The sequence below is a fragment of the Passer domesticus genome, chromosome 10, assembly GCF_036417665.1.
Source record: "Passer domesticus isolate bPasDom1 chromosome 10, bPasDom1.hap1, whole genome shotgun sequence".
Taxonomy (NCBI): Eukaryota; Metazoa; Chordata; class Aves; order Passeriformes; family Passeridae; genus Passer; species Passer domesticus.
This window is the reverse complement of record NC_087483.1, coordinates 29,242,975-29,305,566: the sequence shown is the minus strand read 5'-3', so window position 1 is coordinate 29,305,566 and position 62,592 is coordinate 29,242,975. Positions and strand designations below refer to the sequence as shown.

The following is a 62,592-nucleotide window of genomic DNA, read 5'->3' as shown; positions in this document are numbered from 1 at the left end:
GAAGAAAATCCTGTGCTGCGAGGATTAAATTAGATTATTAGCCAGTGCGTGTGCGTGTGTGCATGCAAACACGCACGATGCTGGTGAGGGCAGGATGAAACCAAAGGGGAGGATACTAAAGGCTTATCCTTGTGCATCTGCTAAGCAAATCCTTCACGCAGCGAGTTATCCCAGCTAGCTTGTCCTGAACAATGCGCTGCATGAAAGCGCTTTGCAGAGCCCCTGCAAACACAGCTGCATTGCTCATGGCTGCCAACAAAGGCACTGCACAGGCAGCGGTGTGGTACAGCCTGCCAAACAAAGAGCACGTGGAGAGCAAGATCGATGAGATCCTGCTTCTGCCACAACCCCATCTGAAACAGCAGCAACCACTTGGTGCTTACTACCTCTTAATAAAACACTGGCTTTAACTTTTTTCCAAACACTATTTGATACTCTTTTGCTGGGCTGTTGCGTTCCCCAAAGCAAATAACCTGACATGATCTTTCTGGTCTTCTCCAGGAACCCAGGTGCTGTGGAGCTCAGTTGAGCCCAACTATTTCTATTTGTTTTTAAGAAAACCAGACCCTACATAGGCAGATAGTCCTATAAAATGTAATAAACAAATAATTTGTTGTAACAGATTTAACAACTAATCCAGAAAAATCTGCCAGAGTTGTTTCCATTGCAGACACATGTCTGGGGCTTTTCAGTTACTTAGCAGAGGGAAATATTTCTCCTCTCGTGATAGCAGGATGAATGGCCCTTGCATCACTGCCCGCAGAAATCCTTTGGCTAATCCACGGATTTAGAACTCGTGAAGCAATCCTAAACAGAAACACAGATTTTAGATGCAGGAAGAAATTTTTAAATCTACCTCCCCAAAAGGTGAAATGTAAGAGCATATGGGTTTTTTGCTGCTGTTATTGCCTATTTTCTGCCAGACTCGTGCAGAAATTCCTCTGCAGTTCGGCAGTGCTTGCTGGGTGAAGCTCCCTACTCCTGCGGGCTGCAGAGCTGCCTCTGCCGGTGTCTGGGATCACGTTGCCCTCCAGTGGCTGAACTGAAAAATGGGGATAAAAGACCACTGCAGTACTTCTCTCTGCTTTAGAAATGCATCCAGAGAGGTTTACACGCCATGACATTGCAATGGAAACAATAAGAATTTATGTCATGCTAATTTTTAATATATGAATATAAAATTAAACCTTTCCTCCCTTCCTGTTCCTTGTAGGTATGCAATCTGGAACAATCTTCATCCTCTTCATGCTGCTCTTTCTCTGGTTTGCTAGGCTTATATAGTGAGCCATGGGAGAATGTTTAATGAGAAGCAAATACAGCATTTTAGTTTGTCCTTATATTTGAGAGTGTGATCAAACTCCATTTTCACAGATTGTGCAAAGGAATCTCTCAATAATACATGCCACTGTAACATACATGTTCTCCTCAAAAATACTTTTGAATTTTGTTCACAAATGCCTGTGAGTGTTCAACATTTATTCAGATCTGACATATCTCAAACTGAGCACTAAGAAAATGTGATTCACACAACCAGTGCTTACTGGTGAGAGACTTGGTTCAAGTGATACCTAAATCAAATTATAGGCAATCTGCTGAACAAAACCAGAGTTTAATTCTTGAAGTGCCATTTAGTTACCATAATCATACGAATTTCCTCTTTCTGTCTCCCAATTTTTGTAACAAATGAGGCAAGAGTCTCATGACTCCTTGAGTGCACAGCCCTAACTTTATCCCAATATGTATTGAAATAGACTATGACATTATCAGACAAAAAGTAGCTGGTCCTGTCATTGAATCTGTATCACAGTGTAGAGAAATACTTGGTTAAGGTTGGAAAAGAAACTTTAATGTCAGAAATTCCTGTTATTTTGGAGCTGGAGTTTTGCAACTTTAATGTTCTCTTTACTTACAGAGAAAGAAATAAATAGAGAAAATAAAATTACATTAAATAGTCTCCTCCTGACAGTTACATGAGATTCAGCTGGGATGAAACCTTTGGACCCACAGCATATGCTTCTGCCTTTTGAGCTAATTAAATAATTGACAGCTGTGGAAAACTGTCCATTTACAAAGGTCATCTGCAATCAGGCAGCAACACAATTAACATCTGCAGCAAAGAGTGATTAGAGATAAAACAGGAAATGTCAGAGCTGTGCAGTGGAGATCTTTTCAAATCAGCTGAGCCAGGTGAATCCCATCCAAGGCAAATATAAAACTGGCCAAAGCAAGCTTTAATGATTTCCCTTGAAAGTCATGTGTGAGATTACAAATATAGCATCTACTTTGAAAAGGGATGAGACAGGGCAAAGGTGTCAGGGAGTTATGGGGTCTCTGGGTTCTAGAGAGTGGAAAGTAGTGTAGCAAATAATTAAACCTTTAGTAGGTACTCGGAACATAATAAGTAAAAGGAAAACCAGGGGGATTTAAGGACAACTGTTGTTAAATTGTCCTCCCACCTTCCTTATTTTCTTTAGTGAGGCTTGGATGCTGTTTGAAATGAAATTCTCCTGAGCAGGCTGGGAAGCATTGTGCATTTTAGTGCATGACAAAATAGCTGCAAAAGCAGGTGGAGTGATGTATCTGAAGCTGTGCCTAGTGGTTATTCCCAGGACTGGCCACCTTGTGCTGTGCAGTGTCCTTTTGTGACCTGGCTGAAGACAAAATAGCTTGTATGACATCTGGAAATGTCACCAGAATAAGGGGAATGGTGAGCACCATGGCTGAGAAGATAAGAGCTAAAAAAAAATTATTGTTGCAATTTCATAAATGGATTGAAAGAGGAAAGAAACCAGGATTCAACTTGTTAGACATATGTGCAGTTTAGTTCATTGGGAATAAAAACCAGCAGGTGAAAGAACGAGTGGATGGGCAGCAATTCTGCAGGACAGAACATGCAGGCTACAGAAGAGTGTGATTCTCAAGTGTGACTCCATGACAGTGTGGAAAAGGTAAAAAACAACATGGGGGGAAAAATGGGCTGTAAATACTGTTGGCCTGTGATTTCATGCTTTCTCTCTCTGTGGCATCTCTTGATAAGGCCTCTGCTGGTGTACAACAGCCAGGGGAAGGGGTGTTTTTCTGCCTGAGAAATGTGTAATCACTGCATAATCTGGAGAAGGGAAAGAGGAAGCTGTAAATTCAGCATCTGGGGTGGGGGCAGTGACAAGAAAAAGCGACAGTGACATCCCTGTGGGAGACAAACTGCAAACATGGAGCCTGTGTCTCTCAGCTTCATGCTGAAGAATTTGAAGAGCTGTTTCTCCTCTGCAGTGCTATGGGATTAGATATTCTGGGTGTGCTGCTTTGAAGTAGTTTATCAGCTGTGATCCATCCATTTGTCACTATTCAGGAGCCCCTGAACTGGAATGTGCCTGGCAGGACACACCCCGAGTTGATATACCCTCCTTACTCATTACGTCTCTTTCCTATGTTTTTCTTTGGTGTTTTCAGGCAAGGTTGGATGGTGTGGTACCATCTTTGCTATTTTGCTAATTTTCCTACTGCAGTAATAATGTCTTTGTTTCCTAGGAGGCTCATTTCTTTGCATTGCATGAACTAAACTGAAAATGGACAAAGTAGGTAGACCAACAGATGAAAACTGTCAAACCCCCCAAAGGATTTCCAGAAGTTATTTTCCTTTATTAAACGCACAGTTTTTAATGTGCCAAATGTTGTTGAGTCATGGACAGAGAACAAGCCCTGTGGACTTAGAGCTGAACCTCAAAGTCAAAGACCAGATTTGCTTTAGAGAGTGGATCTTTTGAAAACTTTTCCCTGCAGGTGTAGTCCACAGAAGCAACTAAGCAAACACTGTGAGTTAGGCTTGCATCCCATGGGAAAGGCCATAAGAAATCACTAATCACATAATAAATACTTGTATTAGTCTGCACCACAGTTTTGGCATGTGCTTTCAAGCAGGTGTTTGGAAAGACCTCTTGGGAGAAGACAACTACACACCTCACAAAGCCCAGCACGGGAGGATGCTAACACATGTGCTTCCAAGCTCTGCTTTGTTTTGGGTGCCAATTTCCCATCTACTTTGTCTTCCAGTCTGCTGCCAAGCTTGCACTCATGGAAATACAAAGCTGATTGGTGACACAGTGTGTTTGCCCTGCTTTGTTTATTTGTAGAAAATTCAGTTCATAATTCCTCAGTTTGCAGTCAGCACCCACTTTTATGTATCATCCCAGGCAAAGAATAGGTAATGATTGCAAAGTTAATTCTATTTTTCTGTAGAAAATTCTGCTTCATGTATCCATTTCAATGAAGCTATTGGGCTAGATCCCAGATGGTTGTGGTATTCATCTTTCCACCAGGCATTTATCCAAAGTTTTACCCTCTGAGTAAAGAGGGAGAAAGGCCAAGTCATCTTGCTACTTTTACATTTAAGTCATTTACATTTGCTCAGAGATGCCATAAGCACCTGGGTCTCAGCTATAACTCTCTGGGTAATACATTCCTTCTTGTAAAAAAACTGGGAAGCCATTTTCCTTGCTGCCTTGTAAATGCACTGAGTGAAGTTAAGCACAAAGCAGACCATTCATTGCTGCTTCCCAAGAGTGTGTTTACTTAATCCAGGCTTGGTCTGGGGAGGGGGGACAGGAATTAACCAAAGAAGGAATGAGCAGAGCAATGAGTGAGACCCTCACAGACACTGAGGTGGGACACACTTTGGTGTGAGTGAGATTACAGCTGATCACCCTGGATCCCGAGTCCTCTGAGATGTCACATATTTATTTATACCCAGAGACTGGCATTCTATATAATAGAAACAGACCATTAATCACAGGCCTTTTCTTTCCATGCTTTTACAAGCAAAGATCCTCAAATCTTCATCCAGGCTAACAAAGCCCCAGTGTCCCAGATGGAGCTGATTAGTCAGATTTGATGATTACCAATAAGGGAGCCCTGTTCAGACTTGCAAAGGAAAAGGGAAATGTGGATTCAGGTTTGTTTCAGGAATGATTAGTCAGTTTTCTTTTGAACGGTGGAAACAGCTCTGAAGAAATCTGGCAGCATGGAGGCGTGGCATGGAAATGTTTGGGTTTGTTGTTTGTGTATTTTGCCAGAGAGCTAAAAGCCCCCATTTATGTCAGACTGAGAGCTAAAGGACAGAAATATCACAGATGGAGTTTCATTATTAAAGGTGTCTTTAGTTTTACTCAGACTTTGTAAGGAAATAGGATGCTGGTACCTGGGCTGGGCACACAAACCTCCTGCAATCAGAGGTTCCCAGTTCTGGATCAAATTGGGTTTCCCTAAGTAATGTTTGCAATTACAGCTCTAGCTGCAAGAACTTGGACCAAAGCCTGGGATTCAGCTTTCATGTCAAATCTAGGATTCAGAGAGAAGGGCTTTATGTCAATATTCTGTTCCGGCAGTCAGGGCTGAGTTTTTACTTTCCAACCCCAGCATAAAAGTAAAATGTTCATTGATCATGATACCTTGCAAAATGCTTTTCTGCTGGCGTGTGAAAAGCTATTGCTGATGAAATTGATGAGTTCTTGTTTCTCTATTCTTTCCTCGTGTGTGTGCACATCTCCTGTCTTGTGCCTAGAATTCACGCTATGTTGGAAATCAGCTGGAGTGGGGTTTGCCTGGTTGTGAGCCCAAGGGAGGGCTTTTGGACTAAGATAACATCAGGAATAATGATAATGATAGCAAGCAGCCGGATTTCCTTGGCTGATTAATCTGAAATCTCCTTAGAGACATTCAGGAAGACAATGTAAGATTTTCTCTGGCAGTAGCTGACTGGGGGTTTTTTGTCTACCGGTTTCCCCTAAAATGTTTGTCACATTGCCAAGCAGCTCTGTTCCTTTGATATGCAAAGTGCTTTGAAGAGAGAATCCCTCAATTACCTCTATTCCCAAAGCATGACAATGTAGTAAGGAGGGAAAGGGGATTTTTGTCTTCAGACATCAGTCAGTATAAAAAAGAAACACTTGTGTTTGTAGGGTCGTCTTCAAGTACAAGATTTTTGAAGTCTTCGTGTAAGATTTACTCTTTTGTAGCTATACTAGTATCCCCACATCGAGCTCTGTTTTGAGAATAGTTATAGATAGTATGTGGGTTTTGAGATATGCCTAGAAGTGAAAGACACTGGTAAATGATATCCTCAAAGGATACAGGGAAGGTATTGCAGAACAAGAAGTATTAAATACATGTGATGCAATACTTGCCTTCTCGTACATCTCTAATGATTTAATAACCAGTGGCACCAAGATATACCTGATATAGCATCTGTTTTACTAGGGCTTCTTAAAATCATTGGGTTCCAGTTTGAAAAAACAGCCTGGATGTAGTGTGGTTCAGAAATTCTCTCTGTTGTTAATGGTGGGAGAAAGCTAGTGTTGTGCCAGTGTTTAATGGAACAGTCCTGACAGAATGCAACTTTTGGGATGCTTCAGACAGCTGCAATCCCTGTCCCAGTGGTGAAGGGGAATGGCTGCTCCCCAGCCGGCTGTGTCCTGTGGGACTCTGGGGTGCCATGAAGAGGAGGCTGGGGAGCCCTGGAGCCACCCCCTCTGGGGTGATGTGCTGGCTTTGGCTGGGATAGAGCTCATTTTCTCCACACCAGTTGGTATGGGGATGTGTTTTGGGTTTGTGCTGAATGGGGTTGGTAATACAGAGGTGTTTTTGTTATTGCTGAGCAGAGCTTACAGAGCCAAGGCCTTGTCTGCTTTTTGTATGGCCACGTTGGCAAGAGAGTTGGGGTGACACAGCTGGGACAGGTGACCGCAGCTGACCAAAGGGGTACTCCAGACATAACATGATAGTATATAAAGGGGAGAGGAGGAAGAGGAGCTATTGGGAGGGATGGAGTGTGGATATTTGGAGCCTTCCCAAGCCACCGTTAGATGTGCTGGGGTGCTGCTCTCCTGGAGGTGGCTGAGCACCTGCCTGCCCTGGGGAAGCAGTGAATTCATGCCTTGGTTTGCTTTGCTGGTGTGCATGGCTCTTGCTTTTCGTACTATACTGTCGTTACCTCAGCTTTAACCCTTGTGACTGTCTCTCCAGTGCTGCTGTGGGGGACAAGTGGGTGCCTGTGGGGCTGGGCTGACAGCCGGGGTTACATCGGGATGGGGGAACCGGGAGGTGCTCCAGGGCAGGGCAGAAGAGCCCCTGGCACCTGCCTCTCCTCAGGGACCCCATCCAGCTACCTCGGGCTCGTCCTGGGCTGCGCTCCGCTCCAGCCGCGGCCAAAATGACAGCCACGCCTGCGAGATGCGGCACTTGGAGGGAGGGCTGCGGCGAGCCCTGAGGAGGAAGATGCGGGGGGCACCCGACATCTCCCTTCCCTCTCCATAGCCCGGCCGTGCCCACCTCAGCTTCCCCTCAGCCCGTCCCGAGGCGGCACCGGGAGCGGCCCCGCCCGAGCCCCCCGTCCGCCGCTAGGCGGCGCTGCCCCCGCCGCGGAACGCGAGGCGCCGCCGCCGTGTTCCCGGCGGGACGCGGGGCGGGCGGCGCGCGGCGGGCGGAGCGCTGAGCGCGATGGCGGCGGGCGGCAAGGTGAGGGCGGGGGCCGGGGCTCCCCGGGCGGCGTGTCCCGGGTCTACCCTCACGTGCAAAGCCGAATAGCTGAGAGGGAATCGGTGTTCCTGCTCTAGAGCACTGTGCATCTCCCGCAGCAGCAGCTACTGGCATTGCTGTTGCTAGAGTAATGGTAGAACTGGTTTTGCTCTGTTCAAAGTGCAGTCTGTGTGTGGTGCGTTTAAGGGAACTTACTGGTGAAAGCTGTGTTCAGGTCTCCTGTGATACAGGGGGGTTGAGTAAAGCCATTAAGCGCAGCTTTATCTGCTGCTGTAGCCCTCTCTGCCTTTGCTTTGTTGTAGCTGCTTCAGCGCCCAGGGGCCGGAGATGAAGGCAGGCGCGTTCCGTATCGCCCTTACCAGCCCTTGAGCAGCAGGCTGGGGTGGCTCAGGTGTGACGGTGCTGTCCTGCGGTCACAGGCCACAGCTTCGGGCCAGTGTCGCCCACGACCCTGCACCCGCTTCTCTGCCGTCTGTGAAGAGAATTTTACCCTTCTGGACACAGGATGGATTTGGCTGCCAGCCGCTGTGTGTTTTCAGGGAGCACAGCACCAAGCCGAGGGTCTGCAGCTGCTGCTGTGGTAGATACAGCAATTCCTCAGGCTGGAGTGGGCACTGACTGGGCTCTTGTGAGAGCGCAGTGCAGCCTCTGGAAGTGCCTCTGCTCCTCTCTGAGCTTCTGCAGACCTGGCTGACTCAGGCACTTATTCCCAGCTCCCAGGCAAGCCTGGTGCAGGCAGGGTGAGGAGTAGAGTGCTGAGACTGAGTGTAACCTGCTTGTGGAGCGCTGCTGCTCCGCAGGTACTTGGAGATGCTTGCAAGGCCATATTCAGGGCTTAGACCAGCACCCTTTCTCGCTGTTCATCCATTTTGCTCTGTAGACTCTACATCTTCTGTCACTTAGGATCATTGCCCACATCCTTTTGTCAGCTTAATTTCTTCTGGAATTGGATATATTTCGTATTTTAAAACAAGTCAGCTGGCTCCAGCCTAGATAAAACCTGACTTTCCTGTGTTCTGGCAAACAGGTTTTTTTCAGTCAGTGTAATTTAGTCTAATGGCAGCCCATCAAGCAAGGTTTTGATGTATATTTAGGGAACTTTGGTTTAATCCATGAGAATGAATTTGAGCTGGCCTTGGACATGCAGGGCCTCATTTTGCTGAATGCCTCTTGCAACTACCTTCATCTGGATGATTAATCAAGATAAGGGAAGTTTGTGAAACAACTTTAGAGGAACTTAGAGTCCAATGAGAAATTACAAAAAACAATTTTATGTAATTCTAGTGTATAAATCAATTCATGGGCAGACTTGGGCAGTGTTTTGTATAATCAGCTAAAGAGGTGATAAGAAATGCAAATGCATAGATTTAATATGAGGGATTTAAGCCCCTAAATTGAAATTGGAATTCATCCTTCCAATTGTCAGCTAAAATATCTGTTTAATTTTCTGGTGCAGAAGAGCCCTTAGATCCCTAATACCTTCATGGGATTGTATAGAAATTACATGCTCTTTACAGGTTATTGTGTAAAAGGATTTTTTGTATATTTCACTGAAATGTCTGGAACATGGTACAGGATGAAATTGTTTTGTTTTCAGGACAGTTATACCAGTTCTGTCTTCCACCATTGTCTCTTATTAACAGTTAGTGTAAAACAAAACACTTGTAATGGAGTTTGATTTTTAGGTTCTGTATGTACCCTTTTAAGTAATTGTGCTTGTATTTTATTTTTTATTCTCATTCATTCTTTCCAGGTGGCAACAGTGCTGTGCCTGGATGTAGGCCTTACAATGAGCAGCTCTTCCCCTGGTGAAGAGTCTTCACTTGAGCAAGCCAAGAAGATTATGACAAAGTTTGTGCAGCGACAGGTGTGTGTGACTTCATAAGTGTTAAAAACATCTGTGAAACATTTTCCTCATTTTCTGATAATTGAAATAAATGAGGAATGAGTGAGAATTAGTCTCTGTTTATGCAGGAGTGCCCGGGCTCTCTGTTTCAGCTGTATTTTTTGTGCATGAGATGTGTCAGTTGGGTTGGTCACCCTTTTTCTTCAGGGCAGTAGAAACTTTAGGGAAAAGAATTGCTTTTCTCTTTCTCTAAAATATTTCAACACTTACTAATTGCCACACAGAAGACTCATTTTGAGGACTGAATCAACCAACTTGACTTGTTTTATCCCAGATAGCCTCTTGTAAATTTGTTAGTTTAATCATGTCTAACTTTGTGATCTCACTGTAATTTTACATTTTGAGAGGATAGCACCGAATAAGTAAAAATCAGTAAATCCATTGTAATTGATGCTTCAGAATTAGTTCAGCTTGCTCTAATCTGCCTAACATAGTTGTGTATGAATCTACCTGTGTTTTTATACCTGTTTTGTGTTCTCTGTATCTGCAGGTTTTTGCTGAGAGTAAAGATGAAGTCGCTGTAGTTCTGTTTGGCACTAATGGCACGAGAAATGGCCTTGCCAGTGAGGATCAATACCAAAACATTACTGTGCATAGATCACTAATGCTGCCAGATTTTGATCTGCTGGAAGACATTCAAAGTGTGATTAAAGCAGGCTCTAAACAAGCAGACTGTATCCTTTTACTGAAGAGCACTTCTTGAGCTGATTCAGCTACGTAGGAGACAGGAAGTCAGTGTTGCAAATTTGGGCTCAGCTTCCCAAGTTTTAACTACTATCCGAGTTGAGCTAATTTGTGGTTGTGAGTTTGTCCAAAAGCAGGCTTAGCTGCTTTTTGACGTTCTTTTAGGCTAACAGATGTAGCCTTGGCCTTAAAAAGAATCATTGCTGTTATGAAGTGTTCTGTTAATTAGAGAGAACAAAGATAGTAATATAATTTTAGGCTTCAAATAAGGCATGTATTTTTAAAATAGCATTACAGAACTTGGTTTATGCTTTTTAATAAAAATGTTGTTTATGAAGTAAGTCAGCAGAAGTTCCAGAAACCAGGCTGTCGTGGTTTCAGCCCAGCTGGCAACTCAGCCTCACACAGCTACTTGCTCATTCCCCCACCAGTTGGATGGGGAGAGAACTGGAAGGGTAAAAGGGAGAAAACTTGTGGGTTGAGATAAAGACAAGTTAATAGGCAAGTTACAAGCTGTGCACACAAGCAGGGCAAAACAAAGAATTATTCACTGCTTCCCCAGGGCAGGAAGGTGTTCAGTCATCTCCAGGAGAGCAGGGCTCCATCAGACTGAACAGTTACCTGGGAAGACCAACACAGGAACTCTGAATATCCCCACTTGCTGCTTCTTCCTGCCAGTTTTATGTGTTGAGTGTGATGCCAGGCTGTGGGATATCCCATTGGTCAGTCGGGACCAGCTGTCCCTGCTGTGTCTCCTCCCAGCCTCCTCACTGACAGGGTGGTCCAAGAACCAGAAAAGGCCTTGGCTCTTGCAAGCACTGCTCACCAACAACTGCAACATCCCTATATTATCATCACTGTTTCCAGCACAATTTCAAGACACAGCCCCATGTGAGCTCCTGTGAAGAAAACTGTCTCTACTCCAGAGAAAGCAGAATAGAAGTTTATCAGATTGATTTATTTATAAAGTATTTCTAACATTGCCAAATATTATTCCCTGGTCTGAATGCCATTCATATTTGAATGTGTTCTGCTCTTAGTTACATGTAAGGTGAAGAGTTTTAAAGGGTGATCTACATAGTGTTCCTTCATGTGTTTCATTTACATTCAGTTCAGTTTCCTGTGTTGTCTCTGGCCATAAAACGATTCCTGTGAGCTGTGTCCAGACAGTCAGAGATGTTTCAGATGGAAACTCAGCTGGCTCACACATTCCCAATGGACATTGTGATGAGGAAGAAATGAAAAGCTTGTCAGATGCACGTGGTTCAAAGAAAAACTTGCATGAAAAAATTATATGTATTGAATTTTTGTTGGTGGATTCAGATGAATATTCTAAAAGTTTGATTGCCTCTTCATGGACTTCAGCCTCTCATTGACAATTGAGAGGCTGGGATGTGAAGCAGTCTTTTTAGTGTTCCATTGGGTAAGTGGGGCAGGGACAAGATCACAATACACACAAGTTGTATAGGAACCTCTTGCACATCAGTTATTTGAAAAGTCTTTATCTCAAAAGAGTATTTCTTAACTAAAATGCATGTTTGTCAGTCTTTGAGAGGGAGTGAAAATGTAAAATTGTTTTATATGAGAAACACTATTCATATTCTGAGATTTTTCTTAATTTTGCCTAGTTTTGGATGCTATTATTGTGTGTATGGACTTGCTTCAGAAGCAAACAATGTGAGTATGTAACCTGAGGGCTTATACAAACGTCTGACTTTGCACTGATGTTTTCTTCTGTCTTATATTTACTGTATGTATAAACATAGGAAGTGCTTTCTGAAAAAAACCCAAGCAAACATTAAAGATAAACAGGACACTACAGAAGTTAGTCTCCAAAGAATCCTGATGAGACATTTGACTTGCCCAGACAACTGGAGAGCTTTCTGAGGCAACTGGCATCTCTGTAGCGAAGCCATGAGAGTGTTAGTGCCATTATAGAAGGCAAAAAGGCTTCCCATGCTGTCACATGCTTTGTGTTCTGCTTTCAAAAACTGTTAATCTGGATGCTAAAATGCTTAGGAAAGGGCTACTGAATTTAAACATGATGGCACATTTTAGAAAGAAAAAAGAAAACAGAACTAGAAAGGTGAATTTGTTAAGCCTAGAAATTTAAAGGCTGTCGGAAATGAAGTAGCTGTTTGTAAATCTGCAGGCTGTGGGAAATAAAGGTGCAATAGGAATAAACACTCTTTAAGCTGAGAAAAAATGTTGACATCGGTGTTACAAAGTTATCAGTGAATGTAGTTAGGCTGGCAAGGTGTTTCTAACACTCAACTAGTGGTGCAGGAAAAGGAAGGTAATTGCATTTCCTTTCAAACCAGAGTTTGATCATGTTTCTAAAAAGGTTATATGATCTAACTGTGAGTGCAGAAGACTGGACTTGGTGATGCAATTTATATTTTTATGAATAAAGTCTAATCAATGTGGAAAGCTGTATCCCTTTATTGGTTAAAACTGTGTTGTGAATGAAAATTACTGTATTTATGGCATGATAGTCCTGAATAGTTGTGGAACACTGGATTTTGTTGTAGCCTGTATACACCAACCCCTTTGATATGGAGTTTTCCTTCCTTTGAGAAAATACTAGAGGGTAAAATCTCAAGAAAATCCCTCTTATGTTTGATTATCCAGATCAAAACTGTGCCAGTTCAACTGAATTTTATTCTGTCATTGGCTAGTCTTCCTGATCTGTATTGTTACTACTTCTTAGTATATTAAGTAGTCTTGAAAGTCCATCTTCTCCAATGAATCTACTGAATTAGATTACTAAAATGGAACCCCCACCAGCAACAGTAATTTAAAATGCATTTTCACAAGTACAGACTTACAGTTGCAAAGGAAATAACCAGTGTAATCCATAAACAGCCTAACATATTTTATTAGCATTTTATCCACATTGATGAAAATTGGCAGACTTCCATTCATTTAGGTGTAGTTAGTGATTTATACACTCACAGGGCTAGAATCCTCAATTTTAGGGTAGGAGGGAGAAAGGGGAATCATAAAGATAAACACTTAGGATGAATAGTATAACCTATGATATAACAACTTCTACCAAATAGGTTTATTTGCTTTATTTCATTTTACAAGTATATTTCTTTGGTAAATGTAATTACAAATATATTACTTTTATTATTATTTTGTAAGGAAATAATTTAAAAATAGCCTTATAGTATTTTTAATATGTATACATGTTTTTCTCTATTTTAAGAGGAAAGAAATGTGAGAAGAGACACATTGAACTGTTTACAGACCTTAATAGTCCTGTCAGTGAGGATCAGCTGGGAATTATCATTGCTAACTTGAAGAAGACAGGAACTTCGCTTCAGTTTTTGTAAGTATGAAAATGGCTGTTTTGTACTGTGCCATCTTTTAAAGGAAAATTATTCTTTCTTAATAATTATCTTGAAATAGCTGGTGATCTGCTGGAGTATGGTCTCTTCAGAGGTGTACGAAGTAATATGATTATTGTAAGTATTTCTGTCAGTTATATGTACTTTGAGTTCCACTGATGAGCCAAGTTCCCTTAGTTAAATAATGTGCAAATAAATTAAGATGATGGCTTCTTCTCCACTTGAGCTTATAGCTTAGAGCCAAAGTGTAAAATGGGAGACAAAAGAAAAATATAAGCAGAGAATTAGGAAGCAATAAGCTAAAAATAGCCTCAGAAACAGTGGTTTTGTCAGCCTAGATCCTTTTAGGTAAGGACATTACTGGGAAGAAATAATGAGGTAGTGTTGTAGATATTAATAGCTTGATTCTGGTCTCAGTAGAGGAGAAGGTTTAAAGAGGACGGTTGTATTCACAATGATGGGCTTGGAAGAGTGAAGCAATGTCTTCAGTGTTCAAACAGGAATCCCTTGATTGTCGTGCTGTAGATATAAGCACTAATCTAATGGAAGCTGTTGGCCTTCTAGAGGAGTTTATTTAAAAGCCATTTATTTAAAAATGTTGTGGCCGCTTATAATACTTTCACAGGAGAAAGTTAAAGCTCTGGTTTTACTTCTGACCATGTGCTTTTACCTAGATGCAGCATTCTGTAATGTAACAATGTTGTGAACTTAATAATGAATTCATTTAAGCCATTAGCCAACCCATCTGGGAGATAAAAGAGGGGTTAGGAAGGAAAATGTCACTGAAAATCATGGTCTGATCCTTCACAAAACATCTTTGCTTTTGCTTAGGGGAGGCTGGATGCAGAACTATCGGGTTCTGTCTACACAGGAAAAACAGTTACCCTTCCAGTGTGACATGCCCCTCCTGGCTTATTTGAGCTGTTGCTGGCACTGGAGGCAGTAGAGGTGCATCACCATGAATCTGAGTACCTCTGCCAGTCAGAGTACATCTTTTGGAGCCCTGCTATTCAGCTGCTGCTCCCTTGTCTGTGAAGCAGAAAAGAAATGTTGCTGTTTCAGCATTGGCTTCAGGTTTGCATCCTGTCTCCCAGCCACAGGAGCAAAAGATTATTTGATTTTTACTTGCACAAATGTAAAACACTTGTTTAAAAAAATTTCTTGCTAAACCTTTTGTTATAACTTATGCTTCTATCTCTTATGCCCTGATCATAGACTAGGTTGTAACTTGCAGCGGAGAGTTGGTTTTCCTCCCTGTTTCCAGGTGCCAAGCACATGCTGAGCACTGTGTAGTGCTGGGTATTACGTACGTACTTCTCATCACAGTAGTCTCTGGGTATTGTATAGTGAATGTAGCCTAACTTTACCTATCAGAGGTTTGAAGCTTTTTGGTGTTGCCATATCAGCTTAAAAATACAATTTCTATATTTTGTCAGTGGAATCTGCTTCCTAAAAAGGTATCAAACACTTTGTTGAAGCTTGATCTTTAATTTTACTGTATGTGACACTGTTGTGCATAATGTAAACTCTGCTTATTGTCTGTTGCTTCATGGATAAGTTTAGTGAGGACTAATGAGGTGGAAGTATGGTAGAGACGTGTAGGCTGCTTTTTAGGAAACATAATACAACGCTAAAATTATTTCACTTTGTAGACATGTGGTAAAAGGTATCATGTGGTTCATTCAGAACTGGATCAGATGAAAAATCTGCAGGTGTTTTCTGAGGCACCGAGGTGAGGATCTTACACACCTTTCTCTACTGTGTTATACTTAGTTAACACTCTCTTGTATTTTGAAGAGCAGCAAAATCATTTTATCTATAACCCCTGGCTAGATTTTAAAATCTGAATCATGAAGTGCAGAAAAAATGTGTCATCTTCAGTCAGACATTCACCCAGCATTGTAAGCTATTAGAATCTCAAAGAATAACATTTGTTCCAGAAATACTTAATAGCTCCATGCAGAGAATGTCCTGCTTGCTGGCATTTGGAGCTGATACAGAGTCACAGGCCTGGAACAGCCTTTAACAAGTCATCTGGAGCAATCCTCTGCTTCAGACTGGGTCAGGTGATGTCTGTCATTGCTGAGCAGTGTTTGTCTAACCTTCTGATAAAGATTTGCAGTGATGGAGACTCTTCTCTCTCCTCAGGCAGTTGGTTTTTGAGATTATAGTTTGAAATGCCTTTATCAGGTTTTTGACTATCTGACCTGACAATCATGATGTGATTGGAGTGCAGGTAGAATACAAAGAACTGATTGTTTCCTACTTGTCTGCAACAGCTTTTTATGTTTAAGGCTGCCTTGCCCTCTAATTCCCTTCTCTACGAGCTTTATTTTGTTCAATCTTTTAATGGATCTTGCTTTTTAATCAGCATTGACTTTACTGTCTAATCTATTCCTGTATGTGGATGTCTTTATTGATGCACAATACCCAGAACTGGTGCATTGCTCTGGTCAAGATGTTACCAGGGCCAAGTAGACTTGAAATACTGCTTAATTTGTTTTGCAAGTCCTTTGGCTCTTTATACATCTGTCTGCAGCTAGATAGAAATCGTTGATCCTGAGAACATTTTTGTTTTGTTTTGCTTGGTTCTTTTAATAAGGAAGAAAGTCAAACTAACTGCTTCGTCTTTTGTTCTTAGTCTGCCATTCCCAGTGAGTGTTGATGATGGAAGTGGAGATACAAGTGCCAGTGTACATGCTCATATGCACAGAAACTCTTCTCCAATAAAGGGTTTAACTGAACAACAAAAGCAAGGTGTTGACGTGGTGAGGAAGCTCATGTATACTTTGGATGAAGAAGGAGGGCTGGAAGAAATTTATACTTTCAGGTAAATTTGGCTAGTCCTGGTTATTGTACTATAGATGCACTCACTGATTTCTTCTGCAAAAGATGAAGTTAAGTAATCAGGAATCAGAAGTCAGTGAATTTTATGACTTACTGTACCCTCAATCCCCTTCATACAGCTTCTTCATTGGCTTTAGAATAAGTAAAAGAGTGTAGAGATTTGAGGGGAAAGTTAATTATCTGTATTTAAATAAAAAAACCAGTTTTCTTCCATCTTTAGGGTTGGAGGATTTTGGAGGGAACATTTCTGTAAATGTAATTTCAAAAACGTTTTACAAAGAGATGTAATTTGTGACATAGTTCAGCTTGAATATCTGCATTTAATGGTAGTCTTTGTTCCTTGGTTGCAGACTACTTTTAGCTCACTAGTTTGATAAACTCCCACGAATTCTTTGAGTAAATGTTGGTTGTTGAATCCTGCTCCTTAATCACAGTCTACTGTGCCACTGTGACAAACAATATATTTTTTTATTTTTTATTTTTCTTGCATTAGGAGTGCAAGAATTTAAAGATGATTTTTCACTTCTTGTTTTCCCTATGAAAGAATAAAAGTTTGTGTATCTCTGAAAAACTGTAGCTAATGATATGTCCAAGACTTTTCTACATAGGTGTTGTCTTAGTTGGGAAACAGGCAAAATGCACCTGCGTGCCTTATCATAGACTGAAGTTACTGTCTCAGTAGTTCTGTTCTACAATTACAAAAAGTGATCTTTTAGACAATATGATTTTCAGGAAGCTTAGCAGACTAAAGCTGTAATGTCATTATCAAAGGTAATTTTTAGATGAGGGTTGTCCCTGTAGGTTTGTATGCTGTAATCATCAGTTTATTTCTGGGATTTCCTTCCTTCCTTCCCCCCAGCTCAGCTGGTCAGCTTTGCACCTCAGCAGCCAGAGGAGCTGCTCCTTGAGCATTACTGTGCATTAGTGAAAAGACATATGTCACTGTGTCTGTGTTCTGTACTAGTCAACAGAGCAGTCTGAGTCTCTAGAAAAAAGCAGGCTTTGTCCCTGCTTCAAAGACTGCACAGAAAAGCAGAATCTTTCCTGGCCCATTTATCCTTTAGAATAATCCATATGCATGAACCTACCATGTGGCTTGGCCTCTTTATACTTTTTTTGTCACAGACTCTTGCTACTTTACAAGCTGTCTTTGTGCCATACTTTCAGGGGAAATCCAAAATCTCAGGATAAATAGGCATTTGGCTAGTAGATTAAAGCTTTAGTTGGAGAAGTTGTTTAAGTGTATGTGAGGTTTGAGATGCAATTAAGTTGCTTATCAAGCTGTAAGAAGTCAGCTTTGCAAATCTGTCATGATAATTGGCCAATGCAGATACACTCTCCATTTTCCTAGATTAATTATTCCTGCTGGTAAAAATATTTCAATTCTTGTAAAAATAAATTAGCCATGCCAGGAGTGAGTGAGGAGGTTTTGTTGTGATTTTTTTGTTATGATACTTGGCCTATTAGACAGGAGGTACTTCTGCTGCCTCTGGGTTTTGGAGGAAGGGATTGCAGAGCAGAGGAGAAAGGTTGTGTTCATAAAATACAAGCTGAAATGTACATTTGCAAGGTTTTATTGACTGGGTCATCTTTAATTACAGGCAGCATTTTTCTTCTGTAAATATAAAGGACCGAGATAATAAATTGAGCTTAAATTACATTTTTTGGCATTTGGCACTTGTATTTGATTTTTGTACTCATCCCTGAATGTATGTCTTGCAGTACTCCTAATGAGGTAGTACCATGTTCTTTTTTAGAATACTCTATTGATGTCTTTATTGCTAGCAAAAAAAAAATCTTCCTTTCCCTAAGGAAAAAAACCCACAACAAAACTAAAAGAGAAATCCACTGTTTATCTCATATTAAAATCCCAGTGGTTTTTTGCCTTTCATTGTGCTTTTAGAATTTTAAAAAAACCCAACCCTGTTTGTACTAGGAAACCTGAAAAGTAGAATGCCAAGTGGAATTCTCTACTGATCATTTTAGGAATTGATCTTGATTTCTGCCAGACAAGTTCTTTAATCAAGAGAATGGTGAATTCCAGGTTTTATCATAATGCAAAAAAGAGTAGTTCAACTTTGTTTTCTTTGCTTTATCATGCAATAAAAGAAAAAAAATTGAGCTTTCTCTGTGTTGCAATTTTACAGCCAAATTGCCAATACAGTTTATATTAGCTGAAAGCTGTTTTGGGGGGCAAGACTATTTGAATTCACAATTACATATTATAAATTACTGTGAGTTGTTAATTTTGGACTCCATTGCTAAAAGTTGTGCAATTAAGTTAACACTTTTCAGTATAAATTCATTACGGTTCCTTTTTTTTTGTTGTTTTTTTTTTAACTTGTATATGTGCAGTTTAGGCTAGAAATAGTTGAAGTAACTTCTTTCACTATGACAGAATGCCCTTAAATTAATGAGTTCACTAGTACTGTATAAAAAAAGTGTCAAAAGTTAATTTCTACATAAACAAAATCCCGTTAATTGAAACTGGATTCTTTATTTCTTCAGCTTCACTATAGAAAGCATTTTACCACTTAGAGAGCTTTTTCTAATTTATGTTGTTCAGTTTGCTACATGCCCTAATTGGATGAACACAGAAAAATGGAAAATGCTTAAGAAGCAATTGTGTGGCTTTATCACTAGACCTAACACAGTGCCTTTAAGTCACACCATCATAAAGGCTCAAGATGGGGATAATCTTCTGTACCACCTCTTTTTGTCATTCTCTTTTCTGACAGTGGGTAATGGTAAGATTATTGATACAGTTTATTTGCTTTATGCAATCTTAGCTGGAACAGTTTGGACTCCTGCATTTCCTTAAGGAGAGTGTATTGTCTATAATACTTTATTACAGTTCATCAGAGTTCATTGCTGTTTTTCTGATTCCTTCATTTAGAGAGAGCCTGGAACGTCTTTCAATGTTTAAGAAAATGGAAAGGAAGCCTATGCCTTGGCCCTGCCAGCTCACTATTGGTCCTAGTTTGTCTATAAGGATTGTGGCCTACAAATCAGTAAGTGTGTAAGGTCATATGTTCTCGTGTAATTTGGCAGCAAGTTAGGCGCAACTACATGTTATTTTTTCCCTTAAAGCTAAGAAAATAAAGATAAAATGACATCGAGATAATTATAATAGAGATTTTTGTTTGGTCAGAAGCCAGTACATCTAAAATTCTGGTTCCCACAGCAACTTTAACTTCACCATACATGTTAAATAACTAACATTCTTAAGGTACAGAAATAGGAGTAATTGCTGTCTGTGCTGGCACTTGGTGGTATTGAAGTTGATGACACTGATTAAGAATGCTGTGATTGAAGATTTACATTCAGCATCAGTGATATGTGAGACTTATATATATTTTTAAGCCCTAGGCATGAGAAGAATTTTGGACATGTGTGTGTAAAATGGTGGGTGTAAATGTTTTACCAGCCATTGTTTCAAATCACATCTGTTGTTATTTCAGACTTGGAATAAAAGGTCTGATTTTCAGCTTGTTTGTACTGTTTGGCAAAGCTTGGACCCAGTCTGTTTCTTACGATTTATATAGTTCCTTTAATCAGTGCTAGGAACAAGTAAGTGTGTTTAAAGGCAGAAAAAGTGCAAATTTCTAGTTATAAAATAGTTAATGGGTAACTGTGTAGTGTGGCAGTGTTGATGGATCTGGTGAGATGGAGTTTAATTGGTTTGTTATTTCAACATGAGACTGAGCCTGGTATGATGATGAAATGTATCTGAAGTCTGAGAGCTGGGTATACTAGCCTTGAAAGACATCAACTTTCTATTTATAGTTATTAATAATTTTGTTATTAGGCTATTGTGCAAATTACACACAAAATAAACTAAGTTTGGGAGAATAAGCGACATGAACTGAGTGACTGGCCTGAGGTCATACAGCAGTCATACTGACAAACTATTCTGTCTTTACTGTTTTCTGCTCAGCTCTACATTTTTCTTCTCATGTACTAGCTATACCATCAATTTCACTTAAGCAGAGAGAAAAGAAAGCAGTTTCATTTCTCTGTAGTTGGGAAATACTCACTCAATGTAAATACTTATTCCTTCTTTCCCTTCCAAGTCCCATAATGCATCTGGGATCTTTTGGCCTTTTGGGGAAGTTGCAGTGATATAAAGTATTTTTATCCTGTAGTGTAGTAAGCTTGATGGAAAACTTGGCCAAGCAAACTGAGTGAACGTTGAGTCTTACTGTATCTTTAACATATTCCTTAATGCTTTGTCAAAAGTATTTATACAGCTGGAGGTAGCAAATTGCATAACAAGCAAGTTACATGGTATCCTGTGATTCAAAGACTTCCACAAATGGCTTAACCTCCAGGTTTAATGAATAAGCAGGACAGGTATGCTGTCAATATGCTACATTCCATGTGTTAGGTCTCAGACAGATGAAGCAGTGCTGAAAGCACTGTGGTGGCAGCCAAAGATGCATTATTTGGTGGTCTTTATTAGTTCTTTATTGGCAAAAAAATGCTGCACTCAGGCTAAGGATTTTTTGTGTGTTCTGGTAAGTACTCTGGATCCCACTGAAATGTTAAACATTCCTTTTCTTTGAATTCTGATACCAAGGTCACAGAAGAGAGGGTGAAAAAACTTTGGGCAATTGTGGATGCTAAAACCCTCAGAAAAGAGGATGTGCAAAAAGAAACTGTTTACTGCTTGAATGATGATGATGAGACAGAGGTTCAGAAAGATGATACTATTCAAGGTACGACATCTTTATGGGCACCCTGATGACAAAGGGAAGATAATGGCTTGGACTCTTAGGTCACATAAGGGCCCCTTAGTTTTATACCTTGAAGCCTGGCTGTGGTCTTAGAATGTGAGCCCTGTAGGCTGGTGGAACACAGAGACTGTTACATGAGACTCTTTGTTTTCACGTATTTTGAAAAATCTTACTTCGCCAGTAGTAGCAATAATAATAATAGGAATACTAATGACAATGAGAATAATAATAATAGAACTAACAACGGCAATAAGCAGAAGAACAGATGGAGCTTAGAAGGCACTACAGCTCTCTGAACTGCACGCTGTGGAAGGCCATACCTCAGTTCTGTAGTGAGTAGTTCTGCTACCACTATTCCGTTTTTAGATCTTCAGTTGTACTGATAACGTCAATGCTTTTAGTGCTGCTTTCTTGTAGATGAGCAACTGCTCTAGTTATTCTGCACTTGGAAAGATGAAGCCATCAAAGAAGGGTTTAGTGTTCAGGAGTACTAGCTTTGCTGTACTATAACAGGATCAATCTGAAGTAGTGGTACGCAACATACTTTTTATGACCTGCAGCTTCTTTCTGAGGAGATTAATTTCCTTAGAAGACTACAGGCCCCAGAAACAGCAGGAAATAGCCTACTTACTTTTAAAAATTGAGTTAAGCAAATAATTTTTTTTGTGATTGTATAGATATATTTTGTTACTAGTTTTTTTCCTTTCCTTTGCTCTTTCAATCCCACACAAGTAGGGCAAGTGTATTAACTGTAAAGAGCAGAACTATTCAGATAACAGTATAAAGAGTGCTGTAAGATGAATAACAGAAATTGAAAATTAGAATAAGCTGTATTTTTTAATTTAATCTATTTCAATTTTAGCATTCATAGGTGTTTCATAGCAGTATCAGATAAAGTTCCAATGACAATGTAACCTTCTTTAAGAAAAAAAGTGGTTAAAAGATGGTCTAGTTATGTTTTACAACTTCAAAACTGTGTAAAAAAATCCACTTCTTACAGAGAATGCATTTTGAAGGATTTGCGACTATTGTCAGCTAATCTTCTGACTGCTTAAGTTAGTAAGTAGTTTTGGGATACTAGTAAAAAGAAGTGGTGAGCAGTTCAATGTGAACAAAAGAGATAAAAGATTTCCCTGACAATGCTGTGGTATTTCTAATGCTAAAAGAGCCACTGATGCCTCCTGGACTTTTGTGAATCTTTTGAGAAATGTCATAATTAGACAATATTTTGTATTTGCAGCACCTGTACTGAAATTTCTTTCATTCTGTGTGTTTGCTTTTCAGTTTGTAGAAAAATATATCTGCTTATAGGTTTTTCATATACAGGAATTTATCTCTGTTACCTTCTGCTTTCTTCACACCTGAGCATATCATCCTTAGTGTGTGGCAACATAATAAAGTGATGACATTACAGGGAGGATATTGGAAGCTGAGATAAGAGAATAAGCAGTTGGAGCAGATAATACCTCTAAGAAGTTACAGCTCCCTATTTTGTGGATATATACCTGTAATGTATGGGATTGGAAGTAAAATACAGAAATATATAAAAAGACCAGTTATGCCTACAAGAGTGTTTTGGTTTTCCATTGTAAACCTTGCTTCTACTGTTAGCACATTTTATTTTCTGAATCTCTTCTGGTGTCATTTCGAGTGGTATGTTTGAGGTTGCCTGTATTATGTTTGCAGAGAGTGTTGCAATCTGTTTGCTGAAATCTATTCTGATTTGCTTAAATCTATTCTGTGAGCGTAACTTTGTTAGGCAAGATGTTCCCTTATTTTCTTTCCTGCTCTCTGAGAGTACTTGTGTTACATAAAATGATGTACAAGGAGGGTAACTGCTGTTCATGAAGTACAAAATGTGTCTATGGGTGCTTGGGTTTTTTTTGCTAACAGGGAAAGTAATTTGATGAGCATGTGTGGAATGTAGCTGTGGGGCATGAATGCATTGTTAAAATATTCAGAGAGCTAATTTCAGTGTTAAAATTGTAGGCCCATATGCTTACCAGATGCTCTTCTCTTGTTCTCCAGGTTTTCGGTATGGGAGTGATATAGTTCCTTTTTCCAAGGAAGATGAAGAGCAAATGAAATACAAAACAGAAGGAAAGTGTTTTTCTGTTTTGGGATTCACTAGATCCTCTCAGGTGCGATACTAAATATCTTCCTAGTCAGCTTCCTGGGTTATTCAAGACAACTGATCTTGGTTTGAATTCAGTAAAGTCCTGGTGTTGTATTGGGTTTCAGTATTTGCAATGGGACATCCCTACTCAGGTATGCAGGGGTGACTTATTTGCTGATTCTAGCACATGTAAGCATTATATGGTCTTTTGAATGAGAGAAGCTCATAAATGTGCCCACTGGTCCCTCAAGTGAAGCCAGAGCCAGTGAACTCAGATCTCTGCTAAGAGGAGAGAGAGGTATTGTGGTCTCATTTAATCTCACAGACTTTAATAGTCTGTCTTCTGTTTAGCTCAGACAGCAGCCTTTCTGGGCTTTGTCCAGCCAAAAGTATGGCTGCTTCTTAAAAGAAGCTTCTCCCTCAACATTAAAGTGATATTAAAGCAAGCCTGAACTGACTCCATTCATTCTCAATTCCATAAGGATTAGTTTGTGAACCATGATTGGTCTCTTCTTTCTATTGTGACAAAACTTAAATGTAGGGAAGATTTCTTGGACAAAGACAGTATAATTAAAAAACACTCTGTATTTCCATGAGATGCCCAGTGTTTGTAATGCACTTATCTCTTGTAGTATTTGATTTGGTGTTTGTTGTCCCTGACAGTTGTAAGAAACTTAGTTTGAGCAAGTACTTTAATAAAAGTTACCCAGCACAAGGCAATTTCCTTCAGAAAATCTAGGACTTAAGCATTAGTAAGGCCTTAGGCACAGGCTTAACAAAACTGTTCTTGAAGAAGGACGCATGAGGAGAGAGTACAGAGATGTGAGTGCCAAATAATTGCTCTGAACGTTAAGCTGCTCCCCATCTTTTTTCTCTGAAAATGTTTCTGACTGAAACTTTACTCATCTTGGAGTTACCCACACCCATTCCTCTTCACCAGTCAAAACTGAAATGAAATCATAGGGCAGTTCTACACGTTCACTTCTGACAGCTCCCAGCCCTCCTGCTATTAGAAATATCTCACTGTCTGAACAAAGAACTCTTGATAAAGGCTAAGACATCATCACCTTTAGAATGAAGGAAATATGCTACTGAAATAGGAAGCATCTGTGGGAGCTTACTCCCAAATGGATGTAACTAAACATCTTCTTAGTTTACAATACAGGTGTCACAGAGACCTTGTGCACATTGTTAGATGTGTCATTAGACTACCACAGTGCAGTGTTCCAAAACATAAGCTCTGAGGAGCAAGGAAGTTATGTCATTTACTGAAAGGAGAAGCCAGCCCAACTGGAAACTGTAACCTGGTTGCTCCCTGAGGACTTTCAGACTTGTTGTTGAGTGATATGGGAGCTTGTGCACTGCAAGTGATTGATCAAGGAAATATCTTGTGCTTGAGCTTATGTGCCCTAAATTGGCCAGGGCCAGAGAGGTGTTAGGGAGTGCTACCTCCTGTGCCAGAAACGATCTAATAAGTGAAATGTGTCTGAATCCTGTGTTCCAATGAGACAATTTCTTGGATCTCCCCATACATTATTAGCCTCCAGCTGAGTCTTACTATTGTCATTTAGTTCTGCAAGATGTATTTCACTGTGTGCAGAGTTTTCTTATGCTGGAGGTTAGCTTCCTATTTCAACTTAGTTTCCATTTTCAAATAAAGTCAGTCTAAGAGGAAAGCAGATGAGGAATATAGTGCTCCTGTGAGCAAACTGTTATTTCAGGTGAATTTTTATTTTCCTGTCATTGGTCAGATAGTGTGGTAATACTTCAAATACACAGTGAATAATTGTAGGGTTACAGTTAATTTTAGGAATATTTTTTGAATCACAAAAATATGCATTAAATAATTAACAAGTTGTTTTTAAAATTTTTCAATGTACCAAATATTGATTGCTTTTAATTAGTTTTTATTATGTACTTCTCTTGTCTCTGGATTTCATAACAAACAGAAATTATATCTTAAAGTGTGCTCTGCTAGCCAGGAGTGTGAGTAGTTATGCCCAGTAGTAGCTGCACATCCCCTCAGTGGAATAAAATTATTGAGGCGTGCTTGCAGGATTAAAATTACAGTGACTAGATAATGATATCAGGAATTTTTAACAACAGCTGGAATTTTCAAGACCCGTGTGTTATCTTAAGTTTTACCTCCTAAATTTTATTGTTTGGAATGAAAAAACTGACACTATTTAAATGTATGTTTTATATTAAATTATTTCTTTAAAAAACTTTGATGGAAAAATTATTCATTATTGACTAGAAAAACTGGAACAGCTCCAAATACATAATTAAATAAGGAATAGAAGCACCTTATATTCTTTTCCTGAGTTGTTCACATCCCTCAGGAAAGATCAGAGGCTGCTTAAACTTTGATTTTTAATTTATAAGCTATGCCATGTAAATCAAGAAATAATACCTGAAAATATTGCAAAGGAACAATTCCTTTTGCAAACAAAAAAATGTGTAGTGATACACACATCTAGTTATTTATATTATACTGAACGTAAAATTTCCTGAGCATTTAGAGACAGAACAGGAAAGAAAGATTGCAGGTAGAATAATCTGAGCTGAAGAATTGTGCTGTAATACACTAAACAGATCTGTTCTGGTGCAGGATGTCACTGACTTCAACAACCTTATGGTAATTTGCTAAATAAAGCAGAAAAAATAAAAAGATTAAATGAATGAAAGAAAAATCAAAGATATAATGAATTTAGTTCTGAGACTGTAATTCAAAGAATTTTTTCTTTAACAAAGAGAGGTTATTTCAATCAGTGTCCATAGTAGTGTGTGATCTTTGTGACAGGTCTATGATTGGAAGCTTTCTGTGTGTGTGTGAGCTGCTGTAGCTCCAACTATTCCAGTGATGCTCCTTGATGAAACTATTTTTTCCTTTTGTTTTGGTATCAGCCATGTTCATGAATAGAATAAACTCTGCTAACAGAAGTGCTTCTTTGCTGGGTTGATGTTGCAGTAGCTTTATTAATTAAGGATGCGACTTTTTGCAGCTCCTTTTTTGATGTATCTTTGCTAGGAAAATTTAATAGTGTAGATATAATAACTGTTAGGTTTAGGTCCTGTATTAACTACTGTAGTTTTCCACAATGACTTTTGAATTACTGAAGTATAATTCAGACTGGTAACAGCTGGCAGTAGCACTGTCTTTTGTTCCTGCCCATCATTAGGAAGCTATGAGAATATTCTACCCAATATGACTGAATATTCATTAGGTGATAAATGGAGATATAAGACAAATACAGGGCTTTAACCTCTATGCACTGTAATTAAATTTGGTGACTTCTGACTTGAGTAATGCTAGTTGTTTTCTAATTTAATTGGTCTAGTTGTATTAGTGACCTTTTCTTTAGGTCAGGCTAACTGTTGACCATTTGAATCTGCAGATCCAGAGGCATTACTACATGGGCAACCAAGCTCTGAAGGTCTTTGCAGCAAAAGGTGATGAGGTAAGGTAAACTGCAGTTTAATGCTGAACATATTTTGCTGCAGAACAAAAAAAAGAATAGTAGTGATGCTTGAGTTTGTCCTGTCTTTCTGTGTTAATAAATACTTCTAATGCAGCTTACAGAAATGTCTTATTTCCCAGTAGGTTAAAAAGAGGTTGTGTTAAAACCCAAATGAATACAGTATCTCATGAATAATGAAAAACTGGTAGATACTATGTTTGAGCAAGGTTATGAGGAACCCGAAATTGGTGCTGAAATTGATTCTCATGCAGAGCAGCAGTGTGCCCTGTCACTGTTATTTAGAACAGACCTTCAAAGCACTGGAGGTAAAAAGCTCACTGTGGAGCTCTAATGTGTTCCTTTAAGGGGCTTTGCTCCCTTTCACTATCTCATGCAAAACCTCTGAGAGTTCTTCACACCTGGTGAAAAAGGTGGAATGTGCTGAATCTAAAGTCAGCTCAGCTTTGAGTGGATCCACCATCATGATGAGATTTGACCTTTCTGCTTCTTTGATTTATGAACATGAAAAAATGCTTGTGTTAAAGTTATAGCTGAAATGGAAACTAGTCTTGACTAAATCAATGCTGTTGAATTCCCTGTGAAAGATGTATTTCATGATTAAGAACTTGCATGATTTTTTAGACTTCTTTTTTCCCTCCAGAATGCAGCAGTTGCTTTTTCTGCACTTGTTCGTGCCCTGGATGAGTTGAAAGTGGTGGCTGTAGTGCGCTATGCTTATGATAGAAGATGCTATCCACAAATTGGAGTAGCTTTTCCGTGTATTAAGGATGCATATGAGGTAATTCTTCTCTCCTACCCTTCTGCAGAGAGACCCAGAAGCAACACAGTATGTCAGAACTTTAGCAGCATATGTTTCCTCTGATCTTTCTTACGAGAGACTATTGAAAGAGCTAAATATGTATAGCATGGCTGAGCAGTGACGGAGGTGGGGGCGGACACAACAATCTTCAGACTTTTGAAGGGAATAAACACAAAAGATGGAGAGGAATTATTTAGGGTGGTATGAACTGGAGGAGGTAATGGAATAAAAAAAATGAGGCAGAGAAATGTTAAAAAAACCAATTCCATCTTTTGACTTTGGAGTACAGTAAGCTGTGATAAAATCTCCAAAAGCGCCAATATATTGGATATTTAAAGCATGGATAATTGGAACTCTGCATGAGAAAATGGGTGGGGAGGTCTTTATTCCACGAGCAGAAAAATTGAGTGTAGCCATCACTATAAGATATAATGCTGTGTTTTGTTCTGATTTAAATTGTGTTGCTCTGTACATCTCTTAAGTGTGTTGATGTGCACAAACATTACATCTTCATATTTTTCTTAGGTTTCATATTGCTCTGATATGGCACTCTGGGAATACAGATTTTTTTTTTCTTCAGGCTCAGTTGTTTTTTCTTTCCTCTTGCACAGTGTCTCATCTATGTGCAGCTACCCTATATGGAAGACCTAAGACAATATGTATTTTCATCCTTGAAAAACAGTAAAAAATGCCTTCCTACAGGTAAGACATTTGCTGGTCAAGTAACCTGCTTGTTGTCTTCTAAGATGCTCTAAAATAGTTAGAATATTTGGCTCACCAATGAAAGCATAAGTCCTGTTGTTATCTTGGCTTAGGAAAACACCCAGGTATTTGGGCATCCATTATGGTGATGTCATCTTGAAGTGTAAATGTGTATTAAAGCTTTGGCACTTCAGGTGCAGGCTGAGCAGAACTAAGTTTGCAGGCAGTGTTTCAGCTGTCTGTTAAATGACTTCTGGCTCAGGTTACAGCACTGAGAGTCTCACAGGATCCTGTGATGGAGAGCTGCGATTAGTCCTCTGCATCCTTTGATCTTTGAACTCATTTGTGGGCGTAAATGGCCAAACCTTGTGGGATCTACAGTGTGTGATTAGCTAGCTAGAATTAGAACAGAGGCAGCTGCTCTGTTGGTGCAAAGCTGGTCCTGTAGCCATTTGCAGTATGGCCTGTTAATATAATGTACAAAGGCAAAGACAGTATTTTCTGTGGAGTGTTATTAAAGCTTGTGCTTATTGGTGTCCAGGCTGAGATGGATGGCATCTTTGGAGAACATGCAGCTACACAAAACTTGACTTGCTGTTCTGAGAGTTTTGCACAGCAATGAGTCTTAAGTGGATGTAGTTTAAAATCTACTCCCGCTTCTTTCATTTGTTATGAGATGCATTGAATGGGCACCTGCACATCAGGGTATATTTAGCATGCTGGTTTGTTTCTATAGCAGTTTCTGTTTTCTTGCCTGTAACCAGCAGTTTGATAACAAATCTAAAACCTGTCTTACCAAAGCAGTAGCTGGCTATTGTGAACTGTGTTAATTTGCAATCATAACTTTAAAAATTTATATTATGCCATTTAGTTTTGCAAACCAACTGTTCTTCTTATTTTCTAAGTGGCCTATAAACCTTCTGTTGCAAATGAAAACATTTTGAAAAAGGAGAAAAGCTAAAGCAGAAAGGCAGCAATAATTGAGGTCTTGGGGGAAAAGAAGAAGGCTTTATGACTTTACACTGTAGTCCTTAAATAAAGCAGGGGTTTATTATTGTGTCCATTATCCTTATTCTTTATTGGCACATCCATAGCTGCAGTGTGTTCTGTGGCATGTAATGACTTAGTGAAAATCTTGCATTGTGAAGCCAATCTTCGTTTATAAATGGTTTCAAGAAATCCATCCATCTGCAAGTGTATTTAATCTTCCTTTGTATGTAATTGCTGCCTTAGTGGATCAGTTATCTGCTGTTGACTCACTGATTGATTCGATGAATTTGGTTCAAGAAGATGGAGAAACTTTTGAGGACCTATTTAAGCCCAGCAAAATTCCAAACCCTCATTTTCAAAGATTATATCAGGTGAGATGAACTATATGGTATTTTTTAAAAAGTTTTTTTCTTAAGACTTTTCACCTTTCTGTCGTTCTTTGATTCACATTGGAAAGATCTACATTGTGAAAATGCAGATATAAATCTCTGGCATTAAAGTATGTGGTAACCAATGATTTCTGTGTTGTCCCTGATATAGATTTATCTCAAAAATTTCTAGTTTCCAGGAAGCAAGGGAAATTACACCTGTGCTGAGGTGTCTACAACAGCATCAGTGATATTCACAGGCACATATACTAGGCAAGTTAAAACTTGCCTCTCAACACTGTATTGTGGACATAGATTCAGTCTTCGGCTTTTGGACAGAGAAAAATTGGCTGAAAATTTGGGATATCTTCAGCTTCTCATTCTGTGTCCCATCACTTTTCTGTGCAGTGTTGCATCTAGCAGTGTTCCAAACCAGGTCAGTCTGAGGTGAACTGGATCACTAATAAATGGTTATTAACATTGTTGACATTTAAAATGTTCTGTTGGGGTGTCTAAGCTGATGCACTTCATGAGCCAGCAGAACAGTTCACACTTCCTGCAGTTATTATATCAAGCTGTCTCCATTTTGATTTGCATTCCTTTCATATCACGAAGACTTTCATTGCAACTGTGAGGATGAGAGACTTAATTATACATTGGAATTCAAGTGTTTAAAAAACGACGCAGCAAATTCAAAAATAAAGAAAATTATGTTGCAATTTAAGCAACTGCAGAATTGTACTGTATACAGATCCATGGAGATATATTGAATGTGTGGCTCTGCTCTGAAAATTGACCAAAAATGGTATTGTAGCAATCATGTTCATATCTCAGCAATTTCACATGATTTATTTCTGTTGGAAGTAGGAAGATGATGTTTTTTTAAATTAAGAAAATTTACCCTAGCTTCCCAAACCTTGCTACCTCAGTGTTGCTAAAATAACCAAAGGATCTGAAGGTCAATGTGTGTTTCAGAAACACATGTAAGCCCACTGTATTCAACCCTACTCTGATTGACACCTGAAGAACTCAGAGGTCTCATCAAGTTCTGCCAGTCATATTGACAAGACAGTGTGTAACTGAGTGCAAGATTTGATCAGTTGGAGGTTATTGCAGGGCAGGAACTTAAAATGAACTGACCTCTGCACAACTCTTATTTTAGGAAGGGCTGTTAAGCTTGGATATTACAAAACTTGGGCATTGCTTGTAAATTAATTACTTGGGGGATAGAATTTCCTCTGTTATATTGCTAGATAGAGTTTTGCATTCTTTCAGTTTAGTGCATGTCACCTACTGGTGAAAGATGATTTTTTTTTTTTAGGTGTGCTATTTGTCTTCTGAAACAGTGTGATGCTAGGGTTCCAGCACTTGAGTCAGTTGTTGCTGGAAGAGACTAACTTGCCAGTTTCCATAGAGGACAATAGGATTTTGTAAGGTTGAGTGTTACTGGTAGAAAAAGCATTTGAGTGAATGTATGGAGTAGGATACAATTTCTGTCCTTGCTGTTCAGAAAGCCCTAAACTGTCAGTCCCCTTAGTACTTTCTTTTGGCCACTGTTGCTGCAAAGATGTTCCAGGTTCTTAGTATTTTGCTCTTAGGCAAAATGGCACTGCTGGTTCCTTAAGAACTGTGAAGAAAAATTCTGCATCATCTTTTGACTGTAGCCAGTAAGTGGATTAGGCTGAATACAACCTATAAATGGTTTTGAAAAATAACTCTGAAGAAAAGGATGAACTCCTACTTCATTTCCTTGCTTTGTTGCTTCATGAAGAATGATAAGTGACAAGAGCCAGAATTTAAACAAAAACATCAAGCTAAATTATATCTCTGGAAGTAGTGGTAGGCATCAGGAAATGACAGAGTGGGTGAGAAGTAGTCGTTAATGCTTGCTGGAGTGGAAGATGAGGAATATCCTATATCCAGACTTTCAACTTTTATTCCTTGCTTCCAGAAAAAAACTAGGTGAACTTCTGTAGCTTTTGTAGTGGTAGACTTCCAACATTATTGTTTAAGTTGTCCATCTTAAATTCAGGGATTTGTAGCACCTAAGACATTCAGGGAATGCAGTGCATTTTATTTGTTAGCCAAATAAACAAATTGTTCAACAATGGTGGCTCTCTAGAGAGATGGACCTGTTGGTCTGTTGGTGCATATATGTCACTGCTTATCACAGAATTAGTGGTGTGAAGCCCAGTTCATTACATCCATTGACCAGTATATTGGTATGGCCCCTGTTCCTGAAAGCTGGCTGTGTCTCTAGAAGTGGAAATGTAAGAAGTTAGGAAGAGCAATGAGGAGCTTGGTGACAGCATGCATGAATACAACAGTGACTGCAAGGCAGTGGCAGTGTGAGTTTCTTCTAGCTGTGAGGGTAGGAGTGATTCTTGCTGGACACAGAAGGAAGGGGGGAAGCAAGGTTAAGAGGGATGGTGTTGGTTTAGAAACTCCAGGTTGTCTGTTTAACTTAGTGTCCATTTAGCATCTGAGTTTTGACAGTACCTGCCATCTCAGGTTTCAGATGTAGTCATCTACTTTAAAAACAGGTACAAGTGGATGCTGTGGCCACTCAGTCTGCTCAGCTCCTGCAGCTGCACACATTAAGATGTCAGTTACAAAAGCCTGAAACACACAGGCATAACAGGGGACTTAGGTTTTTTTTGCTTTGTGAATTTAATTCAATTATCTTTTCTTTTCTTTTTTTTTTTTTTTTTGTATCACAAGAGCTATTACTGCAGCTTCCAGCAACATTTTTACTCCCTTTCAAAATAATTGTGCCTTAAATCATTACAAGTGTTTCCAAATCAGTAGCCTTGTGCAACTGCCTCCTTTGGCAATATGTTCTAATATGGACTGGAATCTTAATGGCAGCCTGAAAACATATCAGTATTGATGTGTCACATATTGTCTAGATTTTCTGTTTTGGCATATTTCCAGTACAAATAGGAGCTTTTATTTGCTTTGATTTTGTATTTTAAATTAATGTCATGTCTGACAGCCAAGAGGGGAGCAAATCTCTGCTGTATTCCTAGTTTACAGAGTAGGTACCTTCACATGGGTGTCTAATGCACTCAGTACAATGGGCATGGAAAACAAATTGTCTCCTTTGTATATCACATGTTTTGATGTGTTTGTGTGCATGCACTGGTATCTGTGTGTGTATTTGTAAATGCACATACCTCTTTATTGCTATCTCACACTTCACAAAATTGTAGAGATACTTACTTTGTTTTCAAAACCCTCCATGGAATTTCTGTAGCCTGCCTCATTAACCTCATCTCTCCCCGTCTGCTTGACTCTGTGGCTGTGTGCACTGACTCTACACTTGGGTGAGAAATCCTTCTCTGTAGCTCTCACCATCTGTTCCAGCTTTGTGCATCTGTCAGGCCCCTTCATTCCCTTCTCCTTTCAAAACTAGGTTCCAAACATACATATATTCTGTGCCTCACCTGTGCACATTTAATATTCTCTCTTTCTATTTGCATTCTCTCTTAAGCTTGTGAACATTCCTCCTGTATCTATACTGAGTTTAATTGACCAAGAAGAAATATTTTCTTTGAGGGACATTAAACTGTTACAATAACTGGAATGTGTGGTTGGGATAGATCTCGTTTACTTAATTTTGAAGTGTATAGAAATCTTGCCTGTGGGACTGTTTTATAAGAGAACTGCTTTTTAAAGGTAGAGTGAAGCTAAAAATATGAACAGTTGCAGATGAGTGTTTCATTCCTGGGATTTTCTAATAATTTTCATAGCACTCATTCCAGTGAGTGTGGGAACACTCATCTGCACCAGTATTCTTGTTTAATATCATTAATAATCTCCTTAAACAGTTGATCATAAACTTTCAGTCCATTATGAGACAGAATATTTTTCAGCAACACAAAGGTAGTATGTTTAATATGGAAGATATTTTGCAGTTACCATATGGTGTACAGGCATTACATTAAAAGTTTTTAATATAATTGAAAGTTCTACTTTGCTCAGAGTGTTTTGTTTCTTGCAGTGTTTGCAGCACAAGGCTTTTCACTCTGATAAGCCACTGCCACCAATAGAGCAGCACCTTTTAGAAATGCTGGATATGCCTTGTGTGGTAAGAGAAAGGTGTCAGGCTCCTCTGGAAAGAGTAAAAGCACTTTTTCCCCTAAAGGAAGTTGGCAAGAAAAAAGAAGAGAAGACTGCACAAGACATCTTCAAAGACAAGTACGTTAGAGATGTATTATAGATTTTTCTGAAACTTTTTTTTTTTTGCACTTCAGGTTGTTTTTGCTGGATGAATCAGGCTCAGAATCTTTTGAACAGAAAATCAATGAGTTACACACTGGAAAAAATGCTGATGGATAAAGAATATTGTGGTGCCACAGAATGTCTGGAGTGTTTTGTGAATAGTGGTGGTCATACTGTTGCAGTGTAAGATACACTAGGAACCAGTGAGTTCCTCATGTCTGGGGAGCCTGTACCTACTCATGCAAGCTCCTCATATCTGTATTTGCTGTCACAGAATCACAAAATCCATCACATTGGAATGGACCACTGGGGGCTTCTTGGTCAACCTGTTGCTCAAAGACCACCTGTGAGATCTCAGGAGGGATTCACACAGTCTGACCTTGAAAACCTTCAGGGTTTGTGCATCCTTTCTGGGCAACCTGTTGCATTGCTTCTTGTCTCCTGGTCAGACAGTTTGTCCTAGAGGTGGTTATGAAAGAATTCAAATAACACTAAAGGGTGTCTAATTTAGTTTAGAATAAATGCCTTGGTGCTTTAAATTAGCCATAAAGTTGAGCCTTCCTTCTCAGCATGCTTGATTTAGGTAATTGTGTAGCTTTCTTTTGAATATCAAAAGAAAAGCAGTTTCATTATTATTTGCTGTGCAATTAATGTGGTTGTCTCCAAAAAAAATCAAGCTGGTATAGACTATTCCTGGAACAGCTACTGTTTGAACAGTTTTAAGACAGGGTATTTTTGTTGTTAAAGAATATGCCGTGTTTAGTTTATTTGTGATGCAGATAGGAAGAATAAATGCTAAATTGATACTGCAGTTGTACTGTCACCCCAGCCAAATCAATTTGCATAAACAAAATCTGCTTCTGAGAAATTAATTTCTTGAATCTACAATATAACTAGTGGGTCCCTGAGATGTTGGAGTGTTCTCAGTTGGCTCCTTCTCCCTTCATTTTGTCATTTTTGTTTCAGTCCTTTCAGCACTAGGAATGATGTCTTTGATGTGTTTTGAGCTCTTGCTTAGCTCAGTCCTTTACTCTTGGTTGGGTAGAGCCTCCTCAGCATCTTCTCTTTGGGAAGACATGGCACAGGACTCCTCACTTTGCTGCTTGAGGCTAATGACTGCATTCCTCTCTACAGACTGGAAAATACCTGGCTTTTTTGTTGTTGCTGCTGATTTCAGTGTGTTCCTGTTGCCTTGGTGTGTCTGTGAATTCATACTGATGAAATTCTCCTTTCCTTACTCCATGCCCCAGTTTCTCTGGGTTTTTGTACATATGTATATTTATATGTATATCTTAAAAAGTGGTAGAGCCATTTTAGAAATAAAAGGCAAAAAATTGGGCTCAAACAAGCTAGAGAGAGAATTTAAACAAAAAGCAGGGACCCATTACTGTTAGTTGCTTTAAAATATGTCTTCCCAAAAGCATCTGACAAGCAAGAAGGAAATCTGTTTTGTTTAAAAACTGGTTTCCTTTAGAGGGGTGATAAAAGAAGCTATAAAAGAAATTTAGATAGAAATTGATGTTGGGCATTAAAATGATTTTTTTTAAAAAGCTGTTAAGGAAGCGAAAGGATACAGACTCAACTATGCAAAGAAGAATGAATGATAGTTGAAATTTTTTTTAAATTGCAGAAAAATGGTGTTGCTGTAATAATGAATAGGACTGGTAGTATTTTATCATTGCTACAACAGCAGTCTTAACTGTATGTTTTTGTTCTGTGTTTGGGTAAAAGCTGAGACAATATCATTTAGTCACTAGATAAAGAAAAGTGCATCACTCTGCATCAATGATGAAGGAAAATATTAAATAACAGAGGCACTTGCACAGGCTTCCCAGAGAAGTTGTGGGTGTTCCTTCCTGGCAGTGTCCAAGGCCAGGCTGGATGGGGCTTTGGGCAGCCTGCTTCAGTGGGAGGTGTCCCTGCCCATGGCAGGGGTGTAGGACGTGGGTGATCTTTAACACAAACCATTCTGTGATTCTAAATGCTATGGTTCTATGAGATTCAACTTATTGATACTAAGATATAGTTTGCACTTCAGTGTTTGGAAAAAGTTGTTTAAAAGATGTCTTAACCATTATTTTTGTTTTCTAAAATTGATTTGTATCTCCTGTCATCATATTGACCACGTTCTTCTCTGTTACTTTTTATGGTCTAATGGGACTAAAGCAGCATAATTGTAGGCATGATATCTTAATAGAGATTTCAGTATTCATTTGTATCACTTTTGCTTAAGATCTGTGTAGTTTTTTTTTTTAAAAAATCCAGTAATATAGAAAACATTTTACTTTTTCCTTCTTAAGTTGGCTGTGGAGAGGCTGTTATCTCATCCAGCTTTGTAGGATGTGAAAGGCTTCTATATTAATGTAGAAGTGGGTGTTTTAAATTAATCTTGTATTTTATTAATTTTTCTCAAATAGTAATTGCACGTTTTGCAGTTTAAAAATACTGCTAATCAGTGCATATTCTAAATGTCAGCTCCTTGGCTGGTATAAATGGCTATGGATTCATTAGTTTCTGCTGTGCTGCACTGATTAATGACAAGTGTAGATTTGGTCCTAGGCTGTTAAATGCAGCATCATCATTTATTTTCTCTTTCCTCCAATCCCAAAGAATTTTGAATCAGTAAAAATAATGCAGGAAGAAAAAGAAGAAAATTGATTGCCATATACTTCTGGAGGAAAATATTCTAAAAGAGAATTTTTGTTGTTCTTTACACCTTTCATCAAACCATGTTAATATACAAGATTTTTGGTTCTAGTGGAGCTTCTAAACTCTCTGGTTTTGCTAAGTATCAGTTTCTCCCTTTACAGTGAGACACACTGGTTGTTCAAAACAATCAAGCAACTTGTTCAAGGTTAGTCAGAAAGTCATCAGAGTTGAGAATGAAGCAGAGGTATCCTATCCTTGTCCTTAGGCATAGCTAAAGTCGTCATTTCTCCTAGAGTGATAAGTAAGGTTATGCTGAATGACAGGAGTTGCTGAGGAGAAGGGATTTCATTTTGGTAGTGACAAAATTAAGTAAAGGAAAGAGAAGATTGCTGAAACAAAGTGAGATAGACAATGGTTGTAAAGTAGGGAAGGGAGTGTGCTACAGAAAGCAAAAAGGAAGACTCCACAAGTTCTTTCTAATAGTTGATTGCTTCTGTAAAGTGCAATGCAGTTTTTGCAATCAGTTCTAATCTTGCAGAATGAAAAGTGGCTCCTAGTCCAGGATCTCTGACATTGTCCCTACATAATCAAGCGGTTTCTTCTTTTCACAGTAATAGAATTTTTCAGAAAAACTTGGTACTTTGTTTTGGGATTCCTTGAACACAAATCCTGTCCTTTGGGTTGCTGAGTAGCTTTCAGTCATTCTTAAATGAAAATCAATTTGTCTGTGTCAGTAGCCTGACAGCATCTGATTTTCCTCCCCTTTTGTGATTGTCTGGATTTTACTCTGTTGCTGAGATGTGCTCTAAAGTGTAGCATGTTACATGTTAGAATTAAGTTCCTAGTTTGAATGTACACCTTGCTCTATGTTACCTGTAAGGACGAAGCAAGAAAGTAGCCCAAAATCACAATTAGCTTTTAAAAAGTAAAATTAGTCTTTTGAAAGCATTTTGAGATGTAGCTTAAAACATCCTAAGAGAGTTCTGATCTGCTTAACTGGCGTTTGTCTAGCAGGTTTTAACAAGTACAAGGTGGAAGTTTACAGAGCTCTCATGTGCTGATGGAGAATAGTGGTCATTAGACTCAAAAGCCACTGTGTAAATATGTTTGTATTAGCTATAAACTCCAAGACAGGCTCTAGCAGGTAGTGATTGAACAGTAAATTAATGTCTTACTAAAATGGTACATTTTCACTGACATTTCATGTTTAGAAAAAAACTCTAGTGAAAATACCAAATGTCATGTTATATACTGTAAATTATCAAGGCTAACTCAACACAGAGGTTCCAAAGAAAGTGCTTGGAGATATTCTGTATTTAGAAAGATGAAGAAGGTCTATATAAGGAAATTCACACCTGAAATAAGCAGTAATAATCTCATACCTTCAACAAGTGATGCCTTTGCTGTATGTGAAGATGAAGTTTGATCTGTTTATACTGTCTGGTTTGTGCAGCCTAAGGGAAAAATAAGGCATGGTTAAGTGTTGATTTTGGAACAGTTATGTAATCAAGTTTAGTTCAGTGTAGATTTCATTAATTTGACTCCCTAGTTAATAGGCAGGACAATTGTCTTCAAGTGTTTATATTCATTTTTACCCTTCTCATTTGCAGCGAAGATGAACCCAGCCTTAAGAAACCAAAAATTGAAGATGAGGAAGAGAGCTTTAGCCTTATGAAACTTGCTGAAGGCAATATCACCTCTGTAAGCATATTTTTACAAATCTGATTATCAAAGGGGAAGATTAATTCTATAAGTGTATTGTAATGAATATACAGAATTCCTCATAAAAGGAGAGTTTCTAGCTGAAACATGACTGAAATACTGTCTACTTGAACATTTGAGACTCTGCTAGAGATTGTGAAGACAACTTTCTCTGCCCTTAGGCGTGTGTTAACACAAGTTTCCATCAGTCGTGGATATTTTAGGACAAAATTCTCTCCTGGTGTTTAGAACACTAAAAGAAAAGCCTGAGGATCTGAGGAAAACAGAATTGGAGCTCAGTGGTTGAATTTGTTCTTGCTGTCTTTCATATCTTCTGCAACATAGAAGTTGCCTCTATGTATTTAATCAAAAGTAATGCTGTGATTTTAGACATTGTTCTCTGCATTAATTGGGGGTCTAAATGAGAATTTTGCCTTCATCTTGCTACTAGATCTAACTTACAATTTTGTGGCTAGATGAAACCTGTATCGTAACTGTGCACCTTCCTTTATTTGATGTTTTCCTATTATAAAAAATAATTAATATTGAACTAACTTCTCTTGTTTTCAGATGTGCTGTTCGTTAAGGTTAATTTTGAAAAAAAGTATTATTGATACTTATAAAAATATTTCAAATCTAAAAAGATTTCAGTGTTCTGCACTTCTAATATAATTTTGGTATTTCCTGAAATGTGGCATTGCTAGATCTTAGAGAAATACAGTGAGACCAAGCAAACTTATTGTAAAGTCCATGAATTATTTTAACAACAAAGCATAAAAAAGTAGGAGAATTATGATTGCTGATGGGAAATTTTAAGCAGTGTAGGGTTGTTGGTTTTTTTCCCCTCAAGTTAATGCATCCGTTTTTCAGTGTTTATTTATATTTGACCTGGTTTTAGTTCCTTTGAAAGGTTTCTGCATTTGCATGCCCATTTAGAGCTTTGGCTTTAAGATGTCAGAGTCTGCCAGAAAGCCTAGATGATTTAAGTGCAAGCTTTTAATTTTTAGGTCCTATTGGAGTGGCAAAGCGCTGGTTCTGTACCCATGTGCCTGGGAGCTCACACTCCTCACTGAGCATCTGCTGAGATTAGGGAGGTCTAAGAGTTCTGTGCTACAGAAGATCTCAAAGCTGAACTAACCTGAATTATTGTGCTTCTGTCCTCTCAGCACCAGAGAAGTGGCCAACTTGTAACAGTGCAGCAGAATGAGTTCATCTTGCTCATGTCATAGCCAGCCTTTGCCAGGAGTACTGTGCATTAGTACACTTTATAAGACTTGCATTTTTGAGTCTGAATGTGGAGAAGTACACAGTTTGTTTTCACATTAAAATAAAAAAATTTTAAAGATTCTTGTTGCCTGACAAGAAAAAAGAGGTGGATATTGGAAGACAATTGAATTGGTTTTGTGCTTTTTGTAGGTAGGCAGTGTTAACCCAGCAGAAGATTTCCGAATTCTGGTGAGGAAGAAAAATGCTGACTTCAAAGATGGTAAATGACTTTTGTCTATCTTAATTATATCAGTAGCACCTTCAGAGTTCAGTAAATGCAATCCATTTGTGTAAATGCAATGCAGTAAATGTTAGTTGCTCTGGAATTTGCGCATTAGCTTGTAGTGCCACTCAGTCAAGGAAGCTGTCATTTGTAATTCCCCTGTTAATACTTGCCTTCCCCAATTAAAAGTCTCAGGTAGCTGTGTTTGGGTGAGAAGGCGCTGGACAGCTACACTGAGGACCTGAGCAACTCCTCAGGTGTTTTTAACAGAAGACCCCTTGGTAATCACTGACTGCCTCATTCAGAGTGAACCTCAGCTTCTCACTCTCAGGATCTTTGTGGCCTGAAGTGGACCAAAGGTCATTTCTTACTGCTTGTTTGTGAAAGAAAGTACAGGTGAATTCAGAGTGGAATAAACAGGTAGTATTTATAATCTGAAAGCTGAGAGAAGGCTCTGTGTGCACTGACTTTCCTCAGAGATGAAAAAGAACTCCAGGCACAGGTCAAACACTGTCTTGCATGGCCTAAGTCTGAAAATGCAATGAAATTATCATTGGTTTGTATGGTATTTCCCTCCTGGAACAGCTATGCAGAGATATATGTAATCCAAAGGTGTCTTAAAAAGAAAGCACAAGATGGACGGGGCCCTTTATCTCCTAAAGGATGATTTGAAGGTTGTGGCAGGGTAAACTTGATCTGCCAAATAGCCACTAATGTCACATTCCTTTTCAAAGAAAGATTTGCAGAGGTGCTTAAGTGAGGTACTGGGTATTTCAACAAGACCTTTGGTCCTTTTGGATGTAATTTCAGGAGTGTGTTTAGCAGTATACTGAATTGTGATATGGCCTGTTAAAGCCTGCTTAGCTGTTTTTCTCCAGAATTTCCAGACCTCTAAGCTAGCTCGCTTTTTTACATGGATTATTCATTAGACCCATAAGAAATTATTTATTGAAAAAATATTTTGAGTTGTGTTCTTAAATCTCAGCTATTAAGATGTATTAAGATGCAGTAAAAAAATTGTACAATTGTACAATACATTATAATACAGAAACTGTGAAACATTTGACTGCTTTGTTATGATGTTAAATTTTACCATGTAGGAAAGCTTTAAGGCAAAAATAAGTATAGTGATTACCCTTGAAGATGGTTTAAATAGAAAGAGTGCTTAAATATGTCCACTTGGTAGCTGTGCTGGAGATAGCTGCAGTACATGGTTGGAAGGTCCTGAAATTTTGAGCAATTTGCTTTTATTCTTTGTGATCTGCTCTGTAGTTAAACAGAATGTAGTGCAGTCACCCATTTAAAGGAGAGGTAGAAGCCACTATAAATAAAAACATACTTTGCATATTATCTTTTTCTTCTGGATAATCCTTTTTGTGCTTTAGAGCCTTTTAGGTAGCTTAATACGTTGAACATTGCAGGCATGTTTTTAATGGCTTGCTGTATTGCACTTTGGTTATGTAAATAGTAAATTCTGCCTTAAAATTATTTAGTGGTTCTAAGGGGTTTTTGGTATAATTTTGTCATTTAATGATGAATTTTTTTTTCCCTCTGCTAGAACATAAGAAATATAAAATTTCATTGCAGAAAAGGATAATCTGTGGCATTCAAGTACTTATTTGTAAAAAGGGTAGCATTTTATGTGTCAGGATGCAGACAGGAGAACTGCTAAGTTGCATTCTGTTTTTCTTTTATTTAAAAAAAAATCTACTACAGTCTTCCTAACTGAATAGAGCTTACATTCACCTTTTAAAATAACAGCAGTCCTTTCATTGGGAAGAGAAAGACCTTTCAACTATTTGATTGAAGGTGGGTTGTTTTTTAGTAGATAGAGAAGTTGTAGCAGTTGGAAGAGTTGTACTTTAAATACTGACTCTACAGTTGCTTCTTAATTCAGCTGCAGGTTAATGGCACACCCACACCAAAATTATAAAGTTAGCAATACCAGAGGATGGCAAGGTGCTTATTTTTCTTTTTCTTCTGAAACAGCTTGTAGGAAGTCCTGATGGTGTATTTATCACTGAAAATAGGAACCAGTATATTTCCTGCAGTGCCCTCACTGGGTTGTGTTAATCAGGGTTATTCCTTTCATAGCAGAAGTCTTAAGTGAAAGCTAGTCTGTGTGTGATGTTGTGTGAGAACTTTGCCACTAATGCCTAAATACATATCTGCAGAAAATCAAAGATTTTCAGATTGGTAAGGGTCTTAGAGATAGGTTTTCTGGACTGGCAGCTCAATTCCTGAAACAATAATCGACTTTGGTTTTACCTGAAAACTGTGTCCTTTATTACAGTAGGGAGCTGCTTAAAGGGTACATGGTGAGATGTGTTTGATGGTTTCAGCTTACTGGTTAACGCTGATGCTCATGTAACTAGAATTGTGTTCCCCTCTAGACATCCTTTCTTATTTGCATTCATGGCCAGAGAAATGTCATGTTATGCAGGTCTTATTTTGAGCAAGTCACAAGTGTAGAGTCATCACAAAGAGATGTCTCCTGATAACAGCTTCTGACGTTTTTGTCAATGACTGCACATAAAACAGATTAGTTTACCTGAGTAGAATTAATTGTTGCTCCCAAGGGTGCGCAGTGAGTTTCTTCATTGCTGTGGCTTCAGAAAATGCAGTCAGTGCTTGCCATCTTTGTAATGCCAAGGGAGTAGCCACATAATTCCAGTTAATCCTCCTATTTGAAGGTTCCCATCCATGATCTGCATCTCTGGAGAGTACATCATCTCTGGTGTGTTGTGTTTTCATAGGCTTCTGTATAAGAATCAGGGGAAAGGTATTGACAAAAAGTATAGAAAAAGATATTGACGCATGCATAATATTTTCTTCGATTTGTAAATGTTCTGTGTGAGTTTATAGGCCACATTTCATTGCATCTTACAGTACTCCTGTCTGAAACATGATGTTGAAAAAGCTTTTTTTATTTACTGATTTTCAGTTGGGAGAGAAATCTTCATGTCCAGAGACAAATTGCACTAAGCTCTCATTTCTATATTTATAGTAAATTAATTTATTTTTTCTCTAGGCATTTCTAGAAAAATATAGCTGAAAGAATCAGTGACTGCATTTGAACAAGGATGAGATTTTATTGCAAGAGTTTCTGTAGAAATAAGTATTGTTAATTACCTTTCTGGAGCTAATATAGTTTTTTTTTAATGCTAATACTTAATTTCATTCTTTGTTGGCATGTTTCTGCAGTTTGTCTGCATTTTTATCTTGCTGGATGTTTTTGTATATTTCAGAGACTATTCATGCTCTACTGCTACACAGGCCAAATGCAATGACTGGTTTGATGAAAATGATTCACTCATTAGAAGGGTTTTTGCAAACCAAATACTTGAGTATATAGAATCACTTTGAAGTTTTCTGTATATCTGCTTCACAGAGAAGATGAAGCCAGGTTTGTCTTTGAAGGGCACAGTGATTGGGTGAGACTCAAAGCTCTGAGTTTCAGCAAACAGAATTTGAATTAGATGTTATGGGGAAAAAGATAATAAAGATCACAATGATGGAGCTCACACAGAAAAAGGGACCCACAAGAACTTGGAGACTCTCCATCTTTGGAGCTACATGGAACTCAAATCTGTGGAGCACTGAGGCACCTGTTCCACAGTGAACCCTGTTTTTAGCAGGGATTTTGGTCGTGTGTCCTTCAGACATCCAGCCTCAATCATTCCGATCCATACTCACAGAGCTTTAGGGACACCATTTCAAAACTGAACAGACCCTCAGAGGGTACTGGATTAATTCAACAGCCAACAGCTCTTGGTTTTAAAATTCTTATTTCTTGGCTTAAAGGTGAAGGAGGTCCTTAAAAATTAGTACAGTTTTCAGTTCAGAATTTCTTTCTTCTTTTCAATTCTAGAAAAATGATACAGAGCAGCATTTTAAAATGAATTATCAGGTGATTTAACTGATTTGTCAGTGAATCACACTTTAAGCACTGCCCATGAATACAAGTCATTACCACCAGCAGCATGAAAATCAGAAGATTAACAATGAGAGTCTTTTGTCTAAAGGAAGAAATTTTTTTTTTAGCATGATTAATTTTTTTAGAGGGGGAAAATCCCCAAGGAGTCGAGCTTGGACTGTAATAATAGACAGCTTTGGCTCTTATTAATGTGTAATCTGATTGATATAGTAATCAAGACCAAGAACTGAACTGAACAAACATGAAAGTATAACTGCACTTCTGTAGCGTAGCTGTTCAGAGATAACAAGTGAATATAATTGTTCGTGGCATATTTCACAAAAAATGACAGCACTAGTGAATGTATTTTGGAGTAGCAAATGTATCTGAATGCCAGAGGGGAAGGGATTAAATTCTGCTAGAACTAAAAGATCTTCTATTCTGGGATTTTTTTTCCCCTGCAGTTCTCCAACCCTTAATAACTATATTTGTTATCTAACCAGTCAGGTACAGTAGAAAGAGTAAAGAGGAGATTAAAATTTCTTGGGATGTTCTACAGAATGTTGTGGTTATTAGGACTGCTGGAAATTGCAGTTAATGTAAAATGTAGAAGTCTGTTGTTAGTTCTCTTCCTTAAATGTGTGTGGAATGGGGGAAGCTGGGAAAGAAGAAAAAAGTTACAATTACACAGGAGTGGCCTGAATAGGCTATCAGTTTGTAACTCAAGGGCCTACTCCTCAAAACCTCAATGCCTGAGATTTGTCTGGGACACATCAGAGTTAATGCTTATCACAGCTTAGTTAAAAAAACATCTTTATGCAGAACACGCCTTGCTGCAAAAACAGGGACGTCTATTTTTTGCAGCATCCAGACCAAAGATTCAGACTAATGAAAAGGCAGCAGGAAATCAACGAATTTCTCAGATTAGAAATGTAAAGGAACAGCAACCACTTCAAGAATTTCCTGCTATAATCCTTATCTACTGTCTTTAATATTACTTTTGGCCCCCTGAAGTAATTTGGTAGTCTAATCAGAACATAGGAGTTTTTGTCTATTTAAGATTCACCCATCATTGCCCTATCATTTAAGGGAAACCCAATAGACAGAACCAACTTTTTAGCCTGGCTACTTCAGGATGTTAGATGAGACTTTAAATGCTGTTGGCATGTAACCTGTTTGCTGCCTGTATTATGGACTCTCAGTGCCTGGTAAAACATTGCAGGTTTCCTTTGGTTCCTTACAACAGATTTCAAATGGAGGTATCTCACAGTCAGTAACAAGAATGTCTTTCCTTCTGACGGCTGCCAGGGCAATCAAATGGAAAGGGATTTAAAAAAAAATAAATGCAAAAGAAGTACTAGAGTGTCTGATAATTTCAAACAGTATGCTGCAATCTTTCTGACAATAAAGACTTTTATTGCACCCTTATAGTGCCTGGGGCTTTAATTTAACACATCAATGAGAAGGCAGTGTTTAAAAAAAAACACCACCACCACTGAAAACACCAGCAGGACTTGCTTTTATTAGTGCAATTCATAAGAAATTAGAACATTTAATGAGAAAATCATTAACCATGAAAAAAATGGACTGACTTAACTTGGGAAGCTTAAGTAGTTAGACTTCAATTTAGTTTGTCAGCTACTGGTGAAATAAATAGAGAGTGAGCTGATTACCTCTGGCACAGTAGGCACTTCAGCACACTTTCTTGTGCTGTAGCTGCTGTTGGGCTGAACCATTATCTGCCTCCTTTTCTAGAAACTGCCAAAACCTAGTGGGAGAATATCAAACATGCCTTGTTTCACACTATGCAGAGATATTGTCCTTCAGATTCAGTTCAATTAGGCATTTTATAGAAAATTATGTAACAGCTGGTGCTGTGCATACTCACAAGAGCAGAGAGGAACATGGTACTTAATGTTTCCTTATTGGTGTGTTTATTTCTTGTTTCTTCCACCACTCTGGCAGGTGCTTTTCTTTGTTGATGCTTCCATAGCTGAGATTCTTGAAGTGATGTCTATGCCCATAACATCTGGAGCTGAGAAGGGCTATAGATCAGGGGAAAGGTTCTGCTAATCCACTGACTGGTCTTTAACAGTGCAAGAACAGGGCAGGCAGATGCTGTGACTTGGTCAGAAAGTGTTCCTGAATATTCTTCCTCAATGGCAACAACACTCCCTTGACAGACATCCTCTTTTAAGAATTCTAAAAATTTCTTCAAACATTTTTTAAAGTTGTTTAAACTTAAATCAGCCTTTGGTAAAGGGGTTAACTGCTGATATATGTTCCAAAAGATCCTGTTTTATTGTTTGTTCTTAACCCAAGTCTTGGCTCTTATTTTGAGAGAGGCAGGGCACTATCAGCTCCCTATTCATTCTTTTCACAATGCTTCTGAGTCTATAGATACTGTTGTATCCTCTTCACACTTGTTTTTTCCCTGGCTGATGTGTTTGCCAGAGGGTAAAATTGGACAGTTCCTTGACTGTAAGTAAACATGAAAAGAAAGTAAATTACTAAAATCTAGCAGAAATTAGTTGGGATTTGCAGAGCACTTGGGTGATGTTTTCTCTTGTCTGTTTGCAGTGGTTTACAGCTGCCTACCTTTTAGGAGCTCAACAGTAAGGGTAAAACTGGTGTTCCCGTTCTTGTTGGTACAGGTCTCACTGTTTACCTCTGCTTCTTTCTGTCAGGCACACACAGTTTATAATATCTATAATTATAAACCTCCTTGCTCTGATGAAAAATTATTAAACTACCTGTACGAGAGACAAGACATACTCTGATGTCAATAACAGCAAGGTCTTTTAACCCCACACATGTTGGTTTGACATGATTACACCTTTCTCATAAATTTAATGTTTTTATTGAAATACGCATCAATTGCAAAGGATGTTTAGGGGATACACTTGTGTTGTAGAACATTAACCTCCTTAAGCTTTAGGAATCCAAATTTTTATCAAGCAAGTCGGGCCACTGCTTTTTTTTCTGGGCTTTCAGGGAAAAGTATGCCTTGGACATGCTTGAGGTTCTTCCTAGTGTATCTGGCTTTTCCAGACATGCTGAAATTATTGTCGCTAGCTTATGTAACAATTATCAACTTGCATAGCTTCAGTCAGTGTGGGTATGACTTAGACGCCTGTGGAGTAGAAAAAGAGAGATATAAAAGAAAAGTTGGGGGTTTTTCCTTGAAAGTGTGTATTCTTTTATTTATTTATCAGTTTATTTCTCCTTGTCTTCCAGTGAGTCAGCAGTTGATAAACCGCATTGATCAGTTCCTGGAAAATAAAGGTTCCCAGTACTACATGAAAGGGATTGACTGTATCAGAGTTTTTAGAGAGGAGGCCATGAAGGTAATGTTAATGTGTGAATACTCATACCTCTTTAAATTAAAAGCATGATGGGCCTATTTGCTTGATAATTTATTGCTGCTGCAAAAAGAATTTAAATATGTTTCAAATTTTAGAAATAGAGTTGCATTTTATGGGGGTTTTTATTGTTACTGGAATGGGGACTGGCCTCTCTGGTATTACTTGCTGTTGTTTGTTTTTGTTTAAACATGAAACAGAAGGCCTATGACCTGATGCTTGTGCTAGTTAAAAGTACAATCCTACAATTTTTTTCTTCAACAAAGCTAGTTACAAGAAAGTCTTTCTAGCATTCTGAGAGGCACTTTTTGTGGCTCACCTTTCCTTAGAACTCACGGTTTTAATAGAAATAAAACCCAAATTCTGTAGAGGCTTTTGTGTTCACCATGTTAAATAACTTCATGAAGAATTAAGCTTGCAGTGCTCTTTAGTAGTTTCAATATTTCTTGCTTACAATTGCTGTTACATTTTTTTCAGCTGTCCAAGGTGCAGTGCTTTAATGACTTTCTGCAGGCACTGAAATCAAAGTTGGAAGATAAAGCCTTATCTGATTTCTGGGAGATTATGGTACAAGGTAGGATGGGATTTTAAAAAAACTAGACAATTTCTAACTGTATTGCATTTATCCATTAAGTAAGAAAACTGCATTAGCAGTGGGACACTTAGACTAACCCCACTGCATCATTTTGATATGCTTCATTCCTGCAGCTGTTTAAAAAAAAAAACCTTTCATGTTGCAGCTTCCTTTCTTTTTCTGCACTAATAGTTTCATATCAGCATTATTCATAAAGCATTGCCAAATCTTGTTGAAATGGTAAATTAATTGTGGAAGAGACAAATTAAATGTTATAGGGTAAGGAGAAGAAGACACAATTTCAGCTGAATTTCAGAATAAATGGAAAAACTCATGCAGTAGAGCTATAAAAAGATTCTTGCAGTTTAAGCTTCCAAAAAGTCATAGATAGCGTTGAAATGTGTCACTGATCATGTTGTATTTAAGTAACCTGAAGGACAGAATATGTGGTAATATGACACCTACCTATGATTAAACTGGGAGATACAAGGCAGTGCCATTCTAAAAGACATTTAGAGACTACACAAGTGATAAATAAAGGAACATTTTCACAAATAGAAAATGTAGTGGACTAAAAAAAAAAAAATCTTTTACCTCATACTCTAGTTTTTAATTGGAACCAATGCTAAGAAAATCTGTTAAATGCCCAGCTGTATCTCTTAAGGGTACATGCTATAAAATGCAGTGATGTGATTTTTGTGTAGTATCATTCAAAGTGATAAACTCCAGACATGCTGTAATGTCTACTTTGTCCAGCTTTGAATTACAGGATGGGAATTTGCTTAGCAATGTGAAAAAAACAGCACAGGGCAGCACTGACAAGAACATTATATTGAGTAGTGCTGTAGGGGACCTTCTCTGTATAAATTTGGAAAAAGAAACCAATAAACTTTGAGAGACATGAACTTGGCTCTTTCAAAGCCATGAATAAGTTTTAGTTAGTGTAAATCAGAGTTTTTGACAAACTGGATTATGTTTTTTAGGAAATAATCAACCAAACAAACAAATACAGAGAGAAATTATAATTTCATACAGCATAGGTTATCTTCCTTTGAGAACATGGTGAAATGAAATCTTGATGGTTAAAATGTAATCTGGCTGCTCTCAGTAGGCAGTTGAAATTGCCTTTTTACTTGCTGCTAGCAAGAACAAAAGTTGTTTTCTCTCATTCTTGCCACATGACCCATCCCCTCTTTTCTACCAAATGTGATGTGCATTGGGTCTTGTTATGAGTGGCTGCCATCCCCAAAAGAAGATGGATATAAGTTAATGAGTTGGGGGTTCAGAAGAAAGGCAGATCTGTTTGACAAATTCCTTTGTTTTATCAAACTCTGCCATGTAGTTCTGTGAAGGTGATGCTACACTTACACTGCTGCTGAAATTTTTATGAATCTCCTATTCTTTGCTCTCACACCCACAGCTGCTTGTTCAGGCACAAGTATTTGTATGGCCAGTGATGAACTAGACTGGAAAAAATATTGGGGTCAAAATAAATGGAGAATTTATTTTGAAGTTTTGTTAGGGAGGTGGGACATCACTACACAGGGTGCTGCTGCTGGCACAACCAAGGAGCAAAGTGGGGCAGGACCAGCACTTTGGTAGTCAGACTAGGTAATCACAGCACAAGTGTCTGAATGCTAGGAGTTAATTTTTTCTGAGGACCTGAGAGCATGCTGTGAATGACTAAAAGTGCAGTTTCTAATAGATTTTCAGCATTTCATCTGTGATCTATGCTTTCAGTGTCTCATTAGTTTGATTGTCACAATATTAGCAGTTTCCTAAATGGATACTTCCACAAGCTTATGAATATGCTCATTAATTTATTTTTGTATCGTATTTTATATCATAGTTGACTCATTTATGCGAGTCACATTTTCCTTTGAGTGATACTCTTTTTTTTTTTACTGGTGATGATGACACATCCAGAAGTTGGAATGTAGAACATTTTTTTCACTTCTAACATTAGGTGAATTTTTAGGAAGCCTTCTAATGATATTTTTATGTAATTTTTTTTTCAGAAAGAATTTCTTTGATCACTAAAGATGAAGCAGAAGGAAGTTTGGTGACAGGTGAAGAGGCTGAGAAGGTATCATTTTTTTAATGAGCATCTGTTTGTATAGAGCCCTTGCTGTGGAACTGAAGACTTTCTCTCATGGATAAATCTTCAGCTGAGTGAAATAAGATCCATATGAAGAAATAAGAATGTTCATTTGCCACGCAATTGAAACTTCTGCATTTCAGAGCAAAAACACGTTAGCATGTACTACAAGTTTTACTGTAATTGGTCTTTTAAAAGTAGCATGTATTCAAATGGTGTGAAAATATCCTCTACAAAGAATAGGAACTTCAGCAACTCAGTGCAGTGGAACAGCAGAGTGCTCTTTACATATGTAAGATAACAGCAGAATACTATTTCTTCACAGAAAGAAATATGTTCTCACTGGTAGCACAAGTTCAAATATCTGACACTTGTTTTAAAAGGTTTTGTGAACTCCAGCAATTCAAGTTGTTGAGGTTAGTTTTCACCATACATGCAGTGATACCAATATTTTAACTTTGTGCAGCTCTTGTGGATTGGTGAACATCATAGGTGATGCTGGGGGTATTATTGGTGGCTATATTAGATCCTTCTGGAAATGGGAGTTTTGGACTATTTACAGGCATAATTTCTATAGATATGTAGCATTTTAATAACTACAGAGATGAATGAAGGATGTCCCAGTTACAAAGGACTGAATTGTAACAGGCAGAATGGTGCCTTCTCTTTGGAAGGAAGCAGAATTCAGAGCTGCTGTCAAAAATTATATTTGTGTGGAGAGGATAAGACAGATGTTTCTGTACCAGGCTGCTAGTTTAGGAAAAAGGTCCTTGTATCACATACCCCCTCTGAAGTTAAGACTGTGTCTAAAATCACCATTTTGCAGAGAAGTAGCTTTTATAAAAGATGCCACATTGATTTTGCAGCTTCCAGGCCTTCCATAAGCAATAGCCAAGAGTGAGTAGAAGTAGGTTCTCTATGATTTAGTAAATGAGTAGAAAAAGGTTGTATTTTAGAAACTGCTTTTTTCATCTGTAACAATTTACCTCAAGGTGAAGAAGGCACAGAGATGTCATGAAAATGAAAAGCTAACAAACTAGGGGTCCAGAAAGCTGAGCACACATGCAGGATACAAATGACAGAGTATGGTGATTTTTCTGGACATGAAGGACCTACTGGCTATTTATCATTGCACATAAAGGTATAGAGCAACTTTTCACCCAGTGGTGGTTTTAAAGAGTATCAGTCTTTTTATCTACTTCAAGTGCTATGAATTTATTTGGAAACTTCCTAAGACAATATTGTTCTTGAGAATTGTACTTTCTAGTCTGAAACTACCACTAATGTTCAAAAAATGTGCTAATGCTGTGAAATAGCCACTGTTCCTTGAGAAAATCTCTGCTAGCCACAAAGACCTTGCAGCATACCATTGTCTTCACTGTGAGCTTGTGGTGACTAAAAAATACTGTGCCTGTACAGGAATGCATCACAAATGATAGAGTACTGAGGACTGGATTCACAGCTGCCAGGCTAAGCTGGAGAAGGCATTTATAGGCTGACTGCCAATTTGCATTTTTGTTTACCTTCATCCTGCAATCACCGTATATTGCAATACAGGAAACTATTTTGTGACTGAGGGTCATTTTGTGATTGATTGAAGGTCATACAATAGCTATATCTTCTCATTAAACTGGAGAAATACGAGATATCACATGAAATCAGTTTAGCACCTCAGTTCTCTAATATGGCAGTTACCTGAACTTCCAGAGTAATTGGATTGCATCTCTTTGCTAACTAAGCAGTTAGCAATTCCAGATATTGACTAGATAAGCATCTCCCCACAGTGTCCAAATCCAATCCCAGAACCCTAATTCCCGTTGTCTCTTAAGGGGTCATATGACTTTTTCATTAAGAAACTGCAAGATTGTGTATTCTTGGAGTGAGATCTGCAGGGATAGAATATTTTATCTTTGTATTGTGAGGCTGCTATAAAGTCTCGTCCTCTTTGGTCCAATTAAACCCTGCCACAGTTTTCCTGTGTGATACAAAGCCAGCATTTTCCTAGGTCTACAGCAGATTGCAAAAGTGGTTAATTTAGTTTCTGTACTGAAGGTGATACCCTTTGCTTAAGGGTTATATTAGATTTTTTCGAATATCTCCCAGTAGAGTAAGATGCAAGTTTTCTTCACCTCTGTACAGGTTGTGTGCAAGCCTGTAGGTCATGGGGTTGTCTCTCAGTGTTGTCCTTTGTGACACAAAAGCCCTTTCTCTTATGTGCTGTTTATTAGCTGCTAGTAGTTGCAAGACTGTTTTGTCTGTAGGATTACAGGTTTTATAGGCTTGCTGTCTGCAGGAAAAAGGAAGAACCTACCAGGCTGCTTATTAGACAGGTCAAACTTTCCTTTTTCTTTTTGCTTGAGGTAGGTTATACATGCATATTTTCCTATCACAGAGAATTTTTTTTTTCCCTGTAATAGTGGAGATACTCTTTTTAGAGCCTGAGAATGGTAGGTTAAAAGAGCAGGAATGTCAAGTGTTTTTTCTGGTTGCTTTAGGGAAGATAATGGATTTCAGCACAGCTATTATATGTAATTTGCTTTTGCATAAATGTAAAACAGGTTTTCAGAAAAAAACCCCAACTTCGGATGTTCAGCATTTGATGGAAACTTCAGGTTTCAATTTACTGCAAATCTTCATTGTACATTTCTCTAGCTTTTAGCTTTCTTTGCATAATTTAGTATGAGAAAGCTGCTTGTAAAAATTTTGAAAAATATGCTGCTTCCAGAAATACCAATTGACTCTTAATTAAACGTGAAAAAAGGAAATTTGATTTGGCACAAAAAGCCTTTCGGAGCTGACAAATGTCATGAGCTTTTAGTTTCATAGTATGTGCTTTATATTACTACTAGATTAAGAACTCTTCCAACAAAAAAGATAAGCAGACGTACAGCATCCTGAAATTCTAATTCCTTCTGTTATATTCCTTGCCTTTTCTTTTTCATCAGCTACAGAATCTCTGCGATAAGTTAAACTCAGCTTGTTAGAATATGAATGTTGTTTGTGCAGTGAGATTTCTCTATTTCTCTTGGATGTTGCTGCTTAGGATGCAGGAAAGGTCTGACCACTGGTCACTGGGACAGTGAGGCAGAGGTTGCCCATCCTCTGTCTTTGGTGTTACCCAAACATGATGTATTGGCTTTGCATCCTAGAGGATGCAACAGGAGAGTTAGAGTTCTACCCCATGTCTAAAGCTGTCACTGGGGTCCTAGAGAAGGATCAGAATATTTTATTTATTTCAAATAATGCTGAAGTTTTTCACACTACAAATGTATGGTCTCAGAGATTGGTGATGTTAATCCCATGGCCTCTTACAACCTCTCTGGCTGATACAGCTGAAGTCCCCAGCTGAACAGCAGCTCCCTTTTAGGAGCACAAAAGAGTTATCTAAGCAGGTATTTATAGCCTGTTTAATGTGGCTGTTTTCTACTTAGCTGTTCTCTTTCATCATCTGGAGTAATAGTGAAGTTGTTTCTGACTTAAGGATGACAGGACTCCAAGTCTGGGAATGTGGCTTTTCCTCCTTAGCTTCATACCTATGTTTCCAGGGTTGTTTCTGGCTCTGTATACTTCTTCTGGTGCATTTTAATAATAAGAAAAAAAAAATTTTATATTAAGGACATTGATAAAAAGGTAGTAACTAGGATTTGTAGACAACTGGATGCTTTTTAAAGTAGGAGTTAAGTATTGCCATTTTTTCCCTACCATTTTAGTGTTTTGGGTTTTTTTAGGCTAAGAGAAAATCTGTGAAATAATTTGGAGGTGGTTGTACTCCAGATATTGTCTGTATGTTTGATTTCAGTTTTTATAGTATCTGAGCAACTTACCTTTCTCTTCTGTTTATGAATATCATGCTTTAAGTGAAGGGCATATGGTGAGTTGTATCAGCAGCTACGGCAATGTAATTTTACATAATGAATTTTCCATTTTTAATACTGGCATTCCAACCATCTTGCATGTTATAGGGTTTTTTTTTTTAATTCATATCTTTGTTCACGTGGTAAATGTTAATTGAATTAAATGGGGAACTTATAAATTCAACACAGAACTAGAATGTTCTGGGTGTAGGAAATGTCTCAAAGAAGCCCTTGGTCACCCTCATGTATGTACTCATATAATTGGGGGCATTTTGTTATCCCTGAGCATTTTGTAGCTACACACAATATTTCTGAAGAACATAAACCTGGTCAAACTGAAATGGATAAAATTTCCATCTAATCCAGAATCCCATCTGACAGTGGACAAAAAGGGATGGGTAGAGAAAAATGTACAGTCCCAGGCTGCAGCCACTGATGCCTCAAAAACTTCTCGTGCCTGAGGTTGTTTCTGTGGGCTTAGTAGACGTCAAATGATTTCTCTTCTATGCATCTTTATCTCCCCCCGAGTCTGGGGAATAATATTTGTAGCATCCTTATCACAGGGTGTTCTACAGCCTAACAATGTGTTGTCTCAAGAACTGTATCCTTATGTCTGGTTTTTGACACACTTCACCATAAAACCCTTTAAAAGCAAGTCTTACAAAGTTTTTTGTAGTTTAATATGGTTTTGGAGGGTGGAAGCCAGAAAACACTTCCTTCCTGGTGTTTAATTTCAGGTGGCTTTGTTTTGATATACAGAAGAGACATTCTGTTAATTTAACATTGAAGGCTCTCAGTTTTGTCAGTGTCACATAAATACCTTTTTTTTTTTTTTTTTTAAGTTCTTGGCTCCAAAAGAACAGAAAAATGAAACTCTGCCTCCTGCAGATGAAGGTGGTGATGTTGATGATTTGGTGAGTACCATAAAGATGTGGTGTGGCTTTAGAATTAAGCTCTAAATGAAAGGTGCAGCAAGAGAGCCAAATGCTTCTTAAAGCAGTAGATATTAGGGTTCATGACTTAGCAAACACCTAAGGAATTGAATCAGAAGAGCCACATGAAATTACTTACTTGCTATTGTAAAACTTAGCCAGGTGTGTAATTTCATAATGGCAAATACTGTGTGATGTAGCAACATAGGTGTTTACAGGGGTGAAATGTGTCCTCTAATATGCTTCAAAAGAGCCAGTGAGCCATTCATTTAACAGTGGATTGGTATAATTTACTATAATAGCATATTAAAAGCTTTATAGATCTTGAACAGCTAGTTATGTGGGTTGAAAACTCAAAAACATTTTTTAAAAGATGTTTTGATTTTTTGAATTAAACTTCTCTATATAGGCTTGCTGAAATTCAAGGATACCAGGCTTTTTAATAAATATTTTAGCCATCTTTTACAGGCTGACTCATTACAAATCTGTCTCCAAGGCTTAAGCTGATGGTGTAGATGGTTTTAAAGAAGCATTAATAACAGACAGATTTCTACATTTGGACTGTACTTTTAAAAAATCTATAAATTCACAGATGATTATGTGGAGATGAGATTTTTAGGTTTGTTTTTGGACTTTATAGAAGATTAGTACTGATTTCTGTGCAATCTATTTATGTTAGATGATAAGGATTCCCAAATTTGCTTGGTTTTCTCAGCACTAAACACATGTAAGAAATAACTTCAATGCTGCTTCTTTCAAATCTGTTTCTTCTGTTTGCAGCTGGACATGATGTGACCAGTGATACATGGTGACTATAGAAGCAAAGTTTTGGAAGAGATGTCTCTGGGAGATGGGGCCCAAAAAAAGATGCTATGAGAAGACAGTACATCCATCTTTATTTTCTCAAATGAGAACAGAAATCCCAGAAACATTTCCAGCTGGTATAAATGGCATCTGACTTTCAAAACTAGAACAGAAGATTGAAATTGTCTGAAGTATTTGGGAAGTAATGATACCTTTAAGGCATCTTTTTTTTTTTTTTTCCTTTAGAACTGAATTTAGCTTATCCTTTGTATTGCTTTAAGCTGAACACTACTAAATTTAATGAGAATCTGTTCTGATGCCTGAAATTCTTGTTATATTGCCTGGGAAGGAAGACAGAAATGTAACAGCAAGGTTACCAGGTAATACTGAATATTTAGTGGAGATAACCCTATAGGTTTATTGTTACAGAAGGGGAAAAGTCTGTTATTTTCATGCTTTAAAAAAACCAACCAACCAACTCAAACAAAAAACAAGATAGAGCAAAAAAAGTCCAACAAAGCATCATGAAAATTACCACAGAGGCTTGTGGGAAAAAATTCTAGGCCAGGGACTCACAAGTTAATAGTTTGAAATACAAACTATTAATACAACAGATTCTAAAGCACGTAGCAGAGCCAGGTGTGCTGATTTTGCCACACTGACCCCAGATCTGTAATTATGGTCATCTCTGTACTACAGGTTCTCTATCTGTCAGCTCAGCAGCAGCCCAAGGTTTCTGTCCCTTTCTGTTACACATTTTCCTGTTTCATGTGCTGGGATTTTTGATTTTTTTTAGACTTCTAACTAGTACAGTTACTGTAGATGCTCCTGGTGCTAAAGCAGAATGAATCAGTTCTGTGTCCATTCCATACACTGCTGAGAGCTGCTAACCCAGAGCAGAATGCCTCAAAGCTGTGCACTGACAGCTGTGATAGGTAAGTGATAATAGTTAACACTGGTAACCAGGATGGAGTAATCTCTACACAGAGCAATCCAAACTGGTCAAACACTGCTTAGAAAGAGACATTCAAGTCTGATTACAGAGCAGAAGAGACAGTAAGGACACCTTCACACATGCTTGTCTGTTAGAACCAGATTCATTCCTTTAAAAGCTGTTGTTTCATTATTATACATGTATAAATATACTCTGTGAAATGGTATTAAGATCACAAAAAAAGGAAAAATCATGATCTGTAGTTGCAAAATGTTGTGGAATGTTTGCACTTTTTACTGGCCAACAGCTCCTGTGTGGGAAATAGCAATTGCTTTTTGTCCCTACTTCCTTACCCAGCAACCTACTCTCCTGTCTTGCATCCTCTCCTGACTGAGTTGAAAGCATTTCTCAAATGCAGGTGGCAGGGAGCATCTGCAAATGCAGACCTTTATAGCTTTTGTATCACCAGAAGATATTTTTCTCAACTGTAAATAAGGATTATTTGATCAGTGTTTCAAAGGCCAATATATGGGGTATACTGGCTGGGGGTTTCTTTTACACTTTATTTTTTTTGTTTAATAAAAACATTTTAAAGGTCGGGTTTTGTCTTCAGAGCCATGTTTGCTAGAATCAGGTGACTACTTATGCAGTACCTAAAGGAAACTATCAAAAGCCCCTTTTCTGGGCCTACAATGCAAACATTGAATATCAAAATTCCCTTCACAGAAGCAGAGTATACTTATTCTTTATGAACTCTAAACTTTGCAACACCCCAGTAAAGTAGTTTTTACTATATTGCAGTGATGATGAGAAAATCTTGGGTCAAGGCCACACAGAATATAGAACCTGGTGACCAGAATATGGAGTTACTTTGTTTCTTTTGATTCAGTAGACCACATTTCTAGAGTGTATTGTTTCTGTCAAGGAATATACATTTAGTTCATGGAGAATTGCTGCATAGATCTTCTTGCTACCTGTACAGCACAATACATTCAGGTGGGCTCAGTGTGGTGATTGAGTTGCTAGTGCTGAGAAGAGGAATGAGAATTTATGACTCAAAATAAATAAAAGTGAATTCTTGCAAGGCAAGAACAGCATCTTTCATTCTGCCTGGGCTTCTGAGTTCAGTCTTCAGAAGCTTCTGATCTTGGGGAGGGTCTGTCACATCAGCAGCCTGATTTTACATTTGTTCTGTGGCAAAGGGCCAGCTTTCATGTTCTCATTCAATGACTGGAAGTGATCTTACATTTAGTTTAAGCTCACATTTTCAGTTACAAATCTGACTTACTGTTTGGTGGGCTGACTCAGTGTTTACACTGAGAATTCCCATTTTCAATTGCCACACTGACCAGTCCTCAGTAGCACTAGAGCAGTTAGTTGTTCCCTTCAAAAGCAGCTGTAAAGGAAACATAAAGTGCATTTGCTTTACTGCAAGCAGCAGAACATAACATACTTTATAGGCAGAGAAATTATCAGAGCATCTACAAAAAAGAAGACTGTGAAGACTTCCTTAATTAGAAGGGGGGTGTGGACTTGGGGAGGTGGAGAATATCCAAAAGTATTATCCCAGAAAGGGTAAGTAATATGTGAGGGAGCTGGGACCATAGCATGGAATTGAGAGTACTCCACAGAAAAGGACAAAATACTGGGTTTGGGAGTCATAGAGGAAGAGTAAGACACTTCTGGTTACAATATACTGTGAATCTGTAATTATCTAGGCTATATCAATTCTGCACAAAGCATTTTGCTCTGTCACTGGGTAATGAGGTCTGCTATCTATTATGCAGTTCTCAAGTTTGGTCTCTCCTTTTGTACTCAGAAACCACATTTGTCCTCTTGGACAGTTGTCAATATGCCACAGTAATAAAAAATAACTTGTAGAATGCTACATAGTTGAAGACTTGAGAGTTGTGTGATATTAATCAGGTTGAAATGAATGTCAGGTCAACAGTATGATGCCAACGTGTTTGGACAATTCTGAAAGCAAGGCTTCATCTCTGTCCTTAGAATGTGGCACAGAAGTATTACAAATGCCATCAAAACACTTCTAGTGTGAAGAGACCTGTTCTGCTGCACTGTGGTCTCTTAGTTGCCAGAGTGAATTTACATCTTGCTGACTTTCCTGGTATTTGGGTTTTGACAGAATTGTCTGTTTGATGTTGGAGCAGGATCTTTGGAATTAGAAAATGAGGAAGGAAAAGCAGTTATCTCAGTTCTGAATTCTAAAGACACAGGCCGTTTTTGTAGTCTGCATTTGCACATGATAAAAGGCAAGGGAGGAATTCTCTTGTGGTCTCAGTAGGGTTGGGGATAATCTGGAAAGAAGAATTTTGACTTGGCATGTTGCTAAGTTGGCAAATATACTGGTAGATATTGCTGCTGTGCTTGTAAGGGTGGGTTTGGATTTGTTCAGCCTCCCCACTGTCAGTGTGAAATAAACAGTTAAATTTAGCTGTTGGTTTCTGACAGTGGGAAACTCACTTCCACTAAATTTTCAGCTTTGCTTCCTTTCCCCTTCCATCTTCATTCTTCTCTTGGTACCATTACAGTAGTGGAGCACAGTGCTGGGAGCACTTGTGAACGTCAGATGTAAGAAACCTCCAAGTTTTCTTGTGTCTCTTTTGAGATGTGGGTTACAAAGATTTTTTTTAAAACTCAAAATGTTCCCAGTACTAGCAGGGGACTGGAGGCCCACCCAGGCTTTTGTTTCTTAATTATTTGAAGAACTACCACATAGAGAAAACAGTTCTTTCAGCAAACCTTCACCTCTTAAAGGTGCTGGTAACGTAAGGCAGCACTGACTTCTGCAAGAGGTGACTTGTCTTTCTGGGGGTGGAGTTTGTGTATAGCATTTCTCTGCACTGTTTTGAGGGCAGCTCTAGAAGAAGTTCTGTACCAGTTTGGACTCTTCTTTTCTTACCTGAAAATTTTAGATGAATAGATTACCACACATTAAAGAAAATAAAGGAAACTAGAATAGGTGAACTTTTCTTTTGTAATACTATTATATTCTGATATGGAGGTCTGAAATAGATACATTTTAAAAGGCAAGGCTGTGCTTTTTAGCCTCTCTTACCTTTCCCAAAGGATCAAAACCCACATTGAACTCTGCATAAAAAATTGGCATAGAGATATTCTTTACAAGAAAATTACTTGGAAAACATTTGAACAAAGCTTAGCTTGAAGTTTGATCATATCTTCCCATGCAGCAAGTTCTGTTAAGTGGAAAGATTATGTCCCACTCTACCTTTCCTCTTCTACTGTTCTGGAATAATGCTTGCTTTTATGCAAATAACTAAACAGAAACTAGAAAACCTCTCAATTTTGTCTTTACAAACCAGGCATAACTTCAGTGCATCTGTGAGATGAGCACCTTAAAATAGACTCTTTGCTCATCTGACTCTGCACATGCTGTACTTTAGTGACTTAAGCTGGATAGAAATTAATCTGCTTCTTCCCAATAAACTTTGTGAAGACAGCATGACTAAGACATAGTAAAATTCTGTTCCTTCTGATGCTTCCCCATTACAAGTCTCAACATCAAAAGTCTGACCATCAAAAGCACCTCTTTTGCCACAACCTGAAATACTTACAGTACTTTTTGCTGTTACCAAATAATGAATTATTCCACAGCGCTAAAAAGTACTCAGATTTGGTCACATATATATTTACTGGTGTATTAATTCTTAGGACCCCTCCCTATGCACCAAGTCAGCTGTATGGACTACTGTGAAAGTTTGGGGACTCTATAATGGAATTAGTAGGTTGACCATGGAAATATATTCACTGTTGCTTTAAATATATCAAACCAAAGGATTGTTTTTCTTCCTGGTCTTACTGAGTTCCAACTCTGTCTCATCCTTTCTTCCTATTTTAACATACAATAATAGGCAGTAATAACTGTCATTTTCCTCCAGAAGGGAGTGAATCTTGCAGCTTTCAAGATATTATCAGAAAACAGAAATACCTCCAATGTAGGGTATAACTAGAAACATTTTCTGTCTGCTGTCTGGGACAATGCATAAGAGGAGCACAAGCCCCTGAGGAGACCAACTGTGGTGCAGGTATTTTTGCCTGAAGCATGTGGATCAGACATAATGCTAGGAAAAGAAAGGTAAAATAGCTGTTAGTACCTGATTGCTGGAGTTTTATATGACTGGGATGTATGAGAATGCCTTCTCCAGCCTGCTAATGCAAGTAGTCAAATGACAAATGTTCTCTCCCCGTGGAGTGAGTGCATCTGCAGTGTGAACAAATGGCCCCTATGCTGTATCAGAATGCTTAGGGATGTTTACTTACTGAAAAAGGAGGGAGTGGGGTGGAGAGAATTTTTTTCCTTTGGTCCCAAGCAGGCCAGCATTGAAGGCCCTGGTCTGAATGGGTGAGAGCCTGGCAGGAGCATTTTCCTGTGATGTGTTAATACTGTGTGAGTCCTGTGTGAGTCCTGTCCTAGTCCACAGTTGTCCTGAATGTTGAGAAGGTGTCATTTCTCTGCCTGCAAAGGATGAAAATGGCTCAGCAAAGGTGAGCTGAGAAATCATATTAACTTTGTCTAGTGATTGTGATGCAGATTACTCCCTATTACTCCTTGGGAACTTTCAGTAGTTGCCACCTGTAGGTTCTCTACATTTCAGTTTAACACCAAGGTTTAGAAAGCTAAATGCTCTCCAGGAAGAGCATAGCATAAGTGATAGTAATCCACCTTTCACAGGACTGTGCTGGGTACTGTACAAATTTGTATATCATCTGAATCCCACCTTTAACTAACATCTGAGCTAACACCTCAACTTGTTCATTCACTTCATTTTCTTGGGTAGGCTGGGGGGAATTCATCAAAGATAACATCAGCCAGCAAGTATATCCTTTTTCTCCCTAAGAGGAATAGATTTTGGGAAGGAAAGTTGGTTTGGTGATGGGGAAATTGCATATGTTTAATGAACTTGCTTTTGTTTTACATGCTACCACTTAAAGTGCCAGGACTGTCAGTGTGTTTTGTAGCTATTAAGCCATTGATTAGTAGCAACAGTAACATGATTGGATAATGCACTTACTGCAGAAATGCCTTGAAGAGGCAGAGATAGGGAAGGTTTCTGTCTTTAGTACTTTTGCTGGCTAACAAACAAGGGAAACCTGGGAGCACCTGCACTTGCAGGGACCATGTGCATAGCTAAGCTGGGTGGGCTTTGTAAGGGGTCTGTGGCTTTGTCACAAGGGGTGGCTCAGAACTGTGAGATCTGGTGGTCAGGCTTCTTGGAAGGTAAAGGAGGTGCTCCAGAAGAGGTGAGTTCTGTAACATGTGACTCTTCAATAATTCCATCTAAATCAACCTGTAAATTAAACAGTAAGATAAACAGACTGTCCTCCATAGCTGCATTAAAATTTTTTCATTGTTTTTATTTTCTAAGAGAGCTAATATCACTAGTTGGGGACAGCAACAGTAGGGTTTTATTCCTACTTCTGTTGAAGGCTTATTAGGGGCTATTTTTTCAGTTTCACAGAATATCCTGTGTTGGAAGGGACACACAAAGGTGATTGAGTCCAACTTTTGAGTGGCCCATACAGGCAGTGAACCCACAACCTTGGTGGTGTTAACACCATGCTCTGACCAAAAATCTCCCTGCCTGTTGATTATTCTCCCTCTGTACTTGGGGAAAGTTGTTTACTTATGATATTTCCCAGGGAAGGCAGGTGGAAGATTTTTGATAGGCTTTGGTTGGATGAGACTTCATATACAGAGGGTATGTCAGTGCAAAAGTTTTATGACAGAAGGTTTGGGCCGATGGGAATAAATGAAGAAAAAAAAAGCGAGTTATTGTGATGTTCCCTGGGCATGAGGAGAACATGATCATTAGTCTTGAGCAGAAATGGAACAGTGGGAGTTCCATTAAGTGTCCCACAGGCACCAGGGATATATGGGAAGCAGACATTAAACAGACAAAGACTGAGGTATTCTGGAGAAATGGAGAAGCAGTTATTCCACTTAATGACTTTGAAAGGCAAGGAGAGGAAACAGATGATGTTTCAAAGCTGATTATTGGAAAGAACAGCCTTTCTATATCTCTTTTCACATTGCAGAAATAAATATCTGTTTTACATAATGAGCATTTACTTACAGTTCTCCCAGACACACACACACTGACCTATTTAAAAATGCAAATGGTCGTGAAGTTCCCTTTGGGCAGCAGTGACAAAATCAATGTAGAAGGAAGAGGGTTAGTCCAGCAAGACAAGATGTAATTGTGTTGTAGTTTGTCTGCAAGAGATTTCTCTGCAGTCCTCAGGAAATGGGAGCAATATAGGCTTTAGCATTCGAATGACTCACAGCTCAAGGTTTACACATGAGATTGTGTATAATCCCTGTTAACCTAAAGCTGATGATGATTCAGAAGTAAGAACTGTGATGAGACAGAGGACATGTGAAAAGATGAGAGAAAAACATGCAAGAATGACCTTTGGCTACCCACAGGTCACTGTAACTTAAAATACAAGAATGACACATACCCAAGGGGGCCACTGGAAATCACGGGAACCACATTATGGAT

General features: G+C 38.5%; 1 protein-coding gene across 8 annotated transcripts; it reads left to right on the top strand.

The window, feature by feature from the left end:
* The first annotated feature begins 2,196 nt into the window (after positions 1 to 2,196).
* On the top strand, positions 2,197 to 56,648 carry XRCC5 (X-ray repair cross complementing 5). 8 transcript variants are annotated; one of them, XM_064434903.1, is made up of 22 exons: positions 2,197 to 2,948; positions 9,284 to 9,397; positions 9,927 to 10,110; positions 11,749 to 11,797; positions 13,332 to 13,454; positions 16,115 to 16,303; positions 19,217 to 19,331; positions 20,900 to 21,038; positions 23,085 to 23,197; positions 26,571 to 26,633; positions 27,295 to 27,432; positions 28,065 to 28,155; positions 29,389 to 29,516; positions 29,707 to 29,949; positions 33,517 to 33,713; positions 37,997 to 38,087; positions 39,504 to 39,573; positions 46,730 to 46,839; positions 47,332 to 47,428; positions 49,447 to 49,514; positions 54,223 to 54,294; positions 55,093 to 56,648. In XM_064434903.1, the coding sequence occupies exons 2-22, from the start codon at positions 9,320 to 9,322 to the stop codon at positions 55,105 to 55,107; spliced, it is 2,373 nt and encodes a 790-aa protein (XP_064290973.1). In that variant the 5' UTR covers positions 2,197 to 2,948; positions 9,284 to 9,319; the 3' UTR covers positions 55,108 to 56,648. The 8 variants fall into 8 exon arrangements, with proteins under 8 accessions (XP_064290973.1, XP_064290972.1, XP_064290969.1 ...); XM_064434902.1 differs by lacking the exon at positions 2,197 to 2,948 and adding an exon at positions 4,922 to 4,948; XM_064434899.1 differs by lacking the exon at positions 2,197 to 2,948 and adding an exon at positions 5,003 to 5,044.
* The last annotated feature ends 5,944 nt before the right edge of the window (positions 56,649 to 62,592 follow it).

What these genes read in the sequence shown, in the direction of transcription:
- XRCC5 (XM_064434899.1), top strand. Translation starts at nt 5,018, where the DNA reads ATGGAGGCGTGGCATGGAAATGTTTGG. An exon ending in CAAAGTTTGTGCAGCGACAG is followed by an intron (nt 9,398 to 9,926) that starts GTGTGTGTGACT and finishes CTGTATCTGCAG; the next exon opens with GTTTTTGCTGAGAGTAAAGA. An exon ending in AGGCTCTAAACAAGCAGACT is followed by an intron (nt 10,111 to 11,748) that starts GTATCCTTTTAC and finishes AATTTTGCCTAG; the next exon opens with TTTTGGATGCTATTATTGTG.